At 43.8% G+C, this 72,089-nt stretch overlaps 1 protein-coding gene and 2 pseudogenes across 1 annotated transcript; 2 read left to right on the forward strand and 1 right to left on the reverse strand.

The window, feature by feature from the left end:
• The first annotated feature begins 19,492 nt into the window (after window positions 1-19,492).
• LOC139016726 (GTPase IMAP family member 1-like) lies at window positions 19,493-21,572 on the forward strand (annotated as a pseudogene).
• Window positions 21,573-24,478: 2,906 nt separating this feature from the next.
• On the reverse strand, window positions 24,479-25,363 carry LOC139016111 (GTPase IMAP family member 7-like). Its single transcript, XM_070423734.1, has one exon. It carries the CDS (start codon window positions 25,361-25,363, stop codon window positions 24,479-24,481), a length of 885 nt encoding a protein of 294 aa, XP_070279835.1.
• Window positions 25,364-52,096: 26,733 nt separating this feature from the next.
• Window positions 52,097-54,615, forward strand: LOC139016727 (GTPase IMAP family member 1-like; annotated as a pseudogene).
• The last annotated feature ends 17,474 nt before the right edge of the window (window positions 54,616-72,089 follow it).

Here is a 72,089-nt window from a genome sequence, read left to right on the forward strand (position 1 = left end):
AAACTCTCATATCCATTGAGCTGGTTCGGGCGGGATCATGAGGCCCCAGACCCTATGGGGGAGAGGCAGCACGACCTTGCAGCCATCAGAAAGCGAGGGAAGCTCTGTCACACAGCTGCTCGCTGGCACTCGGGGACACAAAGCCCCAGCGGAGAGGCAAGAGGCCACGGAGACCCAGCCAGTGCTATTTGCTCCGCCAAGGCGACTCCCTGAGACTCAGCCCTAATCAATTTACATCCCCATCCAAGCTGTGCCAGGTGCACAAAAAGACCCACCTGTGCTTTTGCAGCCTAACCCAACAAATTGCAGACTTCAACTGTTCGCAGCCATGGGAGACACACTCAAGAAGCAGACCCAGGAGAACCAGGATGGCGGCTAAGGAAGAGACCTGTGCGTGCTACCTCACACAACAACATCGAAACTACCAACTATCGGACAAACACCTATCATACAGAAGAACCATGGGAAAGTTGGCCCAGTGGAAGCTCTACAACTGGAAGGAGAGAAAGAACATTGAGACTGAGTAGGATGTGCAGAGACACCAAGTACAGAGCCCAAACCAACAAACTGCAGATTTCAACTCCTCGCATAGAAAGAAGAGCATTGAGACTGAGTAGGATGTGCAGAGGCACCAAGTACAGAGCCCATCCCAGCAGGCTGCAGATTTCAGCTCCTTGCAATCGGCGGGGGGGGGGGGGGGGGGGGGGGGAGTCGGGTCCTGGGCAGGCCGGGGCTGGGCCCGGCTGGGCCGGCGCTGTTGAACCACTGTACCAGCAGGCGCACAAACATGCCCACCGGTTCCAGTCTCGCGTGGGGCGCTGGGGGACGGTAGACAGGCAGTCTGTGCACTTGGTGGAGGGCATGATCCGAGCAGGAGTGCTGGATGTTCAGCCACCAGGAACACCTGGAGATCTTGTCTGGTGGGAACCACCGGCAGGGGACAGAGGACCAAACTTCCTGTTTCCCTGGTAAGGCTGGGATGGCCCGGGTGAGGTCGGGACAGCCCCGGTGAGAACGATACGGCCCAGGTGAGGTCGGGACGGCCCCCAGTGAGGTTGAAACTGCCCCAGTGAGAGGGAGAAAATGGCGGAGGCTTAGACGGACGTGTTGGTGCTTCGCCCCGGACCAGATAGGGGCGAGCAGCTGAAACGGGTAACAATCAGCCCGTTCAAGCTGGGGAGGTTCAGCTGAGAGACAGTCTGCAGCCAGGAAAGACAGAAAACTCCTAAAAAATGCGGATGGTTAGAGATTGAGGCTGAAACCTCCCTCTGGGCGCCAGCGCAGCGGCGAGACCGCGCCATCTCAGGCAGCGTTTACCAGCATCCAGAGATCGGCTACTAACCCGGAGGCAACGATTCGCAAACAGCGCGACTGCAAGAGCCAAGGGGAGACCTGCACCCCTCCACGGAAAGGTTAGACTTACCTCAAAGGTGCGGTTCGCAGTTCAGGTTGGAGCAAGGAACGCGCGCGCGGGCACAGGGGGAAATCTGCGTCCGCCAAAATCCGCACTCTCCAAAATCCGTGCCTATAGAGGCCAGCGTGTCTCGCAAGGGGGGAGGGCTCCCGCAGGGCTGCTGCCAGAAGGTAACACTATAAATGAGCCCATAGTTGGACTGGACAAAAGGGCTGCCTCAGAGTTTCCCTGATAGCCGGCTACTTGTGTTGCCAGGGGCTTGAGCGCGCGCAGACACTCCGCGCGGTTCTGGAGGGTGGAACCCTGCGAGTTCAAACAGCTCCCCAGGCTCTAGTTTACATACTTCCTCTTACTTCTGTGAGTTTGATTGTTGAGCCCAGTGCATGTGAGTGCCCAGTTGGGGTCACTAGCAGAGCTTGTAGGGGAAGATTGATTTTGGGGAGCCTGGGAAACAGAGCTGGGAGTGGCGCCGGGGGAACCACCTCTGGGCGGAGATGGTTCAGGTACAATAGAGATCTGGTTGGAGAGAACTTATAGCCTCGGAGGTCAACCCAGACACACTGCCACCCAGAGGCAGAGCCACGAACTGACTCCTCTATAAATACAGATAAGGCATTAAGGACTGTGGCTTGCAACAAGGCGGAGCAGTGTATCAGAGGGAAAGTCAACATTCTCCTGAATTCCGGGCATGCCAATAAGAAGAGTAGAAGATCTGAAGCACCTGCATTAATGCACATTTTTATTTTTATTTTTTTAAATTACTTTTTCTCCTTTTAACTAAGAAAACATTTTTCTTTTTTTTTTTTATTTTTCTTTTTTTTTTATTTTTATTTATTTATTTTTTTTCTTTCTTTTTTTCTTTTTCTCCATCACCCGAGTTTGCCCTTTCAGCTACTACATTTTTATTTTTAACTAGTATTATTACTGTTACCATTTTACCAGTTTTTAAAGTGTCATCTTATCTTGTCTTTATTTTATTTTGGGACTAATGTTCTCCATTCTATTTTCATCGTTCCTTTAGCAACATTTTTCTCTACCTCAATTTGCCTCTGTGCTAAACAATCTTCCCCACTTTTTCCCTTTTGCTGTCCTGTTTCTCTTACCCTACTCCAGCTTTAGATCTTCCCTATTCTTTTTACCCTCTGTTAAAATTTAACCCTGCTTAAATATCCTATGTCCAATCCCCTGTTCTAAATCCTTATACACCTTTCCCTTATCTTCCTTCACTATCCATTTTTTTTCTCTCTCTTCTTCTTCTTTTCTCTCTCTATTGTTTTATCGTTGTTTGCCTGATTGACGAGTATATTGTTTTTCTTTTTTTTTTCTTTTTTTTGATCGTTTGTGAGGTTAGACTGCTTGTTCTTTTTATTTTTATTTTCCTGCCCCTCCCTCTCCCCCCCGCCCCCCCGGTTATTTCTGCGCTTCTCTGTTCCCTTGCGTCGCTTGATATTATTGGTTGTTTGTAGTTTGTATTCATCTCCAGGAATCTGTTGCTGCAATTTGTTGTTATTAGTGGCGGACCTATAGGAGTTTTCTCCTCACATAAATAGTCTCTCCCCCTTCTACACTTCACTCTCTTTTATTTCTTACTTTTTTTCTTCATCTTCTTTTTTTTTTTTCTTTTTCTTTTTTTTTTTTTCTTTTTTTTCTTTTTTTTTTTCTTTTTTTTCTTTTCTTTTTTTCCTCCTCTTTTTCCCCTCCCTTTTCCAATCTCATTTTTGCACTCCTTTTTTTTCTTTCTTTCTTTTTTCTCTTCTACCTTTTTCTCTTCTTTCCCCCTTATCTCCCAACTCTCTTAGCTCGGGTGGCCACCTTTATTTGGGGTTAGTAATATCGTAAATACAATAGTGTTCAGTGCCTGGTACGTTGTGCCTTGTTGTGTTGTATTTTGTGCCTCTAAATCAACGCAACAGATTCAAGCAACAGCGGCCTCCTGATCACCACACGCTCTGCCTGGGGAACAGTTGCTGCGTCTGAAGCTTCCCTCCACCAGCCAGAAGAGCCACCACAACTGTGAACAGCACCCATCAGAGGCCCTGCTATCAACAGAGGAGCCGCTGCTACCACAACCGCCCAAGGAGCAACCACAGACCGAGGAGCCACTGCCACCCAGGGAGCAGCCACTGCCACCTAGGGTCCAGCCACTGAACGATTCAACAACTAGTAATGTCAGTGAGATCAAACATGGGTAGACAAAGAAACCCCCAAAGGAAAGAAAAGGAGGACTCGCCAGAAAAGCAGCTATGTGAGACAGAGATATGCAACATGACGGAAAAAGAATTCAGAATAAGGTTCCTAGAGTACATGCACCGGATGTTCAAGAAGCAAGAAGAAACAGATGAAAAACTCAACTACGTATGCAAGAAGCTAGAAGAAACAGATGAAAAAATCAACAACTTAAGTAAGTCCCAAGAAGAAATGAAGAGCGACTTAGCTGCAATAAAAAACACCATTGAAAGTATCAATAGTAGACTGGGAGAAGCGGAGGACCGAATCAGTGAATTAGAAGACAAGGAAGCAAAACACACTCAAACTGTACTGCAAATGGAGAAAAAAATTAAAAGACAGGAGGAGAGCCTAAGGGAACTCTGGGACAACATGAAACGAAGCAACATACGAATAATAGGGGTGCCAGAACAACAGAAAGATGAACATGGATTAGAAAACCTATTCGAAGAAATAATATCAGAAAACTTCCCTGAGGTGGGGAAGAAAAAAGTCACACAAGCCCAGAGAGTCCCAAACAAGGTGAACCCGAAAAGACCCACACCAAGACACATCATAATTACCATGGCAAATGTTCAGGATAAAGAGAGAATCTTACAGGCTGCAAGAGAGAGACGGAAAGTAACATACAAGGGATCTCCCATTAGATTATCAAATGATTTCTCAACAGAAACACATCAGGCCAGAAAAGAATGGACGGAAATCTACAAAGTGATGCAAAGCAAAGGACTGAATCCAAGAATACTCTATCCAGCAAGGCTATCATTCAAAATTGAAGGGGAAATAAGAAGCTTCACAGACAAAAAAGGGCTAAGGGAGTTTATCACCACCAAGCCAGCCATGCAAGAAATGCTAAAGGGACTGGTGTAAAAGAAGAAATATCAAGCTCAGAAAGAAAACAGCCACACACACACACACAAAAGAAATGGCTACAAACAAGTACCTTTCAATAATAACTTTAAATGTAAATGGACTAAATGCTCCAAATAAAAGACATCGAGTGGCTGAATGGATAAAAAAACATGACCCATACATCTGCTGTCTACAAGAGACCCACCTCATTGAAAAGGACTCACACAGACTGAAAGTGAAGGGATGGAAAAATATCTTTCACGCAAATGGAAAGGAAAAGAAAGCTGGGGTAGCAATACTTATATCTGACAAAATACATCTCAAAGTGAAGGCCATAACCAGAGATAAGGAAGGCCACTTCATAATACTAAAGGGATCAATACAACAAGAAGATATAACCCTGGTAAACATATATGCACCCAATGCAGGAGCACCCACATACATAAGAAAACTTCTGGAAGATATCAGGGGAGATATCGACAATAACACAATCATAGTAGGGGACTTTAATACACCATTGACATCACTGGATAAATCCGCTAGACAAACAATCAGCAAAGAAACAGCAATCCTAAATGACTCACTAGATCAGATGGACTTAATTGACATCTTCAGAACACTACACCCCACAGCTGCGGAATATACATTCCTCTCAGGTGCTCATGGGACATATTCAAAAATAGACCACATATTGGGTCACAAGCAAAGTCTCCACAAATTCAAGAAGATTGAGATCATAAAAAGCATCTTCTCAGACCACGATGGCATAATGTTAGAAATAAACTACAATAAAAACAACCCAAAATACTCAAACACTTGGAAGCTGAATAGCATGTTATTAAATATTGATTGGGTTACCGATGACATCAAAGAAGAAATTAAAAACATCCTGGACACTAATGACAATGAAAACACAACAATCCAAAACCTCTGGGACACAATGAAAGCAGTCCTGAGAGGGAAGTTTATAGCTCTACAGGCCTATCTCAAAAAACAAGAAAAAATGGTAGTTAATCATCTAACTCTACAACTCAAAGAATTAGAAAGAGAGCAACAAGAAAACCCCAGAGTGAGCAGAAGGAAGGAGATAATAAAGATTAGAGCAGAAATCAATGACATAGAGACCAAAAAAACAATACAGAAAATCAATGAAACCAAGAGCTGGTTCTTTGAAAGGATAAACAAGATTGACAAACCCCTAGCCAGGCTCACCAAGAAGCAAAGAGAAAGGTCCCAAATAAACCAAATCAGAAATGATAGAGGCGAAATAACAACAGACCCCACAGAAATACAAATGATTGTTAAACAATACTACGGGCAACTCTACTCCAACAAACTAGACAACCTGGAGGAAATGGACAAATTCCTAGAAAAATACAACATTCCAAAACTCAATCAGGAAGAATCTAAAAACCTCAATAGGCCAATAACTATGGAAGAAATTGAAGCAGTCATCAGAAAGCTTCCAGCAAACAAAAGCCCAGGGCCAGACGGCTTCACAGGGGAGTTCTACCAAACATTCAAGGAAGAACTAAAACCTACCCTCCTCAGACTACTACAAAAAATTCAAGAGGAAGGAACACTTCCAAGCTCATTCTATGAAGCCAGCATCACCCTAATACCAAAACCAGGTAAAGACATCACAATGAAAGAGAATTACAGGCCAATATCCCTCATGAACATAGATGCCAAAATCCTCAACAAAATCTTAGCAAATCGGATCCAGCAGTACATCAGAAGGATCATACACCATGACCAAGTAGGATTTATCCCAGAGATGCAAGGATGGTACAACATCCGAAAATCAATAAATGTGATACATCACATAAACAAATTGAAAGAAAAAAACCACATGGTCATATCAATTGATGCAGAAAAAGCATTCGACAAAATCCAACACCCATTTTTGATAAAAACTCTCAGACAGGTGGGAATAGAAGGATCATACCTCAACATAATAAAAGCCATATATGACAGGCCCACAGCCAACATCATACTCAATGGACAAAAACTAACACCATTTCCCCTAAGAACAGGAACAAGACAGGGATGCCCACTCTCACCACTCCTGTTCAACATAGTACTGGAAGTATTAGCCATTGCAATTAGGCAAGAAGAAGAAATAAAAGGCATCCAAATTGGAAAAGAGGAAGTAAAACTGTCCTTATTTGCAGATGACATGATATTATACATACAAAACCCTAGAGACTCCATCAAAAAGCTACTAGACTTAATACATGAATTTGGCAATGTAGCAGGATACAAAATTAACCCCAAGAAATCTGAGGCATTTCTATACACCAATAGTGAACTTTCAGAAAGAGAGATTAGAAAAACAATCCCATTTACCATCGCACCAAAAAAATTAAGATACCTAGGAATAAACTTAACTAAAGAGGTTAAAGACCTCTACTCAGAAAACTACAGGACGTTGAAAAAAGAGATAGAGGAAGACATAAACAGATGGAAGAACATACCATGTTCTTGGATTGGTAGAATCAACATCATTAAAATGTCCATACTACCCAAAGCAATCTATAAATTCAACGCACTTCCCATTAAAATACCAATGGCCTTCTTCAAAGATCTAGAACGAACTCTCCAAAAATTCATCTGGAATAAAAAAAGACCCCGAATAGCTGCAGCGATCCTGAGAAAGAACAAAGTAGGTGGGATCTCAATGCCAGATATCAAACTGTATTACAAAGCCACTGTTCTCAAAACTGCCTGGTACTGGCACAAGAACAGACATATAGACCAGTGGAATAGAATAGAGAGTCCAGAAATTAGCCCGAACCAATATGCTCAATTAATTTTTGACAAAGGAGGCAAGAACATACAATGGAGCCAAGATAGTCTCTTCAATAAATGGTGTTGGGAAAATTGGACAGATATATGCAAGAAAATGAAACTAGACCACCAACTTACACCATACACAAGAATAAACTCAAAATGGATAAAGGACTTAAATGTACGACAGGAAACCATAAAAATTCTAGAAGAATACAAAGGCAACAAAATCTCAGACTTATGCCAAAACAATTTCTTCACTGATACAGCTCCTAGGGCAGTTGAAACTAAAGAGAAACTGAACAAATGGGACTACATCAAAATAAAAAGCTTCTGCACAGCAAAAGAAACCATCAACAAAACAACAAGAAAACCCACCTCTTGGGAAAACATATTTGCCAACGTCATATCTGATAAGGGCTTAATCTCCAAAATTTATAGGGAACTCATACAACTTAACAAAAAGAAGATAAACAATCCAATCAAAAAATGGGCAAAGGATCTAAATAGACACCTTTCAAAAGAGGACATTCAGAAAGCCAAGAGACATATGAAAACATGCTCAAAGTCACTAATCATCCGAGAGATGCAAATCAAAACAACAATGAGGTACCATCTCACACCTGTCAGAATGGCCACCATCAACAAATCAACAAACGACAAGTGCTGGAGAGGATGTGGAGAAAAAGGAACACTTGTGCACTGCTGGTGGGAATGCAGACTGGTGCAGCCACTATGGAAGGCAGTATGGAGGTTCCTCAAAAAATTGGAAATGGAACTCCCATTTGACCCTGTGATCCCACTACTAGGAATATATCCCAAGAAACCAGAAACACCAATCAGAAAGGATATATGTAACCAGATGTTCATAGCAGCACAATTCACCATAGCTAAGATCTGGAAACAGCCTAAGTGCCCATCAGTAGATGAATGGATTAGAAAACTGTGGTACATCTACACGATGGAATACTATGCTGCTGTTAAAAAGAAGGAACTCCTACCATTTGCAACATCATGGATGGAACTGGAGAGCATTATGCTAAGTGAAACAAGCCAGTCAATGAAGGAAAAATACCACATGATCTCACTCATTCATGGATAATAAAGACCATTACAAACTTTTGAACAATAATAGATACAGAGGCAGAGCTGCCTCAAACTGATTGTCAAACTGCAGTGGGAAGGCCAGAGAGAGTTGGGGGGCGGGAGGGAGGGGAGTAAGAGTTCAACCGAAGGACTTGTATGCATGCATATAAGCATAACTAATGGACATAAGACACTGGGGGGTAAGGGAGGGTAGGGGTTTGTCAAGGGCGGGGGGGAAAAAACGACACTTATGTAATACCCTTTGTAATACTTTAAGCGAAAAATAAAAAAAAAAAAAAAAAAAAAAAAAAAAAAAAAAAAAAAGAAACTGCCCCAGTGAGGTTGGGACGGCCCCAGTGAGGTTGATACTGCCCCAGTGAGGTTGGGAAGGCCCCAGTGAGGTCGAAACTGCCCCGGTGTGGTAGGGACGGCCCCAGTGAGGTTGAAATGGCCCTGTTGAGGTAGGGGCGGCCCCGGTGAGGTTGAAACGGCCCCCGTGAGGTAGGGACAGCCCCGGTGAGGTTGAAACTGCCCCGGTGTGGTAGGGACGGCCCTGGTGAGGTTGAAATGGCCCTGTTGAGGTAGGGACGGTCCCGGTGAGGTTGAAACTGCCCCTGTGAGGTAGGGACGGCCCCGGTGAGGTTGAAATGGCCCCGGTGAGGTCAGGACGACCCTGGTGAGGCTGTAATGGCCCTGGTGAGGCTCAGATGGCCCTGGTGAGGTTGAGACTACTCCAGTGAGGTTGGGACAGACAAAGGGGACCAGTATAGACTGATGAACAGGAGTAGATACAGAGGCAGAGCAACATTGAACAGACTGTCAAACTACAGTGGGAAGCCTTGGGAAGGTTTGGGGGGGGATTAAGAGATCAACCTAAGGACTTATATGCATGCATATAAGATTAACCAATGGACACAAGACATGGGGTGGCGGGGGAGGGGGCGGGGGGGGGAGGGGCTAGGGGAATGTCAAGGGGGGGGAAAGGAGACATATGTAATACTCTTTGTAATAATTTAAGAAATAAAAATTATTAAAAAAATAAAATAAAATATAAGCTTTGATAGTATACTAAAAAAAAAAAAAAAAAGAAAAGAAAACCTATTTGAAGAAATAATGACAGAAAACTTCCCCTACCTGGTGAAAGAAATAGACTTATAAGTCCAGGAAGTGCAGAGAGTCCTAAACAAGAGGAACCGAAAGAAGCCCACACCAAGACACATCATCATTAAAATGCCACAGGCTAAAGACAAAGAGAGAATCTTAAAAGCAGCAAGAGAGAAGCAATTAGTTACCTACAAGGGAGCACCCATGTAGCTGTCAGCTGATTTCTCAACAGAATCTTTGCAGGCCAGAAGGGAATGGCAAGAAATACTCAAAGTGATGACTAGCAAGGACCTACAACCAAGATTAGTCTACCCAGCAAAGCTCTCATTTAGAATTGAAGGACAGATAAAGAGCCTCAGAGACAAGAAAAAGCTAAAGGAGTTCATCAAACCAGTATTGCATGAAATATTGAAGGGTATTCTTTAAGAAAAGGAAGAAAAAGTATAAGAAAAAGAGATGAAACATATGAGCAATAAAATGGCAATAAATACATATCTATCAATAATTGAATCTATAAGTCATAATAAACAAACAATAAATCTAATGAACAAAATAAACTGATGCATAAAATAGAACCAGAGGCATGGAAACATGGAACAGAGTGAGGAATCTCAGAGTTAAGGGGAGTAGGGGGCTGGAAGAGATTAACCACAGATCTTATATACTTATATGCATTCCTATGGACATAGACGATGGGGTGATGAAGGCCTCGGATGGGGTGGGAACCAGGTAGAGGGGGACAGTGAGGGAAGGAAGGGGAACATCTGTAATACTCTTAAAAATAAAGATTTTTTATTAAAAAATAAATAAAAAACGTAATGCCCATAGGATGTTATTAGGAGGATGCCATTGGGAGGGTCTTCGTTACTGAGATCTGTGCCCTTGTAAAGAGGCCCCAGAGAGCTGGCTCATCCCTTCCACTGAGGACACAAATGGAAGTTGTCAGTCTGCAACCCCAGGAGAGCCCTCACCAGAACCTATGAGGCAACCTTATCCTGAGCTTTTAACCACCAGAGGGTGGAAGGCACATTTCTGTTCCATTTAAGCCTCTTTGCCTGTGATATTAATATTTTTTAGAAGCCCTAATGGACTAAGACAATGTCCAAATTTTTTTTAAAAAGCTCAAAATAAAAATGGTTATTTTCCCTTTGTGATGAATTCACTTTCTACTTAAAACTACCAGCCATTTCACTATTTTTCAAGAGAAGAAAGATGTATGGGCAGTACTAAAAGGTATTAAGCATATTTTATAGTTAGACAAATTTATTTTAAAACTGTGTACCTCTAGTGTCAAACAGGAGAATTAAAAACTTAAAAAAGTGAACTTTGGGTCTTTACAAAGTTGATAGTGTTCCATTTTCTGTGTCATTGAAACTGTGTCTGAAGCTACAGGATCCCTTAACGAATGAGGTTTTATTTCTGCTCAGCTCCACGATTCCTTTCCTCCCAGGTTACCTGCCTTGTAGACCTGTGGTGTAGGGCCTGAGCCTGGGAGCAGCAGGCAGAGCAGGACCAGGGCTTCCAGCAACTGGGCCACACACCATCCACTCTGCAGCCGGCCCAGCAGTCCCAGGCCCTGCCTTGCCTGTGCTTGGCCCTCAGGTATTTGATCAGTAGGTGCCACGGCTCCACCTGGCAGAGGAAGCCTCAGACTTACCTACAGATCAGACATTTGAAAGGGAAAGAGAAGAGGGGGCTGGTTAGACAAAGAGATCCTCAGGTCTGACGAAGCCTATGCCAACTCAGCAGAGAGTTCTGGGGGCAAAGACTGACCCATAGCCACGTCCCGCTGGGGCAGACACTGGGAGCTCTGCTGAGCTGGGCCTGGTGAGGGCATGGCTTTGGCTCAAAAGCTAAGGTGGGTTCTGACAGTGTTGCCGCTGGAGGCTGTGAGCCAACTGCACAAAAAGCCAAATTGTCTTTTCTTCTTTTGCTTTTTATGCTGTACATTCGATTCCTACAAGGACACTAACTACTGAAAGTTATTCAAACAGAAATAAAATCTGAATATACATATAATAAGCAGGTACATTAGTAATTAAAATAAAATATTACCATTAAAGTAAAAGTCCAGTACCAGATGGCTTCACTGGCGAATTCGACTAAAAATTTAAGGAATTAACACGAAACATTGTAAACACTTTAAAAAATAAAATAAAAAAGGCAGAAGTACTTCACCATTCATTCCATGAGGTCAGTATCCGTCGAAGATATTACTGGAAAAGAAAACTTCAATCAATATCCTTTATGAATATAGACATAACAATCCTCAACAAAATACTAGCAACTTGAATATGGTAACTTATAAATGGAAGAACATATGTGAGAAGTATGTACCATATATAAGTATATGATCTGGGATTTATAATATAGTTTACTTATTGAATTACACCCCAATATCCGATATGTCCAAGGCCCTCAATATATAATTTGTCAGTCGTATGTGAGTTGAGTGTCCCCTACTCCTTGATGACTTGGTGAAATTGGTTCAAACTATCATTACACAGCACGGAAGACTTCACAGTCCTCCCCTCTGTTTCTAAGAGTTCCCCTTCCTTTACCTCAGCCTCTCCTCTTTCCTCATTCCTGTGACATGTGCACTGTTTCTACTTCAGGCTGTGACTCTGAAGGCCCCAAATGCAGTTTTACTTTTTTAAAAAAACTTGCATTTATGCACAATTATTTCTCTTTTAAATCCTTATTGTTGAAGTATTACATAGGTCCTCCTTTTTGCCCCATTAACCTCTTCAGCCCGCTTTGACCCCCACCCCCAGGCCCTCACCACCCCATTGTCAGTGTCCACAGGTTATGGATATATGCATTCAAGTTCATTGGTTGATCTCTTCCCACCCATCCTCCCCTGCCTTCCCTTTGAGGTTCGACAATCTGTTCATGCTTCTAGTTTTTACTGTATTTTTTGTCTGTTTTTTTTATTGCTTAAAATATTACAAAGAGTAGTACATTTGTCTCCTTTTTCCCCCTTGGCCTTCCCCCCGCCTACCCTACCCCCCAGTGTCTTGTGTCCATTGGTTATGCTTATATGCATGCATACAAGTCCTTTGGTTGATCGCTTACCCACCCCCAACCCTCCCCAACCTTCCTGCTGTAGTTTGACAGTCTGTTTAAAGCTGCTCTGCCTCTGTATCTATTTTTGTTCATCAGTTTATAATGCTCTTTATTATCCATAAATGAGTGAGATCAAATGGTATTTTTCTTTCACTGAATGGCTTATTTCACTTAGCATAATGCTCTCCAGTTCCATCCATGCTGTTGCAAATGGTAAGAGTTCCTTCTTTTTTAGAGCAGCATAGTATTCCATTGTGTAGATGTACCACAGTTTTCTAATCTATTCATCTGTCAATGGACACTTAGGTTGTTTCCAGATCTTAGCTATGGTGAATTGTGCTGCTATAAACATAGGGGTGCATATATCCTTTCTGATTGGTGTTTCTGGTTTCTCAGGATATATTCCTAGCAGTGGGATCAATGGGTCAAATGGGAGTTCCATTTTTAACTTTTTGAGGAAACTCCATACTGTCTTCCAGAGTGGCTGCACTAGTCTGCATTCCCACCAGCAGTGCACGAGTGTTCCTTTTTCTCCGCGAATGAGAAAATGCATATATATGTTGGCAGCACAGTGCTGAATTCCCTTCTGTAGGGTTTGGACTGTTTTTCCATTCTCACCAGCCATGCAGGAGAAGACCTGATTCCCTCATACCTTTACCAACAGATTATGCTGGCAAACCTTTGGACTTTTGCCAAACCTGGAGGTGTCAAATAGTATCTCACCTCAGAAATAGAGGTGTCATTTAATTAATATTATTAGTGATATTTATTTTTTTTGTTTTGATTTATTTTTCTGAGTGTATATTAATGTCTGTTGATATATTGAAGGTACATTTAAATTCGTTTTTCTCTGAATATTTATTTTCACCTCTTGCTCCATTTTCTATCAAGTTGCTATTATTACTTTCTGTACTTTTAAATTTTCTGTGTATAACAGGAATATTTACCCCCTTTGTTGTAAGCTGAAAAATATTACTGACCCTAATTTGACATTTTTGCTTTAATTTTTCAAAGGTGTCTTTTGTCCCACATTATCTGTGATATTTTTTTAAATCACTTATTCATCCTTCTCTTTACTCTATTTCAAATCTTAGAAATATTTTCTTTACTTCCAGGTTACAAATAAGTTACCCATGGTTTTTCCTTTTATTTGTATGCCTTTTTATTTACATTTAAACTTTTATTCTGCTTGCAATTTGAATGGCATGAGGCAATAATGCAATTTTATCTTTTTTTTCTGTATGGTTATACAGTTACTAGAGGCCCAGTGCATGAAATTCGTGCACGGGAGCAGGGGGTCCCTCAGCCTGGCCTGCACCCTCTCCAATCCAGGATCCCTCGGGGCTGCTGGCACCTAACTGCTCACCTGCCTGCTGGCCTGATCCCCCTAACTGCTCTCCCCTGCTGGCCTGATCCCTCTAACTGCTCTCCCCTGATGGTCTGATACCCTTAACTGCTCTCCCCTGCCATCCTGATCCTCCTAACTGCTCTCCCCTGCCTGCCTGATCGCCTCTAACCACCTCTGCCTCAGCCCTGCCACCATGGCTTTGTCCGGAAGGACGTCCAGAAGGTCGGTCGTCTGGAAGAGGTTCAGTCTGATTAGCATATTACCTTTTTATTAGTATAGATGCCACCTTGCCTAAAAATGCAGGTTGTTAGCAGGTTTTCCTATCATGGAAGGGGAGCCCGCAGTAGCATCCTGGGTTCTGACCAGGGCTTATGCACTCGTGCTTTATCTCAGCAGATGAGATTCCTAGAAGAAGACTCTTGGATGTACCTTGAACATTTCTATTGATTTTGCCAAATCATCCTCCAAAAATGTTGAACCACTTTAAACTCCCACCAGCAACCATGCATGTGCCCTCTGTCCTACTTTGATGCCAGCATCATTGATTTCCCCCTAGAAGCTTTCCTCCCCTCAGCCGGGACTGCTTGGCACTTGAGCCAAACTCATTGTTCACCCCGGGACTTGATTTCCCGAGAGAATTATGGAGGAGGAAAAATAGTTTTCCTCTACCCTCCTGAGTTCTTAGCAGAGGCCCTTATAATGAAAGACAGATTAACAAGAGAAAAACTAAAGTTCATTAACATGTGTACCTCATGTATATGTGGGAGATCCCAGGGAACAATGAATAACTCCCCAAGGTGGCTTAGAATCCAGATTTAAATACCTTCTTCCTAGGGAGAGGGGACGGGAGATGTAGGCCTCTTAGAGGAGGGTACATTATTTTTAGGAAAGATGAATGGAGGTGGGGGAGATAGTTTTTAACAAAGTTTGGGTGTGATGTCAACTTCTAGTCTCCTGTTCTGTGACTTGAGTCAGTCTTCACTGGCTGATGGCACTTTTCCCATCAAGGGGACCTTTTGGCGGGGAGGGGGTGTCTGATTTTAGGCAGAGCAGGAGACTTCAGTGAAAACCTCTCTTTGCATTTGCTGTTTTTCAAGCATCTGCAGGTCAAGATCATCAGTATAACAACACGGCATCTGTTGGGGTGGCCTGTTCTCTGACCTTCAGAATAAACCCAACAAAAGCTTGTTTCCTCTTTTAGATGATTTGCCACAGTAGCGTTATTCCCTGGAGACAGTATTCTGACCAGACCTTCCTGGGAGTGGTCATAACATACCCTGTCCTTGTAGAAAGGTGTGGGCCATATCACTAAATAAATCAGGGTCAGTTTTCTCATCTTGTGGAAAGGGAGATAAAGTTATGATAGTTTATCTTCCTTTCCAGAGGTTTCCTGCTGGTTTGTGTCCCTGCTGCAGCCCCAGTGGCCCCAGTGCCTCTGTGACCTTGGGGCTAGGGGTTGCTGGGGGCCGGCCCCCCTATGGGCTGTGTCTCTGCTCTTCCAGCCCCAGCACCCCCGTGGGGCTTGGGGCTGCTTGGTGCCGGGCTCCCTGCGGGCTCTGTCTCTGCTCTTCCAGCTCCAGCTGCCCCACCGCCAAGGCGGGGCTTGGGGCTGCTAGGTGTCGGGCCCCCCTGCAGGCTTGTGTCTCTGCTCCTCTGGCCCCAGCAGCCACAGCAGCCCCAGCGCCTCCTCGGCCATGGGGCTTGGAGCTGCTGGGTGGGGCCCCACCCCCCTCCCGCCTGCAGGATGTGTCTCTGCTCCTCTGACCCCAGCAGCTCCAGTGCCTCTGCGGGGCTTGGGGCTGCTGGGTACCAGGCCTCCTTGAAGGCTTTTGTCTCTGCTTCTCCAACCCGGGCACCAAGGCGGGGCTTGGGGCTGCTGGGTGCCAGCTCCCCTGCAGGCTGTGTCTCTGCTCCTCTGGCCCCAGTGGCCCTAGCGCCCCCACGGCTTTGGTGCTTGGAGCTGCTGGGTACTGGGCCTCCTTGAAGGCTTGTGTCTCTGCTTCTCCAACCCGGGCGCTGAGGTGGGGCTTGGGGCTGCTGGCTCCCCTGCTGGCTGTGTCTCTGCTCCTCCATCCAGGAGGCATTGCTGACCAAACAGGCCCAGAAGTCCTCCACCAGTGAGTTGGGGCAGAAGCCTGCGTGGTCGCCAGGCTTCCTTCTGCCACTTGGAGCCTACATATGCAAATTAGCCGCCATCTTTGTTGCCAGTTAATTTGCATATTGTGCTGATTAGCCAATGGGAGGCATAGCAAAGGTACACTCAATTACCCTGTTTGTCTATTATTAGATAGGATTCCAAAATTGCTTTATTAAAACATCTTTGGCCTCTTTGATGTGTTATGCTGCCATATTGAATTTAACTGTAACATAGTGTAATTGAATTTAATATAAATAAATAATTTATGATTAATTTAGTCTCTTTCTGAATTCTCTGTGTTTCACTGTTCTCTCTATTCATACAACATCGCACTTTTGTAAACATAGAAACTGCAGTGCTTGACTCATGGTAGAGCTAGTCCTTCCACCTTGTTCTTTTTCTTGATGGTGCTAAATAACTTACTTTTTCCTTCATCAAAATGAACTTTATAATCCACTATTTAACTTTATAATCCACTATATTTCACCTGCATGAAAAAAATGGTGATGACAAAAATTTAAATTTACAGTTATCCTGTATAATAAAAGGCTAATGTTCAAATTGACCAAATGGCAGAATGACCAGTCATTATGACTTGCACTGACCATCAGGGGACAGACACTCAACACAGAAGCTGCCCCCTGGTAGTCAGTGTGCTCCCACAGGGGGAGCACCGCTCAGCCAGAAGTCGGGCTCACAGCTGGGGATTGGGCCTAAGTAGACAGGCAGACATCCCCTGAGAGGTCCTGGACTGGGAGAGGGCACAGGCTTGGCTGTGGGATCCCCCCTCTAGTGCACGGATGTCATGCACTGGGCCTCTAGTATAAGATAATGTTAGAGAAGTATCTAATTTTTCTTCATCCCCAAACTTTATAACCCATTATTTTAACTTTACAATCCTCTCTTTCATAGATACAGGGAAAAAAGTGATAATAAAAATTTATAGTTATATAAGATCACGCTAGATAATTATCTATTAATTATAATGTATAAAATGCTTTAAACATGGATCAGTTTTGAATTTGGTCAAATGTCTTGACTGCACTAGGTAATTTTCTACATCATCTTTTAATAAGATGTGTTATAACAACAAATTTTGGTATGAATATTTCCAAATGAGACACATCTGTAGCTTTATTTATTGGTCAAATCTTTGTTACCCTTTAGGATCAATATCACACTTGATTCAGAGAAAGAACTGAAAGATTTCCCTTTTGTTATGATCAGGAAAAGCTCACATAACATTGAAATGATCAGATTTGTAGAGGTTTAGGTGAATTCACCTGTGAAAGCACCCTCCTCCTGGCCGGCCCTGCCCTTATCCCCCCACCCTCATCGGGGCAGGGCTGGCTGACCAACTCCCATGACCCCTCCCCCTGGCTGGCCTTGCCCCTGATTTGTCCCCCATCCCAATCGGCCAGACCCCACCCATGGATAAATTGGTGCACCAGGCCTCTAGTAGTTAATAATCCTGTATTATGTACTTGAATGTTGCTAAGAGAGTAGATCTTAATGTTCTCACCACAGAAAAGATATAGTAACTATGGCACCTAATGCAGGTGTTAGCAAACACTATGGTAGTGATTATTTTTAAATATATAAATGTATCAAATCAACACATTGTATACTTTAAACTTATACAATGGCACATGCCAATTATATCTCAGTAAAGCTGATGGGGGAAATCTAGGTGGAGTTCAGTGACAGTTGGTTCTTCACTAGAGATAAGGTGCTGGCAAGAATGGGTGAAAATCAGACCTCAGGCGATTAACCTCACCCTAAGTGAAACCCCTCACTATATATGGGCAAAGTCAACTCAGAGAGTGTGAGTGAGTTAGGCATGGCCACATCCTTGTTAATGACCTAACCAGGTCAGGCCCCCTATCACCATAATCCTGTGGTAGCCTCCCTTCCTCCATTCAGTAACTGGCTAATTTCTGCACCTTTCTCATGACCTTCTAGTAGGAGAGACCTACAAGGATGGCCAGAGTAAGTCCTGAAGGAAAGGTTTCACACTCTCCCTATTGTTCCATTTTTGATAGTTGGAGAAACCATCCTTTCCTTTGAGAAAGATGAAATTTTCATGTGATATCCTGGCACTAGGACCACCTTGGTGTCACTGTCCCAGGGAAGGAGGCTCTCAAGAGGCCAGTTTATAGGTAAAGACCTAAAAGCAAAAGGAGTTAAAATTAGTGATCCAGGCTAAAAGTGAAAACAGGCCTCAGAAACCTAAAATGCTCTTCTCCCATGAGGTTATAGCCCCTGTGGGGGACAAGCTGTTGTGTCACAGAGACCTTCTGAGGACATCACGTCAGCCCAAAGCAGTGTTTCACAGTGGGAACTTCCCATTCTAATGCCTTAGTGGTGAGTGTTGCCATCTCTTTAAATTGTCACTCCTGGGCCCCACCCCTTGGGGCATCCAGAGAGGTAAGACACTTCCCTGCGTGCTGGGAAGTAGGTCAGGGGCTTCTGGACCAGCCTCAGAGCCTGTCACTGATTCTGCAGGAAAGGTGAGCACCAACAGGGGAACGGTGTGGGCCAGAGAGGAGCTGTGAGGACCTGGAAGAATTCAGTGCCTGTAAGAAGCTCACTGAGTGTGCACCTTCGTTCTAGTAGGTACCAGGAAGGGGAGCGGGATCTAGCAAGAGTAACTCCACACTCCCAGGTGTGTAAGGATGTCTGAGTTTCACACACAGCAGCTCAGGATCAGCAGCAAGTATCTCCTGCAGCCTGGGTGCCCACCTTCTTACTCGGGACTGTGCACTGTGCACAGGGACTCGGAGCACAGAAGGTCCCATTGTGTTAAACGATGACTGATGGGCTGGAACCACTTTACTTGAAGAAGCCTCAGCTTGGGGGCAGGATGTCAGGAGTTGGAAGGGCGGGTCCCAGTCTCTCCAGGACATTGATCTTATTTAGACACATTGAGACAGGACAGTGAGTTTACTTCCCAAAAGGCTCCAGATCACCTGGGACATGTTTCTTTTCCAATTTCCAAGACAAAAATTCCATTTCTGTTCTTGTACCTCTCCCAGGCCATCCACCCTAACTGGATCCCTAGTTCACTGAACAAATTTTCAAGTTCTTGTGGTTTTCCAAAGTCTCCCCTGCCTTCTGAAGCTCCTAGGAAATTGAAGTATCTACAGATTTTATCACATAGAATTACCAGGGAAAATTTAATGTCTAAAACTTTCTCACTGGCATGAGTCTTAAAATTTCACTTCTTCCCTTTAGATTTTATATTCCTGAAAAAACAAATTCAAGCTCATGAAATGTTCTCACAATATCATTCCAACCCCAGCCCAGCCCTTCCAGTGTTTTTCCTTCAATTCTGAAGTTCAGGGGAAGCAGGAATAATGACTTTGTTACTGTGTTTTCACCAGCTCTTTGAAGTTGAGCTGACACATCATAGGTAGTTATACCTATTTGAAGAATGAATGAATGGTGTTTGGAACTCTTTCAGGTAAGCATGGGAAAACAGAAGATGGCAAGAGATGAAGAAAGTGTCTATGGTAAGGACATGTGTACTGCATACTTGCTTCCAGGTATGAGCCCTGGATAATAATGGAAATGGGCAAACTCAGGACTGCGCAGGTAACCCCAAACAGGTCTCTGAGGTGTCTCGGGTAAAACAACAAGAGCCCTAAGATGTGCATATTAGTTGGGTCCCTGCCTCTGTCAAGCTGGGAGAATATGAACTTCCTTGACTAGCCTGGACCTCCATTCCCCAAGTGTAAAATGAGGATAATAACATACTGTGATCTCCACAGAAGAGGATGCAGAGGGTATTAGATCATGCACTAGAGGGGGTGTGATACACCAGGGAGAATGTTAGAGAACATGGTAGGTTAAACAGGAGTTTTATAGCATGCAGCAGGATTATGAGGGAGGGGAGGCAGGAGGACGGAGAGAGGGAGAGAAGGAAGAAAGAGGTGATTTCATTCAATCCTCTCAACAGCCCCAGGAAAAACAACTGTACTATTATTCCTATTTTTGCACAAAGGTTTAACACTTGATTGGCAACTTCCAAGATGGCATAACTGACCCAGGAAAGAGCAGTGAATCAAACCCAGTGTGTCTGGGACTCCAGACAGCCCTTCACCCACAGGCCTACGGCCTCCGCCTGCCCATCTTCCATGGCATCTGGGAGAAGTATGACAGAGGCCACTGAAGCCTCAAATAGGGACAGCTCACAGGTTGTGGGGGACCAGGGATAATGGGTGAGGCCATATCTGGAATTATGAAGGAGTATCCTCTGGAGCAAAGTTGGAGAACATCTTGCACTCAGGCTGTTTAAGGCCCGCTGAATCATTTGATCTGGCCCTGCCAAGGCAACAGCAGGCAGGACTCAAAATTCAATAAATCTAGGTGCTTTTTTCATAGCAGCATAAATTTATATTAAGTGAATTATATTAACCAAATCCTATCCAATGAAGAGCTAATATGCTAATTAGACTGAACAGCAGAACGACCATCTGGATCTTCTGGATGAAGCTGGGGCTGTGAGGGCCAGCTGATGCAGCCAGGGCTGTGAGGGCAGAGCTCTTTGCATGAATTTCATGCATCAGGCCTCTAGTTATGTTATAAATATGCAAATAGCCCTTGGCAAAAAAAGATTCCCCAACCCTGCTCTAGAGTAAAGCCCACCAGGTGTTGAGCATCTACTGATGCATGTGGTGAAACCAGAGATGACAGGAATAGGTGCTGAAGATTCCCTGGAGTTCAGAAAGCTCTGACCAATGACCTCAGTAAGGCTTTGGTGGGAAAGCAGAGTTGAGACACTGTTGTTCTTGTTCAAAGGCCTCAGGGAATCCAGGTAACCAGGATACATTGCTTTAAGATTTGGAAGCTCACAGATCACTTGTCCTCCAGGTTCGGAAGACACCACACAGGCCCTGCAGAAGCCCCAGCTGAGGCTCATCCTGGTGGAGAAGACAGGGGCTGGGAAGAGCGCCACCGGGAACAGCATCCTGGGCCACAGGTGCTTCCTCTCCAGACTCACAGCCACTTCAGTGACCAGAACCTGTGAGATGGGGATTTGCAGGTGGGACAGGTGGCACATGGAAGTCATGGACACCCCAGACCTTTTTAGCTCCCCAAGACCCAAGACAGACCTGGAGTGCCAGGAGTGAACCCGCTGCTACCTGCTGTCAGCGCCTGGGCCCCACGTGCTGCTCCTGGTGACTCAGCTGGCTGTTTCACTGCACAGGATCAGCAGGCCATGAGCACGCGCAAGGTCCTATTTGGGGACAACATGGTCGCTGGCACCATTGTGCTGTTCACACAAAAGGAGGACCTGGGTGGGGACTCTGCAGGATTTCGTGTGCCACACTGACAACCATGCTCTTCGGGCTCTGGTGGCCGAGTTCAGGGGCTAAGTGTGCTTCTTTGACAACAGGGCAGTGGGCTGGGAGCAGGAGGCCCAGGTGCTGGAGCTGGTGGTGCTTGTGGAGCGCCTGGTGCAGGACCATGTAGGTACCCTCTATTCCGACCAAGTGTACCACCTGGCACAGACACTGGCCTTCTCAACCACTGAAGAACAACTGTGATGGGTGGCAGAGAGGCTGGTGGGCTGCACGTGGGGGGGACAAAGGCGGGGCCTGCTGGGCACACTGTGGGACTGGGTGATGGCTTGGAAGCTGCGCACCCCCCCGCTGCTGGGCGTCCTGTTCAAGCCTGGAGACTGCTCTCCAGAGACTGGTTCCAGGCTGTGGAGGAGACCTCTCCCGAGTCACAGAATGTATCTAGGTAGGACTTGGACCCATTACCTGACAACCACATTCTTCCCTGGTGTCTGTGCCTCTGAGGCCCACAGGTTTTCCTTGTGTCCCTCACCTGGCAGTAGCCTACCAACTCAAAGACAAAAATCCTGCCCACTCCCATCTCCTCCCCCCCGAACCCCTCCCCCCCCCCCCGCCGCCCAAACAAACCAGCCCATGGGACCTGGCCCTGCCAGAGTTCTTTCCTGATCTCTTCTCTTCCTGAAGCCTAACCTGTTGATGCTCTTGCCTGTTTTCCACTGACCTCAGGCTGCCGTGGGAATCCTGAAATCATCCCTGGTCTTCCCAGGGGATCAAAGGCCAGAGCCAACACAAAGCCTCAGTCCAGACCCATTTATTTCAATTGAATATGAATTGTATGAATAAATGCCTTGGGCATTCATGTTGTGTTAATGGAAATCAATATTTGCAGATGTTTGTTCATCTGCCTTATATGCCCATTGAACAAAGACAGTGCTCTGTCATTCCTAACCCCTTCTGCAAAAACCACACACCCAAGTGCAGACACACACACACACACACACACACACACACAGGGTGTGTGCCCATAAGAATACAAAGCACTTAGGAACTGTTCATCTGTCCCAGGAAGGCCATCTTCCTTTGCGTCCCCATTCAGACCCTTCAGCAACTTGAATGCAGAGGCTTCTGCAAGTTCAAGGAAAATTGAACTAGAGACTCAAATTCCTAGGAGCCACTGAGGCCTCCAAAAAGTCTACTTCCAAAGAGGAGTCTTCTCACTGGCTGACACACTGACAGGGTGAGCATAGGCTTTTCAAGTCACAGGTAAATAAAAGAAATGGAAAGGTTTGGACATTTTTATTTCAATATCAAAGTAAAGGGCAAACAGGTCTTAGTGGGCTGCGAATTGGTGATACAAGATGCGGTAAAGAGTCATTCCCTCTGTTCCATGCAGGTCTGGGGGAGTCAGCTCTCTGGTTCAGATTAGATGAGCCAGGTTAGCACGGCTCTCCTGTCCACCCACACTTGCACTGCCCTCAGTGTCTCTACTCTCACAAACAAACTCAATCCCGCCTCCAATTCTGCTGGGTAATCCCAAATATCTTCCCTACAGTAACCTCTGCCTTGTGTCTTCACAAACAAACTCTCCCAGGGGCCTTCACATCACTACAGAGACAGGTAAAAGGGGGAAATAATCTGCAACAGCGGAGTGCATATGGGAGTGAGGCCCACAGCCCTGCCTGGAAACCATTGGGAACACAAAGGGGAAAGCCAGTGCCAAATGCTGAGACTGGACATTTCCTCTGCTGCCAAGGGCATTGTGGTTCAAGGGTTGAGCACAGATGCCAGGGAGGCACTGATAGGAATTTCGATTTTGGGCTTGTCCACTTTCTGGCAAGTTCTTGTCCTGAGGACTTTTTATCCTTTTTTTTTCTGGTTAGCTGTCCAGGTGCATTTTTAATGTGTTGATGCATCAAGGTAAGTGTATAGGGGAGATTTGGGTTATTCTTTGGTCTGTTTTACTATTTTATTTTATTTTAGTTGTGCCTGGCTTTAATGTGGTTTTTGTTATTTTTCCCCTGACTTCATCTGCCCTTGGGTTTAGCTGGCACAAATGGCATGAATTGGTTCTTTGTGCTCTACCTCCCAGACCAGAGTGATTTAAGCTATGTAGTCTCTGGTGAGGGAGGAGACACATAAACCATTTGCTCTCAAGTGCCCTTGGTTGGGGAAGATAAGGTCTTGTGATTAATAAGCTGGCTCCAATCACCCAAACAGTTAATTTTCTCATCTCAGTTTCCATTTGTCCAGGTATTTTTCTAGATTCTTACTATCCTGCTTCGCATGGACCACAGAACCACCTTGCTGGGGAAGCCTGCTGCTTCCCTAACAAGGTGCACACAGACTTGGACTGAAATAATGTGCATCACCGGTGGTGCTAACACTTGACATAGGCAGGATTTCTCATTTTCAGTTTCCTAAATTGAGTTTGTGAACTCTTCAGAACATATTACTGCCTGATTATGCCAATTCTGTAACTTCCTCAGGTTGTTAGCCTTGTGGGTATTGGTGGTGAGTGAGCTGGGAAGATGGTGGCGGTTACCATCACAGCATAACAAATCATCCCAAAGCCTAGTGGTTTAAACCAACAACAATCTTTACTTTTCTCATGAGTCTGCAATCTGGGCAGGATGCAGGGGGGTGGCCCATCTTTGCTCTTTGCTGCTTCATCTGAGGTGGCTCAGTTGGCAGCTGGAGAATCTGCTTCCATGTTGCCTCACTTGCACAGCTGGCAAGTTGGTTCTGCTGGAGATGAAAGACCAGCCAGGGGGGTGGGCCAGTGACTTCAAGTCCTCTTCATGTGGCCTCTCGATGGGCAACCTGGGCTTCCTCACTACATGGTGGCCAAGTGCCAAGCCCACAAACCCTAGGGAGCGAAGAGGCATTTTCCCTATCTCACTTTTGAAGTCACAACCACACCTTAGTTGTCAAAGCAGTCAAAAGTCCATTAAATATCAAGAGGACAAATCCTATAATTCAACAGAAGAAAAAAATATCAAGAGGACAAATCCTATAATTCAACAGAAGAAAAAACAAACTGATTATATGAAAAAATGGATGAGATCGAATATATTGTTTTAGTCATCTTTGGAAAATATAATTAACCACATTAACAAATCACAGTAAATTAAGAAACAAAAATATAATTTACATTATTTCCAAAACATATCCCATATGCTTGAAAGTACATCCCAAACTATTTTTACAACATCTTGAAATATATTCTTTTCAGCTTCTTCCCTAATATTTTCGAGTTTTGTCTTAAAGGTCTCTGATAGCATTGATATTTCCTTCTCCGTGACTTGCTTTGATATTTTCCCCTGAGCACATTTCTCTTTAACTGATTTAGTTTCTTCTTCTAATTTACTTTCATAGATTATCTTCAAGGCCTCTATCTCATGTTGCAGCCTCTCCATTACATTCTTATAGATGGGAGCAGAAAAGTGAGACCTTCCATTCTCCCCCACCAGCTCCACCAGCTCCACCAGCTCCCTCAGTTGAGCTTCCTTGTCAGCTTTCTCTATACTTTCTTTATTATTGAAGGCACAGCAGCAGTTCCCACACTCCTGGATGATGCTTTGCAGGTTTCCTGCCTCCTTTAAAAAGTCATTCAGTGTCTGATCACCCAATTCATCTTTGCGAGTGAACAAGATGATCATGTGTTTCATGGCTGACTTCCCAAAGATTTTCTTGATCAATTTAACCGTATTCTGCTCCTCCTCCGTGTAGCGGCCCAGCTGTAGAACCAGGATGATGGCGTGGGGCCCCGGGAAAGACTGGAGGACACACTGGCTGATTTCCTCACAGGTGTACATCATTTTGTCCTTAGTATCAAAGAGCCCTGGAGTATCCACGACAAGAAGGTTCCTCCCCTCCCATTGTCGCTCTCCTTTCTGACAGGACTTGGTAACAGCATGGGCAGCAATTTTAGAATCAAATTTTTTTCTGCCAAGGATCGTGTTTGCTGTTGCACTTTTTCCACTTCCAGTTTTCCCCACCAGAACAATTCTCAGAATGTTGTCAGGAAGGCCAGACATCTTCTTTCAAGAGGCTAGGGGGTACAGGTACCAACAAGACCTTAAGGAAGGGAATGAGAAGGGGAAAGGGTACTTAGGTAAGTGCGAACCATTCCCAAACCTCTTTTCTTTGTTCTTTCCCTCCCTGAAAATTTATAATCATCTATTCCTCATCTGGAGGAAATAATAAAGCAGAGTTTTCTCATAAAAGAGTACAAGATCCAGGTGCTTTCATAGGAGAACTCACTTAAACCTCTATAAAGCTGATCATCTCAATGATATTTGAGCTATTCCTGGTCATACAAAAAAGAGGGAAATCTTTCAATTCTTTCTCTGAATCAAGTGTGATATTGATCCTAAAGGCTAACAGAGATTTGACCAATAAATAAAGCTACAGATGTGTCTCATTTGGAAATATTCATACCAAAATTTGTTGTGTCAACACATCTTTGAATAGACCAGAGGCCCAGTGTGCAAAATTTGTGCATGGGGGTGGGGAGAGTCCCTCAGCCTGGGATTGGGCCTAAATCGGCAGTCAGACATGACTCTTGCAATCCAGGACTGCTGGCTCCTAACCACTTGCCTTTCTGCCTGCCTGATTACCATTAACTACTCTGCCTGCTTGCCTGATTGCCCCTAACTGCTCCCCTGCTGGCCTGATAACCCCTAATGGCCTCTGCCTTAGCCCCCACCATGGTGGCTTTGTCAGGAAGGAAGTCAGAGATCTGGAAGATGTCTGGTTGATTCGGTCTAATTACCATATTACCCTTTTATTAGTATACATGAAGTAGAAAATTACCTAGTACAGTCAAGACTTTTGACCAAATTCAAAACTGATCCATGTTTAAAGCATTTTATACAATGCAATTAACAGATAATTATCTAACTTAATCTTATATAAATATAATTTAAAATTTTTATCATCACTTTTTCTCTGTAGCTGAGAAAGAGTAGATTATAATGTTAAAATAATGGATTATAAAGTTTTGGGATGAAGAAAAAGTTGATACTTCTCTAACATTATTTTATATAACTGTAAATTTAAATTTTTGTCATCACTATTTTTTTCATGCAGGTGAAAAAATAGTGTATTATAAAGTTAAATGGTGGATTATAAAGTTCATTTCAATAAAGAAAAAAAAGAAAGTTATTCAGCTTCATTGAGAAAAAGAACAAGGAGGAAGGACTAGCTCTACAATGAGTCAAGCATTGTAATTTCTATGATTACAGAAGTGTGATATTGTTGTACCAATAGAGATAAAAGTGAACCAAAAACAGAAAATTCAGAAACAGACCAAATTATTCATACCTTATTCATTTATATTCAATTCAATAACACTATGTTACATTTAGATTCAATAAGACAGCATACCACATCAAAGGAACTAAAGATGTTGTGATAAAGTAACTTTGGGATAACTGTATAACCATACAGAGAAAAGATAAAATTGCATTCATTGCCTCATGCCATTCAAATTGCAAGCAGATTAGAAGTTTAAATGTTAAAAACAAACAAACACCCAAACAAACATATAAATAAAATAAAAAAACATGGGTAACTTATTTGTAACCTGGAGGCAAGGAAAATATTTCTAAGATTTGAAATAGAGCAAAGAGAAGGATGAATAAGTTTGATTACATTAAAATATCACAGATAATGTGGGACAAAAGACACATTTGAAAAATTGAAGCAAAAATGCCAAATTAGGGACAGTAATATTTTTAAGCTTAAAGCAAAGGCGTAAATGTTCCTGTTATACAAAGAAAATTAAAAAGTGCAGAAACCAAATACCAGCAACTTAATAGTAAATGGAGCAAGATATGGGAATAAACATTCAGAGAAAAATGAATTTAAATATACCTTGAATATATCAAAAGACATTAACATACACTCAGAGAAAAATAAATCAAAACACAAAAAATAAAATCATGAAAAATATTAATTAAATCACACCTCTATTTCTGAAATGAGATACTATTTGACACCTCCAGGTTTGGCAAAAGTCCAAATGTTTGCTAGCATAATCTGTTGGTAAAGGTATGAGGGAAGCAGGTCCTCTCCTCCATGGCTGGTGAGAATGGAAAACCATTCCACACCATACAGAAGGGAAGTCAGCACTGTCCTGTGAAAGTACATATGCATTTTCTCATTCATTGTCAATCCTCCATTTTAATATTTATCCCTTAAGTACACTGACAACAATGCAGAAAAATGACACATAATGCTATTTATTGCAACATTATTTGTACTAGCAAAAGAACAAAAGCCTTTCAAATGGTCATCAGTAGGGACTGGTTGAATTACCTAAGATATATTCACACACTGAAGGACTGTCCAACTGTGAAAAGGAATGTGTCTCTCTATACAAGCATGGAGAGGTCTCTAGGACACATCATTAAGTGGAAAAAAAGTGAAGAAAATAATGTAGATTTGAAAATAATGTATCTTACCTAATAATAGACAAACATGGTAATTGACCATACATTCGCTATGCCTCCCATTGGCTTATCAGCGAGATATGCAAATTAACTGCCGACAAAGATGGCAGCTGGCAGCCACTGAGCTGAAGTGAACAGGAGGCTTGCTTACTCCAGTGATGGAGAAAGCCAAGGTTCTCTGCCTGTCATGGCCTGCTCAAAGCTACACTCAAAGCAACAAAGTTTCAATTATAGAAGGTAAATAAACCCCAGATACCTGGTTTCAGCAGGCCATGGACATGGAGCTGGAGAGAGTAGGAGGCTTGCTTGCTCCAGTGATGAAGGAAGCCAGCCTGCCACTGGCTCTGAGCTGCACTCAAAAAGCAACAAAGTTTAAATTATACAAGGTAAATAAACCCCAGATACCTGTTTCCAGTCGCCATTGCCACGGAGCTGGAGCAAATAAAAAAAAGGAAAGGCTGGGAGCTTCAGTAGCCGGGGGCTTGGTCAGTCTGAAAACAGCCATCAGCCCCTCACCCAGGATGGCCAGGCACCCCAGTGGGGACCTCTACTCTGAAGGGGGTTTGAGAAGCCTGCAAACAGCCATCAGCCCCTCACCCAGTCTGGCCAGACACCCCAGCAGGACCCCCACCCTGATCCAGGACACCCTTCAGGGCAAACCAGTCAGCCCCCACCCATGCATCAGGCCTCTATTCTATATAATAAAAGGGTAATATGTAAATTGACCCTAACAGCAGAACGACTGGGAATGACTGGTCACTATGACACACACTGACCACCAGGGGGCAGACACTCAATGCAGGAGCTCCCCCCTGGTGGTCAGTGCGCTCCCACAGGGAGAGTTCTGCTCAGCCACAAGCCAGGCTGATGGCTGCCTGTACAGTGGTGGTGGGAGCCTCTCCTGCCTCCTCAGCAGCACTAAGGGTGTCCGACTGCAGCTTAGGCCTGCTCCCTGCTGGCAAGTGGACATCCACCAAGGGTTGCCGGGCTGCCAGAAGCATGTCTGACTTCCAGCTTGGGCCCGATCCCCCAGGGAGTGGGCCTAAGCCAGCAGGTGGACATCCTCAAAGGGGTCCCAGACTGCAAGAGGCCATAGGCAGGGCTGAGGGACCTCCCCGAGTGCACAAATGTTTGTGCACCGGGCCTCTAGTTTTTATAATAAGGAAGAATATGAACTACATACATACTAGGTGTAGCGGTTAACAATGCAGATTTTTTTTCAATAGATGGAGTTACACATATGTTGATACATATGCGATTTTATATGTATGCTATTTTGTTGTATGACAACAAGTTTCAAATCTTTATATGTCAAATTTTCTGAAAGTGTTAACATTATAGATATTTTTACGCTTAAAAATGTCAAATTTTGTGCCAAGAAAAGAGCATTTGCAGAAAGTTTTAATTCATTACTTTATTTTGAAGTAAAAATTATCATATACTTTGGGAAGCTTAGGGGGAACATGCTCCATCTCAAGATACTTGTGAATGCTGGTTTAAATGCTTTAAAAATGATGATTTTGATGTGGAAGACAAAGAACATCCAGGTCAACCGAAAAAGTTTGAAGACCACCAATTACAAGCATTATTGGATGAAGATGCGTGTCAAACTCAAAAACAACTTGCAGAAAGATTAAACGTTGCTCAGCAAACAATTTCCGATCATTTACAAGCAATGGGAAAGATTTTAAAGGAAGGAAAATGGGTGCCATATCAACTGAAAGAAAGACAAATGGAAAAACCGAAAAGTCATCAGTAAAATGTTGTTTCAATGGCACAAAAGAAAGACTTTTTTGCATCGAATTGTGACTGGTGATGAAAAGTGGATTTACTTGAGAATCCCAAACGCACAAAATCATGGGTTGATCCAGGTCAACCATCAACATCGACAGCAAGGCCAAATCACTTCGGAAAGAAGACAGTGCACGACGTTTGGTGGGATCAGGAAGGTGTGGTGTATTATGAGCTTCTAAAGCCAGGTGAAACTGTTAATAAATAATCAATTGAACCACACTTTGATGGTGAAATGACCAGAATGTTTCAGAAGACACAGCAAAGTAATTTTGCTTCATGATGACACACCATCACACACTTCAAAACCAGTTAAAGACACATTAAAAGATCTTGTCTGGGAAGTATTAACCCACCTGCTGTATTCACCAGACCTTGCTTCTTCAGATTACCACTTGATCTGATCGATGGCACATGCACTTTCTGAGCAGCACTTCAAAACGAACAAGGAAGTGGAAAATTGGGTCTCTCAATTGTTTGCCTTAAAATAAGAAAAGTTCTATTAAGGCGGTATCCACAAATTACCTGAAAGATGGGGAAATGTGTAGCTAGAGATGGACATTACTTTGAATAAAGCACATTAGGTGTTTCTCTTGAAATTATCATATTTTCTGTGATTACAAAATCTTCATTTTTAACTGGTACAACTAGTAAAATATAAGACATATATCTTTCATATATATGAAAAGGCAATAGCATGATACTCTGAAAAATAAACCAACAATAATTTACTTACATGTGGATGGGAGAAGCAGGGTGGAGGGAACAAGAACAGAAGCTGGAAACTGGATTTCTTGGTTACACTAATATTTCATACATTTGATCTTGAGACCATGTAGGTAGCTTACATCATTATACCAAAAGAAAAAAAATGTTTCAAAATACTAAGACCAAAATGAAATGGCAAACAAATATAATTGTATACTGTGGGGTGGATGGACCATATAGGGAATTGGTTCAAGACACTTAAAAAAGCAATAATTTCATTGTCCATCCTTAGTGTTATTAACTTAAGTTTAACAAAAAAAAAATAACCTGAAAAAAATAATATTGTTGCCGTAACTGGTTTGGCTCAGTGGATAGAGCTTCAGCCTGAGGACTGAAAAGTCCCAGGTTCGATTCCAGTAAAGGGCATGTACCTTGGTTGCGGGCACATCCCCAGTAGGAGGCATGCAGGAGGCAGCTGATCGATGTTTCTCTCTCATTGATGTTTCTAACTCTCTATCTCTCTCCCTGCCTCTCTCTAAAGAATCAATAAAATGTATTTAAAAAAATAATATTGTTATCAAAAATCCTATTCTTGCATGTGTGTGTGCAGCTTTGAAGTCCATTGAAAAGCCATCTAATCTAATAAAAGAGAAACATGCAAATTGACTGTGCCTTTGCTACGCCCCAAGCCATGACCAGCAACCAATCAGAGCGACTACATGCAAATTAACCCAACCAAGATGGTGGCTGGCAGATACAGAGCTGGAGCAAGCAGAAGGCTTGTTTGCCCGGCGATGGAGGAAGCCAAGCTTTTTGCCTGCCCTGGCCGGCTGTGGCCTCCGCTAAATGCAATAAAGTTTCAATTATACAAGATAAATAAATCCCAGATACCTGCTTCCAGCCAGCCTCCACTGGGAGGTTGGGTGGCTGGGGGCTATGGCCAACCTGCGAAGAGCCATCAGCCCCTCACCTAGGCTGGCCAGGCACCCCAGCGGTGACCCCGACCCTGAAGGGGCTGTGGCCAGCCTGTAAACAGCCAACAGCCCCTCATGCAGGCTGGCCAGGCACCCTAGGGTACACCCACCCTGAAGGGGCTTTGGCCGGCCTGCAAACAGTCATCAGCCCCTCACCCAGGCAGGCCAGGCACCCCAGCTGGGACCCCCACCCTGAAGAGGCTGTGGCCAGCCTGAAAACGGCCCTCAGCCCCTCACCCAGGCTGGCCACACCCTCAAGGGGTAGAGTCCCTGCTTCAGGGCTTGATCAGCTTGCAAACAGCCCTCAGCTCCTCACCCAGGCTGGCCAGGCACCCCAGGAGGGACTCCCACCCTGAAGGGCCTGGGGCCAGCTTGCAAACAGCCATCATCCCCTCACCCAGGCTGGCCACACCCTCATGGTGTGAGGGTCCACACTGGGTGCCTTGGCCATCCTGGAAACAGCCATCAGCCACTCACCCAGGCTGGCCAAGCACCTCAGCAGGACCCTCCTCCCTGAAGGGGGTATGGCCAGCCTGAAAACAGCCCTCAGCCTTCACCCAAGCTGGCCAGGCACTCCAGTGGGGACTCCCACCTTGAAGCAGGTGTGACCAGTCTGAAAATGGCCCTCAGCCCCTCACCCAGGCTGGCCAGGCACCCCAGTGGGACCCCACCCTGATCCAGGACACCCTTCAGGGAAAACCAGCAGGCTGCCACCCATGCACCAGGCCTCTATCCTATATAATAGAAGGGTCATATACAAATTGACCCTAACAGCAGAGGACTGGAAATGACTGGTTACTATGACACACACTGACCACCAGGGGGCAGATGCTCAATGCAGAAGCTGCCCCCTGGTGGTCACTGCACTCCCCACAGGGAGAGCTCTGCTCAGCCACAAGCCAGGCTGAAGGCTGCCAGTACAGGGGTGGTGGTGGAAGCCTCTCTCCCCTCCTCAGCAGTGCCAAGGATGTCCGACTGCAGCTTAGGCCTGCTCCCTGCTGGCAAGTGGACATTCCCCGAAGGCTGCCGGGCAGCCAGAGGGATGTCTTAGCTTAGGCAAAATGACCTGGGGAGCAGGCCTAAGCCAGCATGTGGTCATCCCCTGAGGGGTCTCAGACCAAAAGAGGGCACAGGCCAGGCAGAAGGACCCCCCCCCCCCCGCCAGTGCACAAATTTTTGTGCACCAGGCCTCTAGTAGAGATAATAATGAGCCCAGTGACAATGACCCTTACTCCCCTTAGTGCCTAGAGTGTGGTTTTCAAATGCCATTTTCCACCAAAAAATTAGGGTTTTATAAATAAAGTACTGATTCTAGGAATAGGCAGAACATGCTTCAATTGAGCCTTCAGTCTCTTGACAACAAGAAAGCTAGGATGCTCTCAAAAATCACTGGGATCTCATGGAAAGGACTTAAGAGCTAACCTCAAGAGAATGCAACTGGACATGGATGAGGCAATGTGAGCATCAATAAAAACTCCAATGAATCAAAGTATCTCAGATATCTTAGAATACACGAGTTCATAACAAGGCCTTCTGCTTAAAATAGTCAATCGCTCCCTTGGGAGTGTGCTAGGAAAGCATCTTCTTGTTATGAACATTGACAAATAAAGGGAAAGAATTGAGCATTTATCTTGTCTTTCAGATACCACTGTACTTCATGGAAATGAGAGAATGGTTGAAGGGAACTTTCTTTTTAGAAGATTTTTCCATCTAATAACTAAGGGAAGAATGATAGGATCTGAATCATCACTGTTAGGTTTGATTGAGTAATTGAATCAATACCCCTCCCCTGGGAACTGGCTTTTCAGGCTATTTCACTATGGACATTAACTTTGCTGAGACCATATTTCACTTGCGGTGACCACATTCCATTATCTCCCCTCCTGGCATGCATAGAGAAGTCTCTGTCTAGAAAAAGCCTTCCGAAAGTCCTTTAAAAGCCTCTGACTCCTGTCACTGGGGGTGGGAGCCATCCCGGCTCAGCCACCTGGTGTGCGGATGATCCAATAAATTCCTAATCCCTCACCACTCTGGCCTCGTACATTCCTCCTTGGTGACCTAACAATCACTTCTGATCTTTAATAAAATTTAGGCCATCATTAACATCGATTAATGTCAATGAAAGAGAGACAAACAAATATTATGTGCTTCTGAGGGTCGTTTACAGCTCAACCTATGATGTACTCCCACCAAATTGTCAAACCTGAGTCAGATCAAGCCTCTCCTTAAATATTGCTTCCCACAAAACACTGGAACTAGAAGGGAAGGTAAAATGACACCCTGAGAATGTTAATCAACAAAATGTAAACTGCGCTCTTCTTTTGGGAAAAAGACTTCTTCCTTCTTACACAGAGAAATTTTCCAGAAAGAAACAGGGAAGGTGAGAAAGCTATATATTAAATTAAATACATGAGAAACCAAACAATTGCAATTTATGAATCTTAATTGGATCCAACTTCAAACAGTTTTTTAAATTATGAGACAATCAGGGGAATCTGAAGGCAAGTGGTAAATTGTAAAAAATTCTATTTGCCTTTTGAAGCCTGATTAAGGTCATATTTTTAAATGGTTTCAAATATTTACTGATAAAATGAAACAATGATATTTGCTTCAAAATAATGTGGGGTGGCTGGGGAGTGGTGAGTATAGAGATGAAACAAGATTGGCATCACTTAATAATTGTGGAAGCTTGGTCTAGGTCCGTGGTTGGCAAACTGCGGCTCCCGAGCCACATGCGGCTCTTTGGGTCCTTGAGTGTGGCTCTTCCTAAGCCTTAAGAGTACCCTAATTAAGTTAATAACAATGTACCTACCTATATAGTTTAAGTTTAAAAAATTTGGCTCTCAAAAGAAATTTTAATCGTTGTACTGTTGATATTTGGCTCTATTGACTAATGAGTTTGCCAACCACTGATCAATGTAGATGGAAGTTCCTTGTATTGTTCCTTTGTTTGAGTAATTAACATTTTTCAACAATAAAAATTTGATATGTGTGTAATATAACTACTGCTGACATTCTATAACAAGCACCTTGATAATTTTTTGTACATTATCTCACCTACTCACCCGTAATAGCCTGCAAAAAGCTCATTTTATTATTTAACTTTTTATTTTATTTTATTTATTTATTTTTTAAAAATATATTTTATTGATTTTTTACAGAGAGGAAGGGAGAGAGATAGAGAGTTAGAAAATCGATGAGAGAGAAACATCGATCAGCTGCCTCCTGCACATCTCCCACTGGGGATGTGCCCGTAACCCAGGTACATGCCCTTGACCGGAATCGAACCTGGGACCTTTCAGTCTGCAGGCTGACGCTCTAGCCACGGAGCCAAACCAGTTTCGACTATTATTTAACTTTTTAAATAAAGACATTGATGTCGCTTGAAAATGCTGAGACACTTGCCTAAGGTCACAGTGCTAATAGGTATAGGGCAGAGCAGGGCATCAAATTCCAAGTCCATCTGACTACCACCTTCCCTACTAACCACTGCACACATCGGCCTCCTCTCAGTGTCTTCTCAGACCCAGGATTCTAAAATTACATGGAATCAGAGCTAGATCAAGAGAGGGCAGGGAGGAGAGTCCACACTCTTTCCAGACAGAACACTTTTAGGAAGCCTGCAACTAGGGCCATTAAGTGGAGGGTTTCATATACATTGTTCCTGCAGAATAGCCATCCTCTACCCATGAAAAGGATTCTGCAAACTGCAGTCCAGATATCCTCTTCCCTTAGTGATGTGGGCAACCCAAGGAATCACCACAGTCTCAGGGACCCTGCTTCTTTTTCTGTAGAAAGAGGGAGTTAAACAGGTCAGTCTCTAAATTGCCCTCAAGCTCTAAAGACATTCCTTGGGGACACTCAATTCCTGTCCAGGGAAAAGGAGGGGTTGTCAGGCAGCCCTCAGTGTCTATCAGCGCAGCAAATGCATGAAGGTGCACCAGTCAGCACAGATGTGTCCTGATCAATATGAGACATGTAACATCTATAATAATAAAAGCGTAATATGCTAATTAGACAGAATAATGTTCAGACTGCCTTGTGGATGAAACTGGGGTTGTGAGGCTCAAGGCAAGCCTCCACAGCTGGGAGGGCTGGCTGAGGCAGACAGCCCCGGGGGGCTGGGAGGGCCAGCCAAAGCAGGTAACCTGGCCTGCGAGGACCAAGACCCTTGCACAGATTTTGTGCATCAGGCCTCTAGTTGTACTAATAAAGCTCCAGACTCCCCTCCCTACCCTCTATAATTACCCTCTGGCAGCATCCCCCCCGCTGCTGTGCTGCTGGCACAGAACCTGGTCCTTCTTGGGACCAGAACCCACACCATGAACACTCCATGGACCTACTGCCCAAACAACGCTAGTGCTCAGGGCTGCTTCACAGCCAGACTCACCTTCTTTTCAACCCATCGATGAGTTCTCAAATGTTCTCCAAAGACACTCTTCCAGCTGCTGCTTTATTTTAACTGTGAAGTAAAAGTGTTCACACCCTTTTAAACCAATGAGCCAGGAAGCTCAGATTGGGTGGAATCAATGGAGGACTGTTTGCCTTTAAATAGACAGTAATATTTCCTCTAATTTGGTGGATGCTTCTGTTTTGCCAAGTTGAAACCTTTTACTCCAAGTGCTTGCTCTTGTACCAGAATTACCAAAGCTATATTTGGTGTTTTGAGTTACAGTAGTAGATCCAAAGGCCCTTATTAAATGGCATAAATCCTGCTCCCCAAAAGCCAGGCACAGTGTCTGTCAACTTCCCTGGTGCAGTGGGAGACTGCAGGATCATTCTGGAAGAAGAAAGTTGGACATAGGGCTTGGTGTACCCTTGGGTCTTGCTGGTGATGGTACAATATGGGTTTTGAGTCTATTCTTTCAGGAGGGTCTCAAGTTACTCATTCAGAAATTAACAAAATTCATGTACAAAGCCAAAGGGGTATAAACCATTGGGAGCCAAATGGAAACGAGGAAGGAGAGGCCTGGGAAAAGTCTCCCAATGATCACAATCTCTGTTTTTGTTTGTTTGTTTTTTCATATGTTTCTTGCAGGGTTGAATGTCTACATTAAATGACACATTATGATGAACCCAGGGGGTATATGCAACCTTCCCTCACAACCTTCTTACCTTCTCCCTCTCCAGACCCAGACAGAGGCAGCTTACCCTAGAGTTACCAGTGGATGGATCCAAAAGGATCGAGAAATTGTTTCCAGGTCAGAGGCAGGCTGTTGAATCTCTCATGGTTGACAAGATGTTCTAGTTCTCTGTTGCATCACCACAAATAGATTAAATTTTGATTACACATTTTGTTTCACTAGATTGAGAAAGTGGGTTAGTCAATGCCTAAGCTTGAGGATAGGTACTAAGTGGACCAGATGTGCCATGAAGTAGAGCACAATAGGGTTACTACCCATGGAGGGAAGCAGATAGATTTGGAAATGTTGGTGTAAATGGCCATATTATTGGACCAATTATTGGTATGAATGACTTTGCTCACCTTGAAGGAACCCAGGTAACAGTTTTCCTATTTCCAGTAAAGACACAGATCAGGACCAGCTACAAAATTCATAAGTTCTGGCACAAAAGGAAATTACCAGGCCCATTGTTTAAAAATCATGAAGAATTTGAAAATTACATTACAGAGCTTTCTACCCTCTAAGCACAGATCCTTGAGCAAACCTACAAGTCACACATCCATGATGCTCACCCTGACAGGCTGCATATATATGAGTCCAGAATAGAGTCAGAACTGCATCTCCTGATCAAAATTCCTCCACCAGTGCCCCAGTTTCACTTCATTCTCCATATTCCCTGAAAGAAACTTGTCCTGCCAGAAGCTGCCTTTTATATTTTCATGGACTACTAATTGCTTCTCCACGCACATTCCTAGGTTCCCAAAAGGGAAGAGGCATGTGGTTGAAATAGAATCCATAGATGCCATAGGGAATAGAATGTGGGTCTTGAATGGTCCTAGCTGTGAGTTCATTGGCAATGGAGGAGCATCTGGAACATGGCTCCCACCCCTGAACCCTCTCTTAGGACTGACCTCCTCTAGGAGTCCTTTGATAGAAGGGATTTTGCCTCATGTCTCTCCTGTGCTGTTCACTTGGCCATGCTTCTAGTCCTTAGGAGCTCCTTTCCACACCCAGCTCTGCTGTGAGCCACCTGTCTCTCTGCTGTGGGTCCCCACCTGCAACTCCATGAAGGTGCTCTCCCCCCTCCCAGGATGCTGCTCCTTCCACTTAGTCAGAAGGAAAGAGATGAATGTAGAGAAAGACATCGCTTCCTATTTTACACTTCCCTATTATTCTTTCCCCCCCTTTATTCTTTACATTATAGACATACATGTCAATGTGGAAATATGTGGGCTTTTTTTTAAAGACTGGGGTTATTAAAATATATTTCTTTAACTTCTATCAGAGTCTGCCTTGTGGAGTTCAAGGCTTTGTATGCTGCTATGTTCTAGTTAAATTCAAAGCTCAAAATTATTACAACTTTGCAAAAATAATAACCGAAGGTGAAAGGAATTGTTTCTTGAACTGTCCTGAAACTTCCATAATGAATAATTAACTTGGTATATCAGTTGCCCATTGCTGCCATAACAAATTACCAAACATTTAGAGTCCTGAGACAATTGAAATGAATTTTCTTAGAGTTCTGGAGGTTAGAAGCCTGAAATTAGTCTTATGGAGATAAAATGAAGGTATCCTCAGAGCTGTTGGTATCTCTAGGAGAAAATACATCACTTGCTTCTTCCAGCTTCTAGAAGCTTGCAGAATACCTTATTTTGTGATCACATCACTCCAATCACTGCTGCCACCATCACATTGCCTTCTTCCTCCTTTGATCTTGCCTCCCTCTTCTGAGGGCCTTAGGGATTACATGTTGGACCCACTCAGATAATCCAAGACAATCTCCCCATCGCAGTCATTAACTTCATTACATCTGCAATAAGGTAATATTTATATGTTCTGGGGATTAGGAATGCTTAAATGGGGTTGGGGGTGTAATTTTCAGCCTACTACATGTGGATAGGTTAACCTCTCTGTAACTCCCTTTTCTGATCTTTAAAATGGAGAATTGACTTCATAGGATCAGTGTTTATACGAGGAAGTGGGGTTCTGCTGTAAAAGAAATGCTCAAAATATGGGTGTGGTTGTGGAATTAGGAAATTCACAGACGCTGGGAGCATTCTGGGGCACTTGACAAAAAATGCCTAGATATCCTTGAAGAGTCTGTTGCTGGGAATTTGAATATTAAAGGTGAGATCTCAGTTCAAAGTAAGGACCATGGTATTGGACACTGGAAGAAATGTGATACTTGATACGATGTGTGATATAAGTCACTGACTTACGTTCTACTTCTGGGTGGAAAAAAGAGCTTGAAAGCAATACACTTGCGTTTCCAAAGACAGTTTGGAGGGTATAGCCTAGTTTGTCCTTGTAAAATGCAACAGTCAAGACATGAGAGCAATGCATCTACAAGCCAAGGACCTCCAAGGGTTGCCAGCAGCCACAAGGAGCTGGGACCCAGCAAGGATCCTCTCCAGCACCTTCAGAGAGAAGGTGGCTCTGCCAACCATTTTCTGCTGGAGCCCTAGAACTATGGGCCATAAGTTTCTGTGGCTTTAAGCTACACAGTTAGGGGTACTATGTTACATCAGCCCTAGGAATCTCACACAACACCTTTCTCTTTCTTCCACCTTTTCTTCTGCCTTCTTCATGTTCCATCCACTCAGTATCCCAGAGATTTTCCCTTATGCATGAGCTTGTGTTTACTAGAATAGTCTTTCCCACCGCCACCCGCACATCTGGCCCAGGTGGACCACAGAGGCTGCTGATGAGTGAGGTCCTGGCTTTCTCAGAAAGACCTTTAAACTCTGCCTGACCCTGTCTCTCAGCAATGCCTCACTGCCCAGGGCTCCCTACCCTATAATCAGCGCCACTACATTCTCTTTAGTTTTAATGTTTCTGCACTCAGACCTCTTACTGAAGAATTTAGTGGTTCCCAATAATATATGCAGCACCAAAACAAACTGCCAAATTCTTTCTCTTTCCGAGAGAAAGTTGAAATGAAGGGCTCCTGGAATCTTAAGGGAGTGGGCAGACTACCAGGTTGGTATGAGCACAGCACGTCCTAAGACCATCTCTGCCTGAGAGCATGCTTCAGGCCCACTGGCATGAGCCCACCTCACAGTCTAACAGAAGAAGACATTCATAGAAAAGAGTACATAGTTTTACAAAAACTCACAGCCAAAGACAACAGTATGGTGGTTACTAACAGAAAAGAGGATGGGGGTGTGTAAGTGGTAAATGGAGTCAAATATATGGTGAGGGAAATAGACCAGAATTTTGGTGGTGGGTATACCATGTAATATACAGATAATGTACCATATGATTTCACACTAGAAATACACATAATATAAATAGCCAATGTCACCCCAATATATTTTAATTTTAAAAAGTACAAACAGTTACATGTGATAAACAGAGTAGGGCCTCATTCTTTGCAAAGTAAAACAAAAAGAGCATTCTTGCATTTAAATACACAGGGGCCACCTTCCTCGGCTGGCAGCACACAATGCTAATGTGTCTGACAGGGTGTCCCCTTCTGTTAACATCAGTGACACTGGTTTTGTTCCATGAGCAACAGAGCAGATTGTCACATTAGCACTTCAGCACTAGTGTCTGCCATTAACACGTGAAATGCAGTCAGGAAAGCTATGTGGGTCTGCTTCTGCAACTAGCAGCATCTATCGTTTTAGACAAAATAATAATCCCTCTGAGGCCTGGAATCTCTACAGAGAAGAAGATAGATAAGTGTCAGATCATCTAAGTCTGATGCCTTCCAAGGAATTACCCCATACACCAATATGTGGGCCTTGCCCATGAGAACAAGTCCTCAGACTCTCCCAGTGGTTTGAATCCTGATCCCTGGCTGCTTACCCACACTTCCTCCCAGATGTTGGTTGGTTGTAGTGATAAACCTGTGATAGCAAACAGGGTTCCCCATGGAAGACCACTTGGAGGGACCAGTCCTGGGACTCTTGGCTTGAGGGGTCTGTGTGAAGGAGCAATATCACTGCGGGCCTCTGCTCCCATGGTTTGAGTGCCTGGGGTCATCAGAGTCGTGTATAGTTACAGACAGTGACAGATCCCAGGCCCATCATTGCGTAGCACCAACAGCTGGGCAGGCAGGAAGCATGGAAGCAAATGTGCTTCTCCCACAGTCTCTGCCACTCTCAGCACACCCTCCGCTCCCTTCCTTACTCATCTGAAGAGACTTTTTAATCCTCTTTCTCCAAACCTCATTCGTTTGCTTGCACAACCCTGAATTCTTAGCCCTTCCATGACCCTTGGGGCAGAAGAAGAGGCTCCTTAGAACAGGAACCAGGAAAGAATTCAGAGGCTGCTGGATCCACCTGTTAACATTCAGTCACTTGCCTCTTTTCTGGGATTTTCAGTTTGGTTTCCACAATTTCTGATGTTATCTGCATTTCTTCCTTTTGGGTTTAGTTTGATGTCCTTATGTGCTTTCTTACTACTGATAACTGCTGTAAGTACATCTTTACCAAGGGGCAAAGGTGCAATTTTAATGTATATCGAAGTGTATCACAGCACAATTTTTTTTTTTTGCTTCCCATAATCCACTCAATTTCTAAGAAATGAGCTTCAGGATGTTATTGTCAATTCACTTTTCCACAGGAAAGCATGCATCCTGCCTCCACCACAGCACTTTCCAGCCCTCACTTACTCCTTGTTCTGTTTAAGTCATCACTTAAAGTTTTGGACACAGCACAGGCTAGAACGGCTAGGTTATAGGGCCCATGTTCCCTTATCTGTGCCTGCTGAAGTGCTTAGAGAGGTGAGAGGAGAAGGCGTGGCCAAGAAGAAACCTCACCATGGAGATCACCCTGAACAGTGTTTAGGATCTATTCGGAACCCTTCTGGGGTGGTGCTGGCCTGAAATTAAAATGGAGGAGTTCCCCTATGAGTCTCCAAACCCTCACCTGTTCCTCCTCCCGAGCAGTCACAACACTTAGTACTTTGACTCTGACATGAGCCAAACAAAATAGATTCTACTCTGAATTGAACCGGTGCTCATGGATGTTGCCATCTTTCAAGTTCTAATGATGACATTCTCAAAGCTTAACATGTGAATAAACAGCTAATGCAGCCTCATTGTTTTGGAATATTTTTTGAAGAAATATCACAAGGAAATATCACTTGAAATTAGAATTAAGGGGTTCATTTCTGAGCTGTGAAAGACCATAAATGACTATTTGGAAATATAAGGAGACACCAGCATTTCTCCTATCCTCTTCAAGTATAACACATCTGCATTGATTGGAAAGCCTAGGACTCCAGACAAACATAGCAACTTGGAAGGCAATGGCACCTGTTGCCTAGGCCCCATTTAGCAATAGTTCATTGAACCCCACTGAACAATCACAAAAAGGGAAAACTAAACTATATAAAATCCATGCATTCAGCAAGAAAGAAGATGAGGGGAGCTAGCAGAGTAACCACCATCTAATCTAAAACTACTGAGTGGGTTTCCATTTTCAGACAGGATTGTGAGGGGCCCTGCAGAGTTATAGCTGGTGGAACAACCATAGCTGGTGAAATTTTTTACAATTAAAGTATCTAAAACTGCCCTAAGGTAATATAGCAAATGAAGAAATGTTAATCTTTTACAATGGACCAAATTTAGTAACAAGAGTGAGAATCTGGGTTGTACTTAACCCATGACTCCCCGACTCACCTTCAGCTCAGCTTAAAGGAAACTCCATTCTGAGCAGATGCAGTAAAGAAAATGGGGCTACTGCTCCCCTCAGTTTACCATCAAGTATATGCTACCTTACCAATAGGGGCAGGCTGGCAGCATTTCCCATGATGCCCTTTAACTCTTGTTTGCAGAACTAAACTGGTGAGCACAGCCAGCAGCAACTTCCTGCTTCTCTAGTCATAGCACAGAGGTCCTATCCCAGGCACAACAGGCTAAGAATACTGTGGACCCAGCATCCCACACTCCAGCTCCCTCATATGTTGGAGGGTCCATCCTGGGAGAGGCAGGTTGAGAAGACCAGAGGCAAACATCCTTTGATCAGGCCCCAGAGCTGTGGCTCAGAGCTTTAGTGCAGGAATGAAAAAAGTCAATAATTACAGAGAACTCCAAAGCTCTCCTCAAAAGAAATGACTTTATTTGAAGCAGAGTGTGGGAAGTTCACAGGAACTCTTGAAAACTGTGAAGGTTTTAGTGGTAAGTAATTTAGAGGAGTCTGGTAATCCTATAGGAGCTTCAAGAGAAACAATGGGTCAGCCATTTACTAGAAAGAACCAGGAAAACAGACATGTACAGAGGGTTGTTCTAGAATCTGAAAGACCAGCCCCCAAAACCACCCATGTAAAGGAAACAAATTTTATTTATATCAGATTCTGGAGCATTTTATGCCCAAAGACATTGTCAAAAGCAGGAGAGAAAACAGATGGCAATTAGTAGACCTAACAGCTGGGTATAATACCAATGGAGACATGGAGCTTAACAAAGATTAAAAGAAAGAGAGAAAGAGAGCACGGCTAAGACTATTGTCATTCAGGGTGACATCCCAAGGCTGCACTTGCTGAGGAGCATCATCAGAGGTTTCACACTGAAGGGGAAATAAACTTCCCCTATGAGTCCAGCCATGTCACTAAACCAACTTGCAAGCAACAGTTAATTGAACCCTAGAAATGCAGAGGTGAATCACTATCCAGAGCACTGCTCTACATTACTTAAAGCACCCAGTTTATTAGTGAAACTCCAAGACATACTACAAAGAAACATGAAATTGTGACCCAGGGAGTGACAAAAATTCAGGCAACAGTAACTCTCTGTGAGAAGGCCAACATATTTCATTTGAATAGCGTGCTTCAAAGCAGCAGTTAGACATATGTTTAAAGAACTGAGGGAAATAATGTTTAAAAAAAAGGAAGCCATGATGACAATACCTCATCAAATAGAAATGAAAATTTTACTAGAGAGGCTCAATGGTAGGTTTGAAACAGCAAAAGAAAGGAAAAATGATTGGTGTAAAAATAACAGAAGTCAAGTGGAAATAGACAATTCAATAAGAATAGTTGCATATTTCAACATCCCACTTTGGATGATGCATAGAGCAAAGGTCAGCAAGGTTGAGATGTGGTGACCAAATACATTTATCACTGGAGCACTCCACTCAACAACAGCAGATAATACATTCTTTCAAATGCACAAAGAACATTCTCCTAAACAGACCGTGTGTGAAGCCATAAAATAAGCCTCAGTAAATTTAAGAGGCTTGAAACCATACAGAGTATGTTCTCCAGCCATAATGAAGGAAAATTAGCAATCATTAACAGAAAAAAACTTGAGGAAAAGGACTAAATATATGTTTTTTAATCCTCACCTGGGGATGTTTTCCCATTGATTTTTAGAGATAACGGAGGGGAAGGGAGGAGGTAAGGAGAGAGAGAGGGAGAGAGAGAGAGAGAGATCAATTGGTTGCCTCCCACACTCATCCTCCTATCCTGACATTGGGCCATGGATTGGACCTGCAATCCAGTTACATGCCCTTGACTGGCAATCAAACCTGCGACCCTTCAGTGCTCAGGCCTATGCTCAAATTGCTGAACACCCCAGCCAGGGAAAAATCAATATTAAGCAACACAATTCTAAATTACCAAGGATTCAAAGAAGATATAAAAAGGGAAATTATAAATACTTTGAAATGAATAGAAATGAAACAAAAACCAACCAACCAAACAAACAAAAAACAACAACATAGCAAAACTCATAAGGTGTAGCCAAGGCGATACTTAGAGGAAATTTTATATCTGGAAATATACATGTAGCAATATTAAACCAAGGAGAAAGATCTCAAACTAGTATCCTAATATTCCACATTAAGGCAGTGATTAAGGCAGGAAACAAAACTTAAAGCAATTACAAGCAGGATACAATAAACTGTAAAAGTGGAAATTAATGAACTACTAAATAGAAAATCAGTACAAAAAAAACAAAACTTGGTTCCTTGGAAATATCAACAAATTGACAAATATTTAGTCCATTTGATAAAAAAAATATAGAGAATTAATAAAATCAGGAATGAAAAAAGGGGGCATTATTACTGAGCTTATAAAAAAATTTCTATATTTTATAAACAATTTTAGGCTCTCCAAATTAGATAGCATAGATAAAATGGAAAAATTTATAAACTACCAAAACTGACTCAAGGAAATATGGACATCTACATAGATCTGTAATATGTAAAGGGATTAAATTACTAATACAAAATATTACCTAGTACAAAGAAAACCTTAAGTCCAGATTCTATCAAACATTTAAGGATTCATATAAATTCTTCACAAACTCTTCCAAAAAATAGAAGAGTACGAACACATTCTAACTTATTCTACAATGCCAGTATTGTCCTGATACCAGACCATAAAAAGGTAACACAATAAGAGAAAACCACAGGTCAATGTCTCCTATGAATATGGATGCAAAAATCCTCAACAAAATATGGCAAAAATCCAGCATTATATATAAAAAGTAGTATACACCATGACTCAGTAGAATTTATCCCATGAATGCAATATTAGTTTAACATTCAGAAATCAATTAGTGTAACAAACCTTATCAATAGAATAAAGAATATCAGTTCATGTGATACAACATATTAACAATATAAAACATAAAAAATTTTTCATTATCTCAATAAATAAAGAAAAATCATTTGACAAGATCCCAAATCCTTTCATGATAAAAAAAAAAAATCTTGGGTACAACAGAAATATACCTCAACACAACAAAGGACATATTTGACAAGCCCACAGCTAAGATCATATCCAAAAGTAAAAAAAAAATTGAGAGCTTTTCTCTAAGGTTAGAAAAAATACAAGTATGCCCACTCTTATCGCTGTTATTCAGTATAGTACTGGAAGTCTTAACCAGAGCAATTATGCATGAAAAAGGGCATCTATATCAGAAATGAAACAGTAAATTTGTTTCCATTTGCAAATGACATGTGAAAATCCTAAGGACTTTACAAAAACAAACACAAAATCATGAGAAATAATAACTAGATTCAGTAAGTTTGCAGTATACAAAATCAATATAAAAATATAAAAAATTAGTTTCATTTTTATATACTAATAATGATTTATCAAAAATATAAATTTAAAAATAATCCCATTTACTGTGACATCATAAAGAATAAAATACCTAACAGTTAATTTTACCCAAGAGTTGAAAGACCTAGATATTGACAACTAAAAGATAATGATGAAAGAAATTGAAGAAGACAAAAATACATGGAAAGATATTTTGTGCTTATGGATTGGAAGAATTAATCTTTTTAAAATGTCCATACTACTTGAAGTGATCTACAGATTCAAGGCAATTTCTATCAAAATTCAAATGGCAAACAACAGGGGGTGGAGGACATGAGGAGGAGCAATGGAGGGATAAGGACACATATATAATACCTTAATCAATAAAGAAATTTTAAAAAATCAAATGGCAATTTCCGCAGGAATAGAAAACAAAACCTAAAATTTTTATAGAAACACAAAATTCCTGAATAGCCCAAGCAGTCTTAAAACAGAATAACAAAACTGGAGGCATAACACATCCTGATTTAAACTACATTACAAAGCCATACTAATCAAAACAGTATGGTATCTGTATAAAAACAGACATATTAATCAATGGAAGGAAACAAAGACCCCAGAAATAAATGGTCAATTAATTTACAACAAATGAATCAAGAATATACAATGGGAAAAGGATAGTCTCTTCAATAAATGGTGCTGGGAAAACTGGATAGCCATGTGTAAAGAATGAAATTGGACTCCAATTTGACACTATACACAAAAATCAACTCCAAGGGGTTTAAGACTTGAACACATGACCTGAAACCATAAATTCCTAGAAGAAAACAAGGGGGTGAGCTCCCTGCAATTGGCCTTGGCAATTGTTGTTTGGATTTGACACCAAAAACAAGGAAACACAAGCAAAAGTAAGTGGGCTTACATCAAATTAAAAAACTTTTGCACAGCAGAGGAAACTATCAACAAAGTGAAATGGCAATCTATAGAATGGGAGCAAGCCATATCTGATAAGGTGTTAATACCTACAGTAATAAAAGAGAAATATGTAAATTTGTCATCACTCCACTACACCCAGCGGCCAATCAGGATGAGTATGCAAATTAACCCAACAAAGATAGCGGTTAATTTGCATATATAGGCATGGAGGGAATACTGAAGACACCTGAAGATGGTGGTGGCCACAGAGCTGGAGTGAGCAGGAGGCTTGGGTTGCTCCTGGTGATGGAGGAAGCCAAGCTTCCCACTGGCCATGGCCTCTGCTCAAGGAAGAGCTGAAAAAAAAAAATGAGAAGCTGACCTCCGCTCTATGAGGGGCTGGAAAAAAATGAAGGGCCTGGGAGCCTGGATCGCCGTGGGGTGTGGCCAGCCTCAAAATGGCCCTCAGCCCCTTAGCAAGGCTGGGCAGGCACCACAGTGGGGGCCCCCCTTGAAGGGGATGGGGCCAGCCTGAAAATGGCCCTCAGCCACTCACACATGCTGGCCATGCCGCCATGGCATGACGGTCCCCTCTGGGGGGTGTTGCCAGCCTGCAAAAAACTCTCAGCCCCTCACCCAGGCTGGCTACACCCCCCTAGGGAGGACCCTCCCCCCATGGGGGCATGGCCAGCCTGAAAACTACCACAGGCCCCTCACCCAGGCCACCCCACGCTCCAAGGGAACCCCCTCCCTGATCTGGGACACCCTTCAGGGCAAACCAGCTGGCCCCCACTGTGCACCAGGCCTCTATCTATACTAATAAAAGGGTATTATGCTAATTATACTGGGAGACCTTCCAAGAGACCTTCTGGACGTTCTTCTGCGCAAAGAAATAGTGGCAGAGCTGAGGTAGAGGAGATTAGAGGCCAAGAGGGGAAGCCAGTTTGGGTGATCAGGCCAGGATGGGATGGCAGTTGTGGGAGATCAGGCTGTTGGGGAGGGGGGGGTTGGGGGTGATCAGGCTGGTGGGGGGGGCACTTTGGAGTGTGCATGCCAGCAGGGGGCCAGTTGGGGGCAAGCAGGCCAGTGGGGAGGGAACGTCGGAGCAAGTAGGCCAACAGGGGGTCAGTTGGGGCCAAGCACACTGGCACGGGGGGCAGTTGGGGGTGATCAGGCTGCTGGGGGGGGACATTTGGGGGCAAGCAGGCTGGAGGTGGGGGTAGTTGTGGGCGAACAAGCTGGCAGGCAGAGTGGTTTGGGGCAATCAGGCAGGCAGGCAGGTGATTGGTTAGGAGCCAGCAGTCCTAGATTGCGAGAGGGATGTCCGACTGCAGGTTTAGGCCCGATCCCTGTAAACCGGCAGTAGGACATCCTTTGAGGGGTCCCAGATTGGAGAGGGTGCAGGCTGGGCTGAGGGACAATGCCCCCCGCACCTGTGCACAAATTTCGTGCACCAGGCCAGTAGTACAAAATATATAGGGAAATCATATAACTCGGTAGCAACCCTAAGCAATCCAATTTTTAAAATTGGGCAGAGGAACTACATAGACATTTTTACTAAGAAGACATATTGATGGCCAACAAGAAAAAGTGCCAAACATCACAAATTATGAGGGGAAATACAAATCAAAACCTCAATGAGATATCACCTCACACCTGTTAGAATGGCTATTATAAAAGACATAAAAATAATAAGTGTTGGTGAGGATTTGGAGAAAAGGGAATCCTTGTACACTATTGGTGGGAGTGTAAATTGGTTCAGTCACTATGGAAGACAGCATGGAGAGTTATCAAAGAATAAAAATAGCACTACCATATGATCCTTATGGAAATCTATCCAAAGGCAATGAAAACAGCATCTCAAAGAGACATTTGTACTCCCATGTTCATTGCAGCATTATTCACAATATCCGAGATATGGAGACAGCCTAAGGGTATGTCTACGGATGAATAATTGAAGATTATGTGAGATATATATCTACAGGGGTGGGTTTAAAGTTGTGAGTACAGGAAATCAATAATACAATAAACAATAAATAAACATACAAGAATAAACTCTGTGATTTGAATACTCACAACTATAAACCTACTTTTGACCATCGTGTGTGTGTATGTGTGTGTGTGTGTGTGTGTGTGTGTGTGTTCTGCCATGAGATAAGAAGAACATGTTTCCATTTGAAAATGGACCTTGAGAGCATTTGCTAAGTGAAACTCATCAGACAGAGGATAATAAATACTATGTGATATCACTTTTTAAAAATATATTTTTCTTGATTTCAGAGAGGAAGGAAGAGGGAGAGAGAGCTGCATGCTGCCTACTGGGGATTGAGCCCACAATCCTGGCATAAGCCCTGACTTGGAATCAAACCCTGATTACCAGGGGCTAGTGGATGGGGGAAATGGGGAGATGTTAGTTAAACAGTACAAACTTCCAATTAGAGATGCATAGGTTCTGGAGATTGAAAACACATCATCATAATTATAGTTAATAATCCTCTATTATGTACTTGAAAGTTGATAAGAGAATAGATTTTAAATGTCCTCACCACAGAAAAGATATAGTAATTATGGGACCTGATGCAGGTATAAGCAAATACTAAGGTGGTGATAATTTTTTCCAATATATAAATGTGTCAAATCAACACATCATATACTTTAAGTTTGCACAATGTTACATGTCAATTATATCTCAATAAAGCTGGGGGAAAACTAGGTGGAGTTGGTGGGAGTTGGATTCTTCACTAGAGATAAGGAGCTGGCATGAATGGGTGAAAATCAGATCCCAGCCCATTAGCATCACATTAAGTGAAACCCCTCACTATATATGGGCAAAGTCAACTCAGAGAGTGTGAGTGAGTTAGGCATGGTCACACGCTTGTTAATGACCTAACCAGGTCAGCCCCCTATCAGCATAATCCTGTTGTAGCCCCTTCCCTCCCTCCACACAGTTACTGGCTATTTTCCTCACCTTTCTAATGACCCTCTGGTGGGAGAGACCTACACAGATGCCTAGAGTAAGCCCTGAAGGAAAGTGTTCATCCTCTCCCTGTTCTCCCATTTTTAATAGTGAAAAGGCCTTCCTTTTCTTTGAGAATCAGGAGAATTTGCAGATGATTCCTGGCACCAGGACCACCTTGGTGGCACTGTCCCAGGGAAGGAGGCTCTCAAGAGCCCATTTTATAGGAAAAGACCTAAAACGCAAAAGCAGTTAAGATTCCTGATCAAGGCTAGAAGTGAAAACAGGCCTCAGGAACCTAATATGCTCTTCTCCTCTGAGCATAGCTCCTGAGGGGACAAGTTCTGGTGTCACAGGGAACTTCTGAGAACATCACTTCAGTCCAAAGCTGCGTTTCCCAGTGGAAAATGCCCATCATACTGCCTCAGTGGTCAATGTCCCTGTCTCTTCTTTAAGTTATCACCCTAGGCATCGCCTCCCTGTGCTTCCTGCCCTCTGAGGTCTGAGAGGCAGGACACTTCCCCATGTGCTGGGAGGAAGTACCTGCTGTATTCACAACCAGGGCAGCAGTAGGTCAGGGCCTTCTGGGCCAGACTCAGAGCCTGTCACTGATTCTGAAGGAAAGGTGAGGGCCAGCAGGAGAAGGGAGGAGACCAGGGAGTAGGAACTTTGAAGACCTGGAAGAATTCTGTGTCTGCAAGAAGCTTGCTGAGTGAGCACCTCCATTCTAGTAGGTACCAGGAAGGGCAGTGGGGTCTAAAAAGAGTAACTCCACACTCCCAGGTGTGTCAGGATGCCCGAGTTCCACACACAGCAGCTTCAGGAGCAGTGGCAAGCATCTCCTCCAGCCTATATGTCCAGGCTCTTGCTTGAGTTAAGCCCTCTCTTAACCTACTCCCCTAACAAGGAAGGAAGGGGTCTGCTCTCTCTCCCGCAGAGATCAAAACATGCTTTAGAAGACATCAAAGACTCCCCTTGTGTATATGCAGCAAAGAAAAGATATTTCTGAGGACATATAAGTGAGTCTAAACTCAGAACACGTTAAAGTGAAAATCCTGTGTGTATCTGGGCTGCACCACCTAAAACACCCCACTCTCCTCCAAGTGTCCAGAAAGCAACTTGCAGGAGATGGTAAAGGTCATGAACATGGTCTTCCAACACTTGCCCTACCTGTGCCCTTAAACACCTGCTCCCCAACACAAGCTGCCCAGGACTGTGTGGGTGGCTGTGCCCTTTGAACTCTCTCCCCTTCTTTGCATGATGAGAGGTTGGACTAGGAAATCTGATCCAGACACTGAGATCAGGCACTGAGTGCATCACAATCATTGGCCTGGGTGTGGGGGTGCTTATATTCTGAAAGTACAGGTATGTGAACCAAAATCTCTGAGAAATACACATTTGAGAGAATCCCCTAGATAATCCCCAGAGACAGGGGTTCAGGAAGCCCCTGACTAGGTGAATAGACTCAGTCCCTTGGAAGTTTAACATGTAAGATCCCACATGGTTTCCATTCCTCTATGACAGTATGTGTTTGTAACCCCAGATTACAGCTCTCTGGGCCTGTCCAGGAACTTTCTAAACCCCAGCTTACCCACAGTACTGTCAGTTCCTAGGCCCTTCTCATCTCCCCCTTTGGCCAGGACTACTTGCATTAGGACAATTCCTGGCCTTTTCATCTGTGGCTCTTTCTCCATTTCTGCTCTGGTGTCAGTCATGGGAGTGTATTGATTTCCATGGGAGTGAACATTATGAAGGCTTTGGGGTGGAGGGAGATCCTGCAGAAATATGAACACCTTTGTATTGAGGACCAGGCCAACCCATCATCTAAGTCCTTTGGCCAGAGACAAAGTAGTCAGCCTTCCTCTCCCTTGGCATCTCCTTGTGCAGTGCCGACTGGAGAGAACAGTCACTTGTGGTGACCAGGTGGACAACGTGAAGAGGTGGAAATAGAAATGGAAGGTGAAGCACAGAGAGGACTCAGACAGCATGTGGGGGAGGCTGGGACAGTCACAGGCCTGAGGGCACAAGGCAGCTGGAAAGGCTCAACATCTGCTCCCTGGGGAGCATGTGAGTGAGGGACTTCGTTGTCCTGAGGCTGGAGAGGCAGACTGAGGACAGACTGAATTGTGCACAGGGACTCGGTGAGCACAGAATGTTTGATTGTCTTAAATACTGACTGATTGGCTGGAGCCACTTTACTTGGAGAAGCCTCAGCTTGGGGGCAGGATGTCAGGAGTTGGAGGGGAGTGTCCCAGTCTCTCCAGGACACTGATCGTATTTAGATGCATTGAGACAGGACAGTGATTTGACTCCTGAGAGCAGAGTCAGAGGCTGCAGATCACCTGGGACATAGGGTTCTTCTCCAATTTCCAAAACCAAAATTCCAGTTCTCTTCTTGTTTGTCTCCCAGGCTAACCACCCTAAGTGTTTCCCTTGTCCCCACAAATTTTCTAGTTCTCATGGTTTTTCAAAGTCTCCCCTGGCTGCTGAATTTCTTGGGAAAACTTAGTATCTACAGCTTTGGTCACTAACATAGAATTACCTGGAAATTTTTAATATCTAAAGCTTTCTCACTCCCATAAGTGTTACAATCTCCTGTATACCCTTTGCCTTTGAAATCCCTGAAAGTACAAACTCAAAGTCACCAAACCCTCTCAGAGTACCATTACAAATCCAGCCTAAGCCCTTCCACTATTCTTTCCTCTATTTTGACATTCTGGGGAATCAGGAAGCAAGACTGTGTCTGTGTGGTGTCATTAGCTCTTTGGATTTGGCCTGATACATTATAGGTAGTTAAACCTATTTAATTAATAAATGAATGAAATTTTGTTTGGGACTCTTTTGGGTAAGCATGGGAGGACAGAGAGATGAGGAAAATGCCTATTTTAAGAATATGTGCATACATGACCCCTGGAGGGAGCTCTGTGAGGGGAATGGGCAAACTCAGTGCTAAACAGAGGACCCCAAACTTGTCTGGAGTGAAACAGTAAGAGCGTTGAATGTGCATTTAACTGGGTCTGTGTCCTTGACCAGCTGGGAGATATGAACTTCATTAGATTATACTTCCATTCCCCAGGTATAAAATGAGGATAATAAACCTACTCTGATCTCCATGGAAGAGGATGAAGAGGGCATCAGATCATTCACTGGATGTTGTGTGACTCACCAGGTAGAATGTTAGAGGACCAGAATGGAGGGTTAAAGGGGTATCTTATTAGCAGGCAGCAGATTTAAGAGGGTGGAGAGTGTGGAGGAGAGAGAGAGTGAGAGAAGGAAGAAGGAAGGAGGTGATCTCATCTAATCCTCCCAAAACCACCAGAATAAACAAATCAATACTCTTAGTCTCATTTTTCAACAATGTTTCATGTTTAGATTAAGCAACTTCTGAGGTGCCACAGCTGGCCAATGGCAGAATGGGTCTCCAGACAACTGTTCACCCACAGGCTATTGCACTCTCCTGACCGCTTTCCCTGGGCTGGAAATTGGGAGAAGTATGGCAGAGGCTACTGAAGCCTAAATAGGGACAGCTCTGCAGGGTTTGGACCACTAAGGATAATGGAGGTGAGTGCCAGAAACCAATTCCAGCATGTTCAGCAGGTCTGAATCATCTGGAGTGGCAATGGCATTTTCCCAAACCTGAATAGGATACATTAAATTGATTGTCCCTGCCAGACAGCTAAAGGGCATCTTAATCTACATGTCATTGCCTCCTACTGGCCTAACACCTGAACAACTGTAGGCTAATTCCCTGATTCTGACAATGCTTGTATATCCCCTTTGAAGTGTATATCTCTGCCTCACCTCAGGACAAGTTGTGTTAATAAAAACCATAGTGTCCTGAGAGGAGGAGACCTTAAGACCTTAGACCAGTGATGGCGATCCTATGACACGCGTGTCAAAGGTGACACGCCAATTCATTTTTTTGGTTGATTTTTCTTTGTTAAATGGCATTTAAATATATAAAATAAATATCAAAAATATAAGTCTTTGTTTTACTATGGTTGCAAATATCAAAAAATGTCTATATGTGACACGGCACCAGAGTTAAGTTAGGGTTTTTCAAAATGCTGACACGCCGAGCTCAAAAGGTTCGCCATCACTGTCTAAGGCGAAAAAGTTTTGAAAAACCCTAACTTAACTCTGGTGCCGTGTCACATATAGACATTTTTTGATATTTGCAACCATAGTAAAACAAAGACTTATATTTTTGATATTTATTTTATATATTTAAATGCCATTTAACAAAGAAAAAAACAACCAAAAAAATGAGTTCACATGTGTCATAGGTTCACCATTACTGCCTTAGAACTTAGATCTTAGCTGCTTTAGCTAGCTCCTCTGACCCCCTAATGCCTTTCAAAATTATGCTTTGTCTCCAGACTCCTATTTAATCTATCCACAGCCTTCTCCAGATTTCCTGAACCCTTCTTGATGCTGGAACAAGAACCCCGGCAGGTGAAGTCATGTCTAGAATGATGAAGGGGAACCCTAGACAAATGCCCTCCAAGAGTTGAACATCTGCAGGAGCACATGGTGAAGCCAGGGTGACAGAGATAGATGGTGAAGATCCTCCTGAGATCAGTAAGGCTTTGGTTGGAAAAGCAGAGTTGAGACACTGTTGTTCTTGTTCCAAAGCCTCCAGTGTCCAGGCAACCAGGATACATGTTTGGAAGCTCACAGATGACTTGTCCTCCAGGTTGCGAAGACACCACCCTGGCCCTGCAGGAGCCCGGGCTGAGGCTCATCCTGGTGGGGAAGACAAGGACTGGGAAGAGCATTACCAGGAACAGCATCCTGGGCCACAGGTGCTTCCTCTTCAGACACACAGCCACTTTGGTGACCAGAACCTGGAAGGTGGAGAGTTGCAGGGGGGACAGGTGGCACATGGAAGTCATGGGCACCCTGTACCTTTTTAGCTCCCTCGTCCCCAAGACATTCCTGGGGTGTGAGGAGCAGGCCAGATGCTACTTGCTGTCTATAGCTGGGCCCCAGGCGCTGTTCTGGTGACTCAGCTGGGCATGTTCGAGCTCAAGGTTCTGTTCAGGGACAGTGTGGTGGCTCGTATCATCCTGCTGTTCACACGCAAGGAGGACCTGAGTCAGGACTCTTTGCAGAATTTCCTGTACCACAGGGAAAACCTTGCGCTGTGGGCTCTGGTGGCTGAGCGTGTGCACCTTGGACAACTTGGAGGCATGTAGGAACCTGGAGGCCCAGGTGCAGGACCTGCTGGTGCTGGTGGAGCGCCTGGTACTGGACCACTTGGGTGCCCCCTATTCCAAGGACATGTACTGATTGGCACAGGCACTGGCCTTCTGGAGCCCCAAGAAGCAGCTGAGAAGGGTGGCATAGAGGCTGGTGGGCTGCACGTAGGGGTGATGTGGTCGCCAGCTCCTGTGGTGACTGCACGTATGGATGGTGGTGCACAGCTGTGCTGCTGGGCTTCCTAATCCTGTTGCCATCTGGAGGCCAGAGACCATAGTTGAGATACATTGAGTGACAGAGTATATAAAAGTAGGACTTAGAACCATCACCTGACAATCACATTCTGCCCTGGTGTCTGTGTGTCCAAGGCCGACAGCATTTCCTTGTGTCCCTCACTGGCAGTAACCTACAATCCAAAGACAAAAATCCTGCCCACTCCCATCTCTCCCCAAACCTGCCCATGGGACCTGGCCCTCCCTGAGCTCTTCTTACTGGAGTCCAACAAGTGTTGCTCTTGCCTGTTTTCTACTGATCTCAGGCTGCCGTACCACATCCTGGAATCATCTCTGTTTGCCCCAGGGGTCCAAGGGCCAGAGCCAACACAAAGCCTCAGTCCAGACCCATTTGTTTCAATTGAATCTGAATTGCATGAACAAATGCCTGGACATTCACCTTGTGTTAACGGAAATCAATATTTGCAGATGTTCCTTCATCTGCCTTATACAACCATTGAACAAAGACACTGTTCTGTCATTCTTAACCCCTTCTGCAAAAACAGTGCACCTAAGTGCAGAGACACCCCTCAAATGCCCTCCCCCGCCACAGGTAAACATTGAAGTAAGTGCCCATAAGAAGATAAAACACTGAACCGCCCATATGTCTCAGGAATGGATGCCTCCTCCCTGGTCTCCATTCAGACCTCTTAGCAGCTTGAATGCAGAGGCTTCTACGAGTCCAAGAAAACTTTAACCAGAGACTCATCTGGCCACCCACACTTGCTCTGTCCTGAGCATCTCCATCTTCACACACAAACTCAAGCCCGCCTCCAATACTGCTGGGTAATTTCAGATCACTTCCCAACAATATCCTCCATCCAGTGCTTTCACAGACAGAGATTCCCAGGTCACTGATTCCTTTACATCACTAAAGAAACATGTAAAAATGGAAAATATTCTGCAGTAGTTGATTGAATATTGGAGCGAGAGGACCACAAGCCCTGCCTGAAAACCAATGGGACCAAAAATGAAACCACCGGTGCCAAATGCTGAGACTTGATATTCCCTCTGCTGCAAAGGCCATTGTGATTCAAGGGTTGTGCACAGATCCCAGCAGAGGCACTGATAGAGATATTGAATGTGGTCTTGTCCACTTGTCAATATCCTTTTGCAAGAAAACTCTACCATTGTCACTTTGCTGAGGAAGGAGATGATCACTGATGAAAATAAATGAGAAAAAAGAATAGAAAAGTGTCTAGTGTGATGAAATACTTGATTATTGCTATTTGGTTGGGAGGAATGGAGCTCAGAGAGTCCCCAAGGAATATTAATTGAGCTGGTGGAAATCTAGGAAGGGGCACCCAGGCGTTCCATGGGACTTGCACACCCCACTATGGCTGCAATACAGATGACTATGGAAAGGAATATTTGTTTCTGTCTACACATCAATTAAAAGACAGAGATTGGCAGAATAGATTAAAACTCATGACCCAACCATATGCTGCTTACAGAAAAGTCCATTCGAATATTATGGTAGAAACAGCCTGAAAATTAAAGGACGAAAAAATCAGTGGTGCAAATATTACTCATGTAAAAGGAAGAAGGAGTGGTTGTATAGATAATAAATAAATTAGATCTCAGAACAAAGAAAATTACCAAAAACAGAGAGAAACAATAAAAAGCGATAAATAGATGACTCCTCCAAGAAGAAAGAGCACTCCTAAATGTATTTCCCAAACAACAGAGATGTAAAATATGTGAAGCAGAAACTGACAACTGAGAGGAGAAACAGACAAATCCACAGTTATAGCTAGAAACTCCGCCACCCCCTCAACAATTGACAGAACAGCTACATAGAACCAGGATTAGAAGAATTCCATTGCCGAACCGGTTTGGCTCAGTGGATAGAGCGTCGGCCTGCGGACTCAAGGGTCCCATGTTCGATTCCGGTCAAGGGCATGTACCGTGGTTGCGGGCACATCCCCAGTAGGGGGCGTGCAGGAGGCAGCTGATCGATCTCTAACTCTCTGTCCCTCTTCCTTCTTCTCTGTAAAAAATCAATAAAATATATTAAAAAAAAAAAAAAAGAAGAATTCCATTACACCCCCAATGAACACATCTATTGATGTTTTTAAAGTTGATATTTGCTGAGGACATATTTTTTCAGTTGCACAGGGAACATACACCAAGACAGGCCATATCCTGGGCCATAAAAAAGCTCACAACATTGGAGAGAATTAAAATCATATGAAATACATTCTTTTTTTTTTTTAATATATATTTTATTGATTCCTTACAGAGAGGAAGGGAGAGGAATAGAGAGCCAGAAACATCGATGAGAGAGAAACATCGACCAGCTGCCTCCTGCACATCTCCCACTGGGGATGTGCCCGAAACCCAGGTACACGCCCTTGACCGGAATCGAACCCGGGACCCTTCAGTCTGCAGGCCGACGCTCTATCCACTGAGCCAAACCGGTTTCGGCTATGAAATACATTCTTGAACCACAATGGAATTGAGCTGGAACTCCATAATAGAAAGGTAGCAGAAATATCTTCTGCACTGCCCTATGAACAGCATCATGACTCCCTAAATCTTCATCAGAATCTGAGAAAAGACTCTGTTGATTGTCCTCCAAAGTCAAACTCTATGTCTGAATAGGAACTTTTCTGAGTGTGGAAGACACTCAGGACACTGTCAGTGAAGGATCCCAGAGTAAGGGGTAAGTGGCCATTTCCCCCCTTTTTGGCTATTCATTGCTGAAGCAAATCTCCTTTGTTATGGGAAGAGCAGATAATGTTCCCTACCCCACGTCTTTCCCCTGGTCCCAACACTCACTCACTTCTTTTCCACTAAGAGGACAGATGACCTTGCTCAAGAAGGGACAACTTCAGTCTCTGCTCTCCCCTGGCCAGCCCTCGCTCACCAGTTATGACATGCTAACTCTGTGAGCATAATCGGCATGGTGTAATTTAGCCTCTTCATACAAGTTCTGAGAGCAGAAGCCTGGTCAGGGGGAGATATCATCCTGGCTGAGTTGAGAATCAGCTTTATACAACACTGGCAACACCACAGGTCATATCTCTAGAAGGCTGTGAACAGCCTTCTCCTCCACCTACTCACACTGGTTATGGGAGATCTTTAAACAGGAGAGACTGTCTATTTCTTTCTTTCTTTTTTCTAAAATATCTTTATTGATTTTAGAGAGGAAGGGAGAGGGAATGAGAGATAGAAACATCAATGATGAGAGAGAATTATTGATTGGCTGCTTCCTGCATGCGCCCTACTTGGCATCAAGCCCTCAACCCAGGCATGTGTCCTTGATCTGAATCAAACCTGGGACCCTTCATTCTGCAGGCTGATGCTCTATCCATGGAGCCAAACCAGGTAGGGCGAGACTCTCTATTTCTGACAAAGGAGGAAACTGGGGCCTAGAAGGTGTGGATGGCACACAGAAAGCCACACACTGCCATGCATTCTTGCTAAGAGTTTAAATGTAACACAATATTTTGCAAGCATAGCTCCAGGCAGTATGAGCTTCACAGGAACCCAATCCAACACCGCAATTGTAGCCAACTTCCAAGAAGAAATGAATGTTGAACTGAACAAATAGTGTGCAAAAGGGATGTGAATTCCCCCTCTCTTTTACTTGCTAAAGGAAATAAACTACCTTGTGACAACCACTTTTTGTTCTTAAATAGAACATCCCAAATGTGAGACCCTTGAGTTCAGTAACATCATGAAACTTCAGCTACAAAAGTGTCTAGGGCCAGGACAGATTCAGAGATATATGGTAGAAGACTTGCTGCTGAGTTAACAATAGCTAGTACAGATGACAACAAAACAATGGTTTCCTGCTGTGGAGGACAAACACTCTTCTACTTGCAACAAATGAAGAAAATGCTATAGTGCAAGGACTAAAATGACCCCATTTATGATGAGTTTGCCTTGTAGCCAAACTCTTTTCAAGGCAACAATTTGCTTGCTGCTTCTTCCTATGTGATCCTAACTTTAAGATAAAGAAAGGTATTGAGGGTTAAAAAACAGACTTACTTCCAAAACAATAGCCTCTAATTTTACATACTTTTCTTGGTGCCCAGGTGAGGAGGAACTCAATGTAACTGTTACATGTACCACCAGGCTATGTGTTAATAACAGGTGCAAGGTTCTGCATTATGGTGCCTATTCCCTGAAGAAATTTTCACACAGTATTTCTAATGGACTTGGTCACTTATATAGCAATTGTTAGTGAAGTGCCCAGTGAGGAACCCATATTGGAATGACCTTCAGAACTCCAAAACTCTGAGCAACAAACAAGTCCCTGGTCTCAAGCCGCACCAGAAGCCACTCAGAGTGTGAAAACACAAGGGCAAAATATAAGCCAGTCTCAAACCCAGTCACCTAGTAAACAAAGGACAATGAGGCCAAAGCTGCAAAACAGGAAACGCAGCACAAAATGCTTTTCTCAGTCAACATCATGAGAATGTGAGATAAAGAAAATCAAGAATGAAAAAGAAACAGAAAGCAATCAGACAACTGAAATAACAGGCAGCAGAAGGTAAACAGCTAGGAAAACCAGTTGGAGGAAATTCAAAAGGAGACAGCCCTTTTCCTGCAGCTAGGAGATTTTATTTGAGTCTTTTACTCAATGAAAACAAACGGATATAGAAATAAGCAAATATGTCTTCTTTTAAATCTGATGGGGGTAACACAAATATTTTTTCTCACACTTGATATTTGTCTACAATGTATCCAATATTGCAAATATGTAAGGAATATAAAAATTTGTTAAATTGACTTTTCAGGCCTTTCAATATAAAGTGGGTAGGAGGGAGAATAAGGTGTTTTGATTTGTTGTTTATTAAACCAAAGCTGGACGTTCTAAAAAAGACATGTCATTTTTATGCATGAAGGAACAGAATCCCATATACACAAATAAAAGCATTTTAAAAATTAGAGGGAGAAAAGACAGTTGTTAGTGAAGTGCCCAACGAGGAACCCATATTGGGAGGACATTTAGAGCAAAGAGAAGAGAGTCATCAAAATGAGAGAGAAAGTCTGTGTGCTGATTCTTGTTCTCTGCAGCATCTCCAGTAAGGGTTCTAAAACTAAAAAAAAAAGAAAGAAAGAAAGAAATGAGTGAGTATGAATAGTTCTGCATAAATACCAGTGTTGTTTTTTAATAAACAATAAAAATGGTGCATTTGGGGTTTTCAGAGTCACAGGCTGAAGCAGAAACTGCACACTGTCACAGGAATGAGGAAACAGGAGAGGCTGAGGAAAAGGAAGGGGAACTCTTAGAAACAGAGCGGAGGACTGTGAAGTCTTCCGGGCTGTGTGATGGTAGTTTGGACCAATTTCACCAAGTCATCAAGGAGTAGGGGACACTCAACTCACATACGACAGACAAATTATATATTGAGGGCCTTGGACATATCAGATATTGGGGTGTAATTCAATAAGTAAACTATATTATAAATCCCAGGTACTATACTTATATATGGTACATACTTCTCACATATGTTCTTCCATTTATAAGTTACCATATTCAAGTTGCTAGTATTTTGTTGAGGATTGTGGTCTATATTCATAAAGGATATTGATTGAAGTTTTCTTTTTCAGTAATATCTTCAATGGATACTGACCTCATGGAATGAATGGTGAAGTACTTCTGCCTTTCTTATTTTATTTTTTAAAGTGTTTACAATGTTTCGTGTTAATTCCTTAAATTTTTAGTCGAATTCGCCAGTGAAGCCATCTGGTACTGGACTTTTACTTTGATGGTAATATTTTATTTTAATTACTAATGTACCTGCTTGTTATATGTATATTCAGATGTTATTTCTGTTTGAGTCACTTTCAGTAGTTAGTGTCCTTCTAGGAATCGAATGTACAGCATAAAAAGCAAAAGAAGAAAAGACAGTTTGGCTTTTTGTGCAGTTGGCTCACAACCTCCAGCGGCAACACTGTCAGAACCCACCTTAGCTTTTGATCCAAAGCCATGCCCTCCCCAGGCCCAGCTCAGCAGAGGTCCCAGTGTCTGCCCCAGCGGGACGTGGCTATGGGTCAGTCTTTGCCCCCAGAACTCTCTGCTGAGTTGGCATAGGCTTCGTCAGACCTGAGGATCTCTTTGTCTAACCAGCCCCCTCTTCTCTTTCTCTTTCAAATGTCTGATCTGTAGGTAAGTCTGAGGCTTCCTCTGCCAGGTGGAGCCATGGCACCTACTGATCAAATACCTGAGGGCCAAGTGCAGGGCCTGGGACTGCTGGGCTGGCTGCAGAGTGGATGGTGTGTGGCCCAGCTGCTGGAAGCCCTGGTCCTGCTCTGCCTGCTGCTCCCAGGCTCAGGCCCTACACCACAGGTCTACAAGGCAGGTAACCTGGGAGGAAAGGAATCGTGGAGCTGAGCAGAAATAAAACCTCATTCGTTAAGGGATCCTGTAGCTTCAGACACAGTTTCAATGACACAGAAAACGGAACACTATCAACTTTGCAAAGACCCAAAGTTCATTTTTAAGTTTTTAATTCTCCTGTTTGACACTAGAGGTACACAGTTTTAAAATAAATTTGTCTAACTATAAAATATGCTTAAAACCTTTTAGTACTGCCCATACATCTTTCTTCTCTTGAAAAATAGTGAAATGGCTGGTAGTTTTAAGTAGAAAGTGAATTCATCACAAGGGGAAAATAACCACTTTTATTTTGAGCTTTTTAAAAAATTTGGACATTGTCTTAGTCCATTAAGGCTTCTAAAAAATATTAATATCACAGGCAAAGAGGCTTAAAAGGAACAGAAATGTGCCTTCCACCCTCTGGTGGTTAAAAGCTCAGGATAAGGTTGCCTCATAGGTTCTGGTGAGGGCTCTCCTGGGGTTGCAGACTGACAACTTCCATTTGTGTCCTCAGTGGAAGGGATGAGCCAGCTCTCTGGGGCCTCATTACAAGGGCACAGATCTCAGTAATGAAGACCCTCCCAATGGCATCCTCCTAATAACATCCTCTGGGCATTACGTCTTTTATTTATTTTTTAATAAAAAATCTTTATTTTTAAGAGTATTACAGATGTTCCCCTTCCTTCCCTCACTGTCCCCCTCTACCTGGTTCCCACCCCATCCGAGGCCTTCATCACCCCATCGTCTATGTCCATAGGAATGCATATAAGTATATAAGATCTGTGGTTAATCTCTTCCAGCCCCCTACTCCCCTTAACTCTGAGATTCCTCACTCTGTTCCATGTTTCCATGCCTCTGGTTCTATTTTATGCATCAGTTTATTTTGTTCATTAGATTTATTGTTTGTTTATTATGACTTATAGATTCAATTATTGATAGATATGTATTTATTGCCATTTTATTGCTCATATGTTTCATCTCTTTTTCTTATACTTTTTCTTCCTTTTCTTAAAGAATACCCCTCAATATTTCATGCAATACTGGTTTGATGAACTCCTTTAGCTTTTTCTTGTCTCTGAGGCTCTTTATCTGTCCTTCAATTCTAAATGAGAGCTTTGCTGGGTAGACTAATCTTGGTTGTAGGTCCTTGCTAGTCATCACTTTGAGTATTTCTTGCCATTCCCTTCTGGCCTGCAAAGATTCTGTTGAGAAATGAGCTGACAGCTACATGGGTGCTCCCTTGTAGGTAACTAATTGCTTCTCTCTTGCTGCTTTTAAGATTCTCTCTTTGTCTTTAGCCTGTGGCATTTTAATGATGATGTGTCTTGGTGTGGGCTTCTTTCGGTTCCTCTTGTTTAGGACTCTCTGCACTTCCTGGACTTATAAGTCTATTTCTTTCACCAGGTAGGGGAAGTTTTCTGTCATTATTTCTTCAAATAGGTTTTCTTTTCTTTTTTTTTTTTTTTAGTATACTATCAAAGCTTATATTTTATTTTATTTTTTTAATAATTTTTATTTCTTAAATTATTACAAAGAGTATTACATATGTCTCCTTTTTCCCCCCCTTGACATTCCCCTAGCCCCTCCCCCCCCGCCTCTTTCCCCCCCCACCCCATGTCTTGTGTCCATTGGTTAATCTTATATGCATGCATATAAGTCCTTAGGTTGATCTCTTAATCCCCCCCCAAACCTTCCCAAGGCTTCCCACTGTAGTTTGACAGTCTGTTCAATGTTGCTCTGCCTCTGTATCTACTCCTGTTCATCAGTCTATACTGGTCCCCTTTGTCTGTCCCAACCTCACTGGAGTAGTCTCAACCTCACCAGGGCCGTCTGAGCCTCACCAGGGCCATTACAGCCTCACCAGGGTCGTCCTGACCTCACCGGGGCCGTTTCAACCTCACCGGGGCCATCCCTACCTCACGGGGGCAGTTTCAACCTCACAGGGGCCGTCCCTACCTCAACAGGGCCATTTCAACCTCACCAGGGCCGTCCCTACCACACCGGGGCAGTTTCAACCTCACCGGGGCCATCCCTACCGCACCGGGGCAGTTTCAACCTCACCGGGGCTGTCCCTACCTCACGGGGGCCATTTCAACCTCACCGGGGCTGTCCCTACCACACCGGGGCAGTTTCGACCTCACCGGGGCCGTCCCAACCTCACCGGGGCAGTTTCAACCTCACTGGGGCCGTCCCAACCTCACTGGGGCAGTTTCAACCTCACCGGGGCCGTCCCGACCTCACCGGGGCCGTATCGTTCTCACCGGGGCTGTCCCGACCTCACCCGGGCCATCCCAGCCTTACCAGGGAAACAGGAAGTTTGGTCCTCTGTCCCCTGCCGGCGGTTCCCACCAGACAAGATCTCCAGGTGTTCCTGGTGGCTGAACATCCAGCACTCCTGCTCGGATCATGCCCTCCACCAAGTGCACAGACTGCCTGTCTACCGTCCCCCAGCGCCCCACGCGAGACTGGAACCGGTGGGCATGTTTGTGCGCCTGCTGGTACAGTGGTTCGACAGCGCCGGCCCAGCCGGGCCCAGCCCCGGCCTGCCCAGGACCCGACTCCGCCCCCCCCCCCCCCCCCCCCCCGATTGCAAGGAGCTGAAATCTGCAGCCTGCTGGGATGGGCTCTGTACTTGGTGCCTCTGCACATCCTACTCAGTCTCAATGCTCTTCTTTCCATGCGAGGAGTTGAAATCTGCAGTTTTTGGGCTCTGTACTTGGTGTCTCTGCACATCCTACTCAGTCTCAATGTTCTTTCTCTCCTTCTAGTTGTAGAGCTTCCACTGGGCCAACTTTCCCATGGTTCTTCTGTATGATAGGTGTTTGTCCGATAGTTGGTAGTTTCGATGTTGTTGTGTGAGGTAGCACGCACAGGTCTCTTCCTTAGCCGCCATCCTGGTTCTCCTGGGTCTGCTTCTTGAGTGTTTCTCCCATGGCTGCGAGCAGTTGAAGTCTGCAATTTGTTGGGTTAGGCTGCAAAAGCACAGGTGGGTCTTTTTGTGCACCTGGCACAGCTTGGATGGGGATGTAAATTGATTAGGGCTGAGTCTCAGGGAGTCGCCTTGGCGGAGCAAATAGCACTGGCTGGGTCTCCGTGGCCCCTTGCCTCTCCGCCGGGGCTTTGTGTCCCCGAGTGCCAGCGAGCAGCTGTGCGACAGAGCTTCCCTCGCTTTCTGATGGCTGCAAGGTCGTGCTGCCTCTCCCCCATAGGGTCTGGGGCCTCATGATCCCGCCCGAACCAGCTCAGTGGATATGAGAGTTTGTAAAAGCAGAGTCATTCCCTCTTGTGCCTCTGGCACAGCCCGGATGTTAGGGCGGGGTCTCAGGGAGTCGCCAGCGCGGAGGAAACAGCGATGGCAGCGTCTCTGTGCCCCTCGCCTCCCCGGGACACTAGGACTTCTTGTCCCTCAGTGCCGGCGAGCAGCCGCGCGTCAGAGCTTCCCTCGCTCTCCGACCACTGCAAGGCCGTGGCCGCCTCTCCCTGTGGGATCTGGGGCCTCAGAGACCCGCCCCGAGCAAGCCCAGAGGATTCGAGGGTTTGTAACTGCTTCCGATTGAAAAAAAAAAAACCGTGAATCCAGTTGCAGCCCGCCTGGCGTGTGACTGCATACCTCTGTTTTTGGTGCCTCCGTCACTCCCACTCAGTCTCACTGCGCTTCTTTCTTTTCTTCCAGTTGTAGATCTCCCACTGGGCCAACTTCCCCATGGTTCTGAGTGGTGGTTGTTTGCCTCATAGTTGGTCGTTTCAATGATGCTGTGAGAGAGCAGCACACACAGGTCCACTCCCTATGCCGCCATCTTGGTTCTCCCTCTTCAAATAGGTTTTCAATCTCTCTCTCTCTCTCTCTCTCTCTCTCTCTCTCTCTCTCTTCCTCCTCCTCCTCCTCCTCCTCCTCCTCCTTTTGGCACCCCCATAATGGGAATGTAGGTATGCTTGAAGTTGTCCCAGAGGCTCCTTACACTTTCTTCATATTTTTGGATTCTCCTTTTTGCTCTTCTTATTGGGTGCATTTTGCTTCCTTGTATTCCAAATCATTGATTTGATTCTAAGAATCCTCTACTCTACTGATGAATCCCTGTAAATAATTCTTTATTTCAGTTAGCATATGCTTAATTTCTGACTGGTCATTTTTCATATCTTTGATATTCTCACTAAGAACCTTAAAAGTTCACTATGTCCCTTGGAACTCTCATCAATTTCTTTGAGGTTCTCATAAAGTTCCTTGAAACTCTTATTAAGATCTTTGAGTAACCTTATAAACATTGTTTTGAACTAGTTTGCTTGCTTCCATTTCTTTTTTTTTCTTTTTTCTTTTTTTTTAACATGTTTCTTTGTCTCCACATTTTGGCTGCTTCTTTGTATTTGTTTTTATATATTAGGTAGAGCTGTTATGTCTTCTGGAATTGCCTTATGTATTAGGTGTCCTGTAGGCCCAGTAGCACAGTCTCCCAGGTCACCTGAGCTTTGCACTCTAGGCCTGCCCCTATGTGAACTGTGTGCACAGTCTTGCTGTAGTTGAGCCTTGATTGCTGTTGGCATCACTGGGTGGAATTGAACTCCAGGCCAATTTGCTGTGAGGGCCTGCTGCAATGACAGTGGAAGAGATGCTGTTCAGGAGACACCCCTAAGGAGCAGGACCTGCTTCAGTGGGGCTTTGGTGCTCAGTGAGTCTGCCCCTGAGTGTGTCACTTGTGGATGCATAGAGTTGTAGCCTGGTATGTCTGAAGCTCTCCACCAGATGCATTGGCTTTGATTCCTCCCAGGAGGTGCAGAGTCAGCCACAGCCTGGGGCCACCCAGCAGCAGCTACAGAGAGATCTGCTGATGGCTGCTACATGTAACGGTCTAGGAAATGCCCAGGCAAGGCCCAGCTGTGAAGCAAGGCAAACCAGTGCTAGTGCCAGGTCTTGGGCCTTTTACTGATAGGTTGCTGCTTGTATAACAAACTTTAGCAAAGTCTGAAACCTGTGACAAGAGCGGCCATTCATATGGAAAAGCTGCTGCAAACAGCTTGGGTGAGGCTGGAAATTAGATAGGGCGGGGTCTTGAGGAATCACCAGATTGAGGACGTTTTTAGCAAAGGCCAGCTTAGGAGTACCTTAATTAAGTAAATAGCAATGTACCTACCTATATAGTTTAAGTTTAAAAAATTTGACTCTCAAAACAAATTTCAATCATTGTACTGTTGATATTTGGCTCTGTTGACTAATGAATTTGCTACCACTGTTCTAGGCATACTGTAGGTCTCTCCCCTCAGAGGGTCATGAGAAAGGTGAGGAAAATAGCCAGTCACTGCGTGGAGGGAGGAAGTGGGGATACAACAGGATTATGCTGATAGGGGGCTGACCTGGTTAGGTCATTAACAAGGATGTGGCCATGCCTAACTCACTCACACTCTCTGAGTTGACTTTGCCCATATATCGTGAGGTGTTTCACTTAATGTGACACTAATGGACTGGGGTTTGATTTTCACCCACTAATGCCAGCCCCTTCTCTCTAGTGAAGAATCCAACTTCCACCAACTTCACCTAGTTTTCCCCCAGCTTTATTGAGATGTAATTGACATTTAACTTTGTGTAAATTTAAAGTATACGATGTATTGATTTGACACGTTTATATATATTGGAAAAAATGATCACCAACTTAGCATTTGTTAACATCTGCTTCATGTTCCATATTTACTATACTAATATCTTTTTTTGTGGTAAGAACATTTAAGATAGATTCTCTTAGCAACATTCAAGTACATAATACAGGATTATCTACACTAATAAAAGACAAAGATGCTAATTGACCATACCTTCACTATGCCCACCAGCCAATCAGAAGAGTATGCAAATCAACCCAACAAAGATGAGTTAAATTTGCATACTGCAGGTGAGGCGGGTAGCACCAGAAGCCACCTGTGGGATCCGGGCCGCAGATAGGGGACCGGGGAGGCAGGGCCGGCAGGGCCAGATGCCCCCCAGGGAGGCGGAGCCGGCAATCACCCTGGCCAGAAGCCTGAGGTCTGGGCAGGGGCAGAACCAATGATCGCAGAGGGCTGGGGGTCCCCTGCCCAGGCCTAACACCCTGACCAAAGGCCTGAGGCCTGGGCAGGGGCAGAGCGGGCCATCGAGCCAGCTGGGGGTCCCCTGCCCAGGCCTAATGCCTGGACAGAGGCCTAAGGACTGGGGAGGGGCGGATCCTGTGATCACAGCAGGCTCGGGATCCCTGCCCAGGCCTAATGCTTCAGCCAGAGGCCTGAGGCCTGGGTAGGTGATTGGAGCGGGCTGGGGGTCCCCTGTCTAGGCATAATGCCCTGGCCAGAAGCCTGAGGCCTGGGCAGGGGCAGAGCCTGCAATCAGAGTGGGCTGCAGGTTCCCTGCCCAGGCCTAAGGCCCTGGCCAGAGGTCTTAGGCCTGGGCAGGTGATCAGAGCAGACGGGGGTCCCCTGCCCAGGCCTAATGCCTGGCCAGAGGCCTAATGCCTAGGAAGGGGTGGAGCTGGCAATCGCCCAGGACTCGGGGTCCCCTGCCCAGGCCTCAGGTCCTGGCCCTGGCAGAGGCCTGAGGCCTGGGCAGGGGAGGAGCCTGCAATCGGTGGTGTGGGGGTCTCCTGCCCAGGACTAATGCCACAGCCAGAGGCCTGAGGCCTGGGCAGGGCCATAGCCGGCGATCAACCCGGGACTGAGGGTCCCCTGCCCAAGCCTAACGCCCTGGCCAGATGCCTGAGGCCTGGGCAGGGGTGGAGCCTCAATCAGAGCGGGCTGGGGGGTCCCCTGCCCAGGCCTAATGCCCAGCCTAAGGCCTTAGGCCTGGGCTGGGGCCGAGCTGGGGATCAGTGTGAACTAAAGAAGAAACACATTTTCTGACCGCTCATTGGCTAAGCTCCCTGTAAGCCACTGGTAATATTCATAGTAACTTGGGTAATAAGAATCCAAGAAGGTAATGTAGGGTTTTTCCATCTCACTCCTGGAGAAAAAAATGAAGGTCTGCTGCTGGAGGGGCTAAGAAATATCATATCCTGCCCTAGCCAGTTTGGCTCAGTAGATAATGCCTCAGCCTGCTGACTGCAGGGTCTGGGTTCAGTTTTGACCAAGAACATGTACCTAGATTGCAGGCTCTTCCCTGGCTGGGGCACAGGTCAGAGCTCATGCAGGAGGCAACCAATTAAAGTGTTCCTCTCACTTTTATGTTTACCTCTGTCTTTCCCTTTCTCTTCCACATTCTCTAAAAATCAATGGAAACATATCCTCAGGTGAGGATAAAAAAAAATAATAATAAAGAAAATCATATCCTATGAAAGACATATCTTGAAAATGCCTAAAGAAAGTTGTCATTTTTTCATGGTGAAGGGACTGGAGTCTGTGTTGATGAAAACACCTTGGTGGCTGCGGTGACTGGCAGTGGCTGCAGCAGCGGGGTGATGGGGCTGGTGACTTCCCCTGATCAGCCCGGTCACCTCCCACAAAGGGAGGCCAGACTGCAGCTTAGGCCTGTTCCCCAAGGGGAGCAGGGAGCAGGGAGTAGGACATCCCCTGAGGGCTCCCAGTATGTGAGAAGGGGCAGGATGGGCTGAGGGACCCCCCCACCCCAGTGCATGAATTTCGTGCACCGGGCCCTTAGTTAACTATAATTACTGTGATGTGTATTCAATCTCCAGAACCTATACATCACATCTCTAACTGGATATTTGTACTGTTTAACTAACATCTCCCCATTTCCCCCATTCACTAGTCCATGGTAATCAAGGTTCGATTCCCAGTCAGGGCACATGCCGGGGTGGTAGACTCAATCCCCAGTAGGCAGTGTGCAGGAGGCAGCCAATTGATGATTCTCTCTCTCTCTCTCTCTCTCTCTCTCTCTCTCTCTCTCTCTCTCTCTTCTCCCCCATCTCCTTTCCTCACTGAAATCAATAAAAAATATATTTTTAAAAAGTGATATCACATAGTATTTATTATCCTATGTCTGACTAGTTTCATTTAACAAATGCTCTCAAGGTCTATTTGCAAATGGAAACATGTTCTTTAATCCTCATGGCAAAACACACACACACACACACACACACACACACACACTGTGGGCAAAAGTGGGTTTACAGTTGTGAGTATTCAAATCACAGAGTTTATTCTTGTATGATTATTTATTGTTTATTGTATTATTTATTTCCTATACTCACAACTATAAACCTGCTTCTTCCCATCCCTGTAGATATATATGTCTCACATAATCTTCATCTATGCATCCATAGGTTGTCTCCATATCTTGGCTATTGTGAATAATGCTGCAATGAACATGGGAGTACAGATGTCTCCTTGAGATCCTGTTTTCATTGCCTTTGGAAAGATTTCCATATGGATCATGTGGTAGTCCTATGTGCTATTTTTATATTTTTGATAAAGCTCCATACTGTCTTTCATAGTGATTGCACCCCGTTACATTCCCACCAATAGTGTACAAGGTTTCCCTTTTCTCCAAATCCTTACCAACACTTATTATATTTTGTCTTTTTAATAGTAGCCATTCTAACAGGTGTGAGGTGATATCTCATTGAGGTTTTGATTTGCATTTCCCTCATAATTTGTGACGTTTGGCACCTTTTCTTGTTGTCCATGAATATGTCTTCTTAGTAAAAATGTCCATGCAGTTCCTCTGCCCATTTTTAAAAATGGAATTGATTGGGGTTGCTACAGAGTTACATGATTTTTCTATATATTTTGTACATTAACCCCTTATCAGATATGGCTTGCTCCCATTCTATAGATTTCCATTTTACTTGGTTAATAGTTTCCTTTGCTGTGCAAAACCTTTTTAATTTGATGTAGTCCCACTTACTTTTGCTTTTGTTTCCTTGCTTTTGGTGTCAAATCCAAACAATCTTTGCTATAACCAATGTCAAGGAGCTCACCCCTTTTGTTTTCTTCTAGGAATTTATGGTTTCAAGTCATGTGTTCAAGTCTTAATCTATTTAGAGTTGATTTTTGAGTATGGTGTCAGATTGGAGTTCAATTTCATTCTTTTGCACGTGGTTATGCAGTTTTCCCAGCACCGTTCATTAAAGAGACTATCCTTTTCCCATTGTATATTCTTGACTCATTTGTTGCAAATTAATTGACCACTTATTTCTGGGGTCTTTGTTTTCTTCCATTGATTAATATGTCTGTTTTTATGCTGATACCATACTGTTTTGATTAGTATGGCTTTGTAATGTAGTTTTTAAATCAGGATGCATGATGCCTCCAGATTTGTTATTCGGTCTTAAGACTGCTTTGGCTATTCAGGAACTTCTGTGTTTCTATAAAAATTTTAGGATTGTTTATTTCTATTTCTGTGGAAATTGCCATTTGAATTTTGATAGAAATTGCCCTGAATCTGTAGGTCACTTCAAGTAGTATGGACATTTGAAAAAGATTAATTCTTCTAATCCGTAAGCACAAAATAACTTTCCATATATTTGTGCCTTCTTCAATTTCTTTCATCAGTATCTTTTAGTTTTCAATATATAAGTCTTTCAACTCTTGGGTAAATTTAACTCCTAGGTATTTTATTCTTTATGATGTTATAGTAAATGGGATGATTTTTTAAACTTATCTTTTTAATAAATCATTATTAGCATATAAAAATGAAACTGCTTATTTATATATTTTTAATAAATCTTTATTTTTCAGATTATTACAGTTGTTCCTCTTTTTTCCCCTCAGAGCTCCCCTCCACCCGGTTCCCACCCCACCCCATACCCTTACCCCCCCACACACATGGTCCTCGTCCATAGGTGTAAGGTTTTTGTCCACTCTCTTCCTGCACCCCCAAACCCCTTAGCCCTGAGAATTATTAGATCACTCCCTTTCTATGTCCCTGATTCTATTATATTCACCAGTTTATTCTGTTCATCAGATTTTTTATTCACTTGATTATTAGATTCACTTGTTGATAGATATGTATTTGTTGTCACTTTGTTGTCCATAGTTTTTATCTTTACCTTTTTCTTCTTCTTCCTCTTCTTAAAGGATACCTTTCAGCATTTCATATAATACTGGTTTGGTGGTGATGAACTCCTTTAGCTTTTTCTTATCTGTGAAGCTCTTTATCTGACCTTCAATTCTGAATGATAGCTTTACTGGTTAGAGTAATCTTGGTTGTAGGTTCTTGCTATTCATCAGTTTGAATATTTCTTGCCACTCCCTTCTGGCCTGCATAGTTTCTGTTGGGAAATCAGCTGACAGTCATATGGGTACTCCCTTGCAGGTAACTAACTGTTTTTCTCTTGCTGCTTTTAATATTCTCTCTTTGTCTTTTGCCCTTGGCATTTTAATTATGATGTCTTGGTGTGGCCCTCTTTAGGTCCCTCTTGTTTAGGACTCTCTGCACTTCCTGGACTTGTAAATCTATTTCTTTCACCAGGTGGGGGAAGTTTCCTGTCATTATTTCTTCAAATAGGTTTTCAATGTCTTGCGCTCTGTCTCTTCTTCTGGCAACCCCATAATTGGGATGTTGGGATGTTTGTGACAGCTGCATTTTTTTTTTTCATATTAGTTTACCAAAAGGAGTAATATATTTGGGAAATGGTGAAAAACTTATGCCTTGTTTTATACCTATTAATCACAAGGTGACTTTTATGGTTCGCGTTGTAAAAGAAATTTAGTTGGGATATGTGTATCTAAGAAAAAAAAGAGAACAATACCTTTATATAGTTTATACAACTTAATATGTCACTCTAAAAAATTCTTCAATATATGTAATTGATAATTAGGTTGATGAGAAAGGTAATAGTTTTGGGAACTTCATCAACATTCTCTGATTTGCTCTTAATTTAAAAACCAAAGAATCTCCATGTACTTTAATTTGGAATATCATTTTACCTTGAACTTGTAAATGTAGTATTACAAAATCTACCAACTATATTTGTTATAATGGTTTCAAGAGAGCACTATATTACTGCTACCTGGTGAATTTGTTTTACTTGAACTTTGTTGCTATGCTTATAATAAGGAATATTGTTCTTTATTAACATAAGTTATAATAAACCTTGCAGAAGTGAAACGATTAAAAAATTAAA

The sequence above is a fragment of the Myotis yumanensis genome, unplaced genomic scaffold, assembly GCF_028538775.1.
Source record: "Myotis yumanensis isolate MYYU_CA2020_CCGP unplaced genomic scaffold, mMyoYum1.0.hap1 SCAF_9, whole genome shotgun sequence".
NCBI classification, from domain to species: Eukaryota; Metazoa; Chordata; class Mammalia; order Chiroptera; family Vespertilionidae; genus Myotis; species Myotis yumanensis.

Bases quoted from the DNA above. Each gene is read 5' to 3' on its own strand.
- LOC139016111 (XM_070423734.1), bottom strand. From the start codon at position 25,363: ATGTCTGGCCTTCCTGACAACATTCTGAGAATTGTTCTGGTGGGGAAA.